Genomic DNA, 66,064 nt, shown 5'->3' on the forward strand with positions numbered 1-66,064 from the left:
ATTCTTTAACTATTCATTTACATGCTTTACATTTCTTGGCTCGAAATATTTTGCACATTTTTTGTTGATGAATCAGTTATGTTTATTTATTCATACAAACATAGTTTGGATTTTAGGCTCGAAACTCGATGCATTCATGCATAGTATGTTCGAATTATCCGCTTCCGACCTCGTTATTTATCAAGGTCGGATATTACTTTAACCATGAACCCGAAAGTACTTATATAGTATGTAACGTATATGATTTGGTTATATCTTTTGTTTAGTCACTTTTCCTCATCCTCAGTTTTTGCTCCGAGGTTAAGAGTTCGAAACTATTTTTCTTTAAGATATTCCAGCCTCGATCTCGACTCATCTCGAAGTAGGTTTAGGTTCCTACTTATTATCGATTAATTTTGTGGTCGGTTTGTTCCAAACCTGTTAGGTTTGCACCTCTGGTTAACTCCAAATGTTTTAAGTTTTTGATGGTTCGGTTATGTCCGAACTATCTAAGCTCGCGTATTTAGTTACATCCAAATACTTTATGTTTTTGATAATTCAGTTATGTCCGAACTATCTAAGCTCGTGTACTTGGTTACATCCAAATACTTTATGTTTTTGATAATTCGGTTATGTTCGAACTATCTAAGCTCGCGTACTTGGTTATATCCAAATACTTTTTGATAATTCGGTTATGTCCGAACTATCTAAGCTCGCGTACTTGGTTATATCCAAATATTTTTTATAATTCGGTTATGTCCGAACTATCTAAGCTCGCATAGTTGGTTATATCCAAATACTTTTTGATAATTCGGTTATGTCTGAACTATCTAAGCTCGCGTACTTGGTTGCATCCAAATACTTTATATATATTTTTTTTATTTTTTTAAGCTGATGGTATATATACCAATGATGCCCCCTTAATATCCTATGAGTGTGACCATAGGTTATTAAATTAAGAGAGATTGAAAAAATAAAAAACAAAAAGAGATTACATATTGAATAAAATAGATCTTTTATTTGATGGAATTCAAAAACAGACAAGCTAATACATATAGAAAATCATGGTTACAGGCAACACACTTCCTACACTACTGATAGTAAGGTCTAAGGTGTTCGCCATTCCATGCTCGCAGTACTAGGCTCCCGTCCAATCTCGCAAGTTTGTATACGCCAGGTCAGATGACTGACTCTATCTGGTATGGTCCTTCCCAGTTCGGCCCGAGCACTCCAGCTGCTGGATCTCGGGTTGCTAAGAATACGCGTCTCTACACCATATCTCCCATTCCGAACTTTCAATCTCGAACCCTCTTGTTGAAATATCTGATAGTGCGTTGCTGGTAAGCAGCATTTCTCAGCTGAGCCTCTTCTCTTTTTTCTTCGATCAAGTCTAGGGTTTCCTCGAGCTGAGTATGGTTTGAACTTTGGTAGTAGGTCTGAGTTCGGATCGTTGGGATTTCAACTTCGATGGGCAACATTGCCTCGCAGCCGTATGCCTGTGCCTTAATGGTCGTCCTCGGATGGTAGGTGATCTCGAACTGTCCGAGTTCAACAGCCCATTTAAGAAGTCGACCTGAAGCTTCTGGTTTAGACAGGACCTGTCTAAGTGGTTGATCTGTCAGTACATGAATGGGATGTGCCTGAAAGTAGGGGCAGAGCTTACGAGATGAATGAATTAGACTAAGGGCGAGTTTCTCCATCAATGGATATCTTGACTCTGCCCCCAGTAATCTTTTACTGATGTAGTAGACGGGTTTTTGCACCCTCTCTTCTTCTCGAACGAGCACCGCGCTTATCGCGTGTTCGGTGGTTGAGAGGTATAGGTACAATACTTCTCCCGTCTCAGGTTTTGACAGGATGGGTGGTTCAGCTAGGTGCTTTTTGAGCTCCTGAAAGGCCAGCTCACACTCCTCTGTCCATTCAAACTTCTTACTTCCTCTCAATAAGTTGAAGAATGGAAGGCCACGATCTGTTGATTTCGAGATGAATCTGCTTAGGGCTGCCATTCTGCCAGTCAAGCTTTGGACATCTTTATGCTTCCGAGGTGAAGGCATGTCAATCAGGGCCTTGATCTTGTCGGGGTTAGCCTCGATTCCACGAGAGTTCACAATAAAGCCCAGAAATTTTCCCGAAGATACCCCAAAAGTGCACTTCTGAGGATTTAGCTTCATGTTGTATTTTCTGAGCATGCCGAAGCACTTTTCGAGGTCATCAACATGGTTCTTGTGAAGTTGAGACTTGACAAGCATGTCATCAACATAAACCTCCATGTTGTTCCCAATTTGTTCCGAAAACATCATGTTTACGAGCCGCTGGTACGTGGCTCCAGCATTCTTGAGTCCGAACGGCATGACATTATAGCAGTAGAGCCCTTTATCTGTGATGAAGCTCGTATGTTCTTGGTCGGGGGCATGCATGGGAATCTGGTTATATCCATGAATGACATCAGGCCATGCCCCGCCGTGGCATCCACGAGCTGATCAATCCTTGGCAGCGGAAAACAGTCTTTTGGGCAAGCTTTGTTGAGATCCGAGTAGTCAATACAGGTTCTCCACGTCCCATTGGGCTTTGGGACCAACACCGGATTGGCCACCCAGTCAGGGTAAAAGGCATCCCTAATGAAATGGTTTGCTTTTAACCTGTCAACTTCCTCCTTTAATGCTTTCTTTCTGTCTTCGTCCAGCTGTCTTCGTTTTTGTTGCTTCGAGGGGAAGCTTTTGTCTATGTTCAGTGCGTGGCTCACTACATTTGGACTTATCCCCACCATGTGCTGAGTGTGACTACGCGAAGACATCCTGATTTTCCTTCAGAAAGCAAATTAATTGCTATTTTGTCTTATCTGGGAGGTGTTTCCCGACCTTCACCTTTCTCAAGGGTTCAGCTTCCTCGAGCTGAATTTCTTCAAGCTCCTCTAGAGGTTCGAGGTCAACTTTCTCCTCAATCCTTGGATCAATCTCCTCGTCGATTTCTAAGACCGTTCCATCTTTATTTTGTATGATAACGAGTGCCTGAGCGCTCGTTTGCTTCTTTCCCCTCAAGGAGATGCTATAGCACTCTCTCCCCGCCAGTTGGTCCCCTTTCAATGTCCCGACTCCGCTAGAGGTCGGGAACTTAAGGGCCAGATGCCTTACTGATGAAACTGCCCCCAGCCCGACCAGGGCGGGTCTCCCGAGCAGCACATTGTAGGAAGATGGCAAGTCTACCACCACGAACTCCATTATCTTGGTCACCAAGACTGGATAGTCTCCCAAGGTCACGAGGAGCTCAATGGATCCCATGCAGGCAGTTCCTTCTCCTGAAAAGCCGTACAAATTAGTTGCACATGCCTTCAGGTCGCGAAGGGAGAGTCCCATTTTCTTGAGGGTCGCTTTGTAAAGAATATTGACTGAGCTCCCATTATTTATGAGAACTCGGTGGACTCTTTTGTTGGCGAGCTGAAGAGTAATAACCAGCGGATCATGATGTGGGAACTGAACATGGGAGGCGTCCTCCTCAGTGAAGGTTATGGGTTGTGATTCAATCCTCTGGCTTTTAGGTGCCCTAGGTTCGGGTTCATAAGGAGACCCGTCCCCTGTCTTAAGCTCGTTAACATATCTCTTTTGGGCATTCTTGCCCCCTCCTGCGAGATGAGGCCCTCCCGAGATGGTTATTACGTCCTCTCCATCTATCGGTGGGGGTCTGTCTTCTTCCCGAGATCGGGAATTATTGTTTTGTGCCGTCGGAGGCGCGGCTACTCTCTGGCTCGCGGTAGTCTGTCCAGTACTCTGGTTTTTGACATACTGCCGGAAGTAACCTCTCGAGATCAACCCTTCGATCTCGTCCTTCAGTTGTCAACATTCGTCAGTTGTGTGTCCGGTGTCTCTGTGGAACCGGCAATACTTACTGGAATCCCTCTTGGATTTTTGATTTCTCATTGGGTCCGGATGCCTGAAGGGGACCTAGTTTTCATTAGCCAGGTATATGTTTTCCCAAGACTCGTTGAGCTAGGTGTGCACTTTATACACTGAGAAATACCTCTCTCCTTTCTTTTTCTTTCCTCCCTCAGCTTCGAGATTATTTCCTTCGTTCTTTTTCCTCTTGGAGGGATTCTCCGAGGTAGGCTGTGGAGCTGCTGGGTCAGCCGAGGTTGAGGCAGAGTTGATGTTTATCGTTGTAGTTTCGGTCTGCGAGGTCGCTTTGAGCATTGCCCTCGCCTCCTCTACATTGACAAATCTCTGCGCACGTCTGTTAAACTCGGTTATCGACCTCACCGGTTTCCCTTGCATGTCATCCCAAAGGGCACTTCCGGGTAAAACACCAGCTCGGATAGCCATTAAGTGCCCACTGTCATCCACGTCCCGAGCTCGGGCGACTTCCAGATTAAATCTTGTCAGGTAACTTTTCAGTGTTTCGCCCGGCTGTTGTCGGACGTTAGTTAGGGTGGATGCCTCTGGTCTGACTCCCATCATAGCTCGGAACTGCTTCTTAAAGTCTCTAGACAACTGCTCCCACGAAGTTATTGAGTGTCTTTTATATTTTTCGAACCAACTTTTGGCAGGTCCTGCCAATGATGTTGGAAACAACATGCACCTGAGCTCGTAACCCACGTTACTGGCTCTCATAATAGTGTTGAACGTGCTCAGGTGACTACATGGATCGGTCTTTCCTTCAAACGTTGGGACGTGAGGAATTCGAAACCCTTGAGGAAATTGAGTGTCAGAAATATGGGGAGCAAACGGTTCGAGCTCCTCATCTGAGTCCTCATATCGACTCAATCCTCGTTCATTCTTCAAAAACCTAAAGGCTCTTTCGAGCTGATCGATTCTTTCTTGGACTGGGTCAGTAGGAGGTGCTGTCTGGAATTGACTGTCATTGATCGTGATTCCAGGCTCGCGTCTTCGCGAGGGATCTCTACGCCTATTCAAGCGATCCCTCAGGTCCGGATTTGTTTGATTTTCATTCCCCCGACTCTGATTCAGATGATTGCGCAGGTCGGGACGTTTCTTGCGACTTCCAGTATTCTTACGACCTCGGTCGTGTTTGCTGACGGACCTGGTCTCTCCGGATTCGTCACTGGTGAGACTCACTGCTCGGTTGTTTCGCGATGGATTCTTTCCACGTCGCCTTGTCTCCGCGGTGCGAGACCGAGACGTCTGACTTCTCTCAGATGGAGCGCCTCTCCGCTCCTGGAAAGTCTCCCTGTTTCCTTGTCCATCCCCTGCACGCCCTTGATCCTGATCTCGAACAGGTTGAGCGTTTCTGCGGGGTGGCGAAGGATATCTTATGGGTGACGGAGGGAACCGTATAGGCGACGGTGGCTGCCACCCTTGTCGCGGCCTAGAGGGTCCAGAATTTGCCCGAGATGGGTCAATCACGTTCGGTGCGCTCCCAGGTACCTGAGTCCGAGCCTCTGCAGGGGTTCGGTTATTCTCAGTTCCTGCAGGCACTTCCACAGGCGGGTTAGGCGGGACCCGAGCTCGGGTATTCCTCTGGGGCCTAGGAGGAGCAGATGGCTCTGCTGGCGCCGAGGGTTGAGTCGGCCTTCTTGTGGCAGCATCCTTTCGCGGACGCCCACGGGGCCTCTGGGGAGGAACATGCACGTACCTTGGAGGAGGGACTTGGTTCTCGCGCGGAGGCGGGGGCTGAGCCACCTGCGCCTCTGCGGCTATCCTAGTCAACTCCTCATTCCGTTTTTTGGCCTCTGCCAACAGCTGTTTCAACTGCTGGTTTTCCAGTTCTACAATAGGAACGTAACGCTCAGGATTGTAGTACATATCCTCATCCCTTGGTGGAGGCGGTGGTCCCCTGGAATCAGAAGACCCACTCCTCTCCTCAACGTCCGGGTTCTCCATTGGTTGTTTTCCAGGACGTCTTGGGTAATTTCCTTCAGGGGTGTTCTGATTGTTTGTGGCCATGATTTTCTCAGGGATGAATGCTTAATGCTCTCAATGAAAGCACCAAACTGTTGACGCCGCTTTTCGTCAAACAGTGAAAGAAGAGCACGTAAACAATAACTGAAAATGGCCAATTGAAATAAAACAATGTAAACACACGATTTTTACGTGGTTCAGCAGTTAAATCTGCCTAGTCCACGAGTCTTTGTTATTAAACTCAAGATTATCTCTAGGAATTCTTCAAGAATGAATTCTCCAGAGTTTTCTCTCAAGGATCAGAATTTCGGTCCTTTACAATGGTGCATGGCCTCTCTATTTATAGGGAAGGCTGCAGAATACTATCCCACATATTTTGGGTAGTTACTCTTTTTGTGTAAATAAAATAAATGGCTTTAAATGCCTATAATCAGATATAACAGGAAACGTCTCCTGAAGATCAGGGGACGTATAACTGACCAAATAATATCCCATGATTCTAGGGGATTTACAATAATAAATGAGGATTACATCTCATATTTATAACACTTGTAGATATTCAAGGTGGTTATCGCGTATCTCTAAGGCTTTAGCCTCCCAGGTTTCCCGTCATCTATCGAGCTAGAAACATCTCCCGAGGCCACATGGCTTTCGAGATCGTACGTGCGTTGAGCTCGGGACCCCTGATCCGAAGTCGTCCCTGAAGATGAGTGTGTTCCCGGAGCTATCTTTCGAGATCATGAATACTTCGAGGTCACTATACTCGAGGTCGTCTACATCCTGTAAGCTCGACATACAATCCTGGAGCATGATTCCATCCTTATGAGTCCGCTTATTTGCGAATCCAACTTACGAGGTCATAATTTGCATAGCTCGAAATCTGGGTGTAACAAAGTGGCTACTCCCTAATTATTTTAAATTATATGGTTAACTATACATTGTGTTTTAGGCTCTATGAAGACCTAAGAACAATTTTTTTATAACATAATATGCAATCACAGAGAGTAGTGCTCCTAGTGTCGTCGTCCGAAGATCATTAAAAATCATTTTAGATTGAGCATTTGTCTTAGTTTCATGCGTTCTTATGTCAACCACAAAATTGTTTATGTATTATTCATAATTTTATTCACCCTAATATTTTATGAATATTAATGCGAATATTTAATGAATATAAATGTGCTAAATATTATTTAATCTATCTTAATGCTTGCATATAATCTAAATATATCTAGCACAATTATGGAATATAAAACGTATTTAAAATCATAAAGTCATACATATACCATTAAATATAATTATACTAAAACTAAATTTTGCATGAATAATAACAAAATAATCATAAAAATTAGCATAATTATTTATATGTAGGAAAATAAATACAATAAATCCATATATAAACTTAATGGCAGAAAAATCCATGTTAAATAAGACAATAAAATCATTTATTGATTTGGTGAATTAATAAAATAATTGGACAAACTTTATTGTAAAACAAAATGTAATTACATTCTTAAAATATCACAATTATTTAATATTGCATGAATAAATGAAATATATCATACAATAAATACACCAAAATCAAATATTTGCACATTTAATTAATTTTCAATTAACATACAAATTACCAAAATTATATGTTTTAATCAAATTGGAAAAACATTTAAAAACGAAATGTATTGTCTAAATTGGGATTGAAATCAAGAAAATAAGGAAATTCCAAAAATAAATTACAAAAAAGGTAATTTTCGAATTTTTTATGAATTTTCTTCAATTTTTTTAAGTTCTGCCATGGATGTCGTTTTCCCCCTTAGTGTTATCGTATGGCCCGTCTAACGACATGTCGTTTTTTGGCACTGCATGTGTCGTTTTCCCCGTCTTCAAGCTCCAGCCGGGTCATTTTAACCCGGTTCTTTTGCACGTGGGTTACACGACCCGATTCACAACCCAGTCAGAAAAATGCATTCAAACAACAAAGAAACATGTTTCAAAGCCCAGATCACACGGAAATGAATAAATAAAGAAATCCATGGCATTAGATTGATTAAACAACAACTAAAAATCTGGTTTTAATTCTTAAAAAACTTTCGGCCATTAACGTGTTCAAGAGGATTTCGAATGCTTCCAAGGGTATCAAACACTACTAAAAAAACACTATTTTAGGACACTGACCTAAATGCGAGTCTTGAAAACAACTCTTGGACTTTTTAGGACTCGCGCGAGTCCTAAAAACTATGGGTGTCCTAAAAGTTTGATTTTTTTTAACAAACACATCTTGGACTTTTTGCGAGTCCTAAAAACTATGTGTGTTCTAAAAATTTAAATTTTAAAAAATCACAAATTCCCTCCAGTCCCTCAAATCACTCAATATTATAAAAATAAACACAAAAATAACTCAAAACACTCTCTCTCTCTCTCTCTCTCTCTCTCTCTCTCTCTCTCTCTCTCTCTCTCCCTCCCTCCCTCTCTCTCTCTCTCCCGAAGCTCCCTCTCTCTCTCTCTAGCTCATCTTTGTCGTGGCCAAACGGCCGCCTTTCCGTCGCCACCGACCGCCACGCGCCGCCCCCCGAAACCTCTAACCCCTGGAGCTCAGCCCCTCACGCGCTGCCTAAGGCCCTCAAAGTGGTCATCAAAGTTTATGCGATTTTGGGTTTTCCTCCAACAATCCGACCACTTTCCGGCCACCTCGAGCCACTACGAGATGAACCACCACCACCACCATATTCCTTGCATCTCGGGCTTCAAAACCCACTAAAAAATTAGACCCAATGGCCACTGTGAAGTGGTGGCGCCGCCACTTACTCCGGCCATTCTTTTAGGACTCGCAAACCCCAGTTTTTAAGGCTCTCAAATAGAGGACTCGCACCCCGCAAGTCCTAAAAAGCCTTTTTGTAGTAGTGAAAAAATCATTTTTTATGCATATATCATTAGAAAACATAAGATAAAGAATTTCTAATAGCATTAAAAATGAAAAACGAATTTGAATTTAAGAACCAAATTTTGAAGCATCGGCCAAACTCAAAGCTTTTGACACATATTTATGCTATGGTTTTAATGTACAAAAAAAATTTGTTAGAGATAGATAAACTAGAACATTCCTAACAACAATATGCAGTAAACCAATCCAAACAAAAAAATTTAATCATTCGGCAATATAAAACATACACGAATATATGTATATATATGTAGACACAAAAACCAAGGCAGAGATAAGTCTGACTCTTGATACCAAATGATAGATTAAAATTTAATCTAGATAGATAACAATCATAATGCGGAATAAACAAATTGTTATATATAAATTAATAGGATCAAATATTGTACCTCCATTCATTGCTATTGATAAACTCGATCTATAAATTTTAGATCCACAAAAGAAAAGAAGATAAATTAAAATGAGTACACGGGCTTCCAAACTCTCACTAACCATTTTAAATAGAGTTACTGAAAGACAGAAAATGAGCAGTGAGCTTGGGGACCGGTACCTTATATTTATAGGGTGAGACATTCCATCAGAATCTCTGTCACATATTGAGATATTCTCTCAATGAGTTAGGATATACAAAATCTGGTAACAAATAATATTGACCATTAATTAGAATATTTGTCAATAAATAAAATATTAACTTCGATATATTAAATGAATTTAAATTAATTAGTTGTTATTGATTCTATATTCCATATAAATAAATATTCTGACTTAGCAAATTAGGATAAATGTTGTTGGTTTTTTTTTTTTTGTAGATTTTTTCTATAGTAATTTCTTTTGGTTGTTTAATATGTTTATTTTGTTTTCTTGTTATAGCTATGCTCATGGATAATGATGATGACTGTCTACTGTTATAGCTTCCAAGAGGAAATGATTGATGAGGATGAGGACTGCTTGCTTGAAAGAGCATCGCTTCTATTGCCTGGAAGAGCTTCCCCGCTCAAGCGCTTCTCTCTCTCTTTCTCTCAATGCATTCATCGTTTTTTTTTCCGCTAAAATACGTCTTCTCATTGACTGTCACTACTGGGTCAATTGAAGCTAACGCGTTGCCTCCCTCATCCTCCCTCATTATTTTTTGTGATTTTATTCTAATTTAAATAACAAAATTAATGAAACTTTGTTTTATATTGATAATATTGCAAATTTTGATTATAGATTTGTTTTTTTTTTAGTTTTGAAATTTTATTGTAGCTAAAGAATTGACGAACCCATTTTATGAGATCTATTTATTATAAATATTGTTATGGGCTTTCTGTTGTTTTATTCAGGGTTTGATTTGCTATTGTTATGGGTTTTGTTGTTTTTGGTTTTATGATATTCCTTGCTACATATTATGCCAAGCAGGATAGAACAATTTTTTATCAATTCAATTCTTCAGGATTTTCTCAACGAAATTTACGCCGCGTCCTTATTCGTTCGACATAATATATAGTACTTTTATGTGACTTAAAAGTCCATTTTTGTTGTAATATAATAAAATAAAATAAAAGCTTTTTGTAACATATTACTTTTTTTGTTTTATTGGTATCATGTCTCAACTAAGGAAAACACAGTTTTTAGTTATGTTTTTAAATATAGTAATTTATGATTTGTAGTTAATATTCTTACATCTATTTTGAAAGAAAACATTTTTATAAAAAATAATTTTAAATTTAAATAAAACAAATTTTATATTTTTTTGAATTGTGTATTTTATCTAATTACATATTCGAGTCATGTATTTTGACAAATTATTTTTTGGATTTTGTGTTTTATAAAATGATTCAAATAGACTCTAAATTCAATTTTGATCAAAATTTTATTTTTAATTAAAATCACAAATAATTCACTAAACTAACAATTTCAAATAAAAGTATAATCATTTTTTCTAATAACTGTGTTATCATATCAAATTTTTTCTTTATCGAAATTTGATTTGGAAATCTGTTTGAACAATTTTACAAAACACAAGATCTAAAAAAACAATTGTCAAAATATAAGATCCAAGCAAGTAATGAAATAAAAAATCGAATTAAAAAACATATAAACTGATATATATATATATGCATATCTGTGTATCCTAATTTCAGCACAAGTCCTTTATTCAGCTCGTATACAACTGGCAAGTAAAGGCACGAAAAAAATGGCCAACGAATCTGTGTATTCTCCACGAAGACAGCACGGTCCCCAAGGTGATGGCACGAGCTGGGGTGTATAAAGCGATAGGCACGAACTTATAATATGTATAAGGCAAAGCATTAATGGCACGAGCTCATGGTATATTCAGCTTGGGGAACGCTAAAGATCTGGCGTGTCCTTGGATCCCTGAAAACCCAGACACATTATATAATCGTGCATGGCCAGACATGGCATGTCCGCGGATCCCTAAAAACTCAGACACATAATATAATCGTGCATGGTCAGGCAAGGCATGTCCGCATGTCCCTGAGGATCCAAGATCAGATTTATTTCCTGATCAGACCATACCTTAGGATAAATTGAAATATTTATAATAAGTGTAATACAGATAAAAATAGATGTTAAGTCACGTGATGACCCGAAGACCTGTCCAAGGATTTTCTCTATAAATACTGAGATCTTGGATAGAGGGAAGGGGAATTATTCTGTAGTACAAAAATTATGTCAAAATTCAGAGAGAAAGACAGTAATAACATAGACTTGTGGACTAGGTGGATTTAATCACTGAACCACGTAAAGAAGACGAGTGTTCTTGAGAATTTCCTTTAGAGAATTCTTGAGAGTCCTTTCCTTATTATGGTTTATCATTAAGTACTAATTCATCCCAGTTATTCTCTTAATTCACTGTTGGCGAAAAACGGTGTCAACAGTTTGGTGCTTTCATTGAGAGCTGCAGATTAGTGCTTTCATCAAAATCCTAATCAAAGTTCATCATGGTGGTCACTCGATCGAGACATGGGAATGAGATGGAACAGCCTGGTGGGCAGGAGGCTCACCATGCCACTGTTTCCAGTGAGCATAGGCCTGAAATCCAGCAACGGTCGAGAAAGCAACCGATGGGCCACGGCGACACTAGGAGTTCGGCGTCATTGCCGCCGAATCCGAACCCAGATTACTTGGCTGTGGTAGAACTGGAAAACATGCAGGTAAGAAGCCATTTGGCCAAAGCAAACAAGGAAATCAAGGAGGTTTTGCCCTGGCTACCTCATCTTGTAACCGACGTTAATGTCAAAAAGAGGCAAAGTGGGTCTCCTAAGTCCCGCAGAAATGACCAATCCAAACCAAGTCGGTCAGGCAGAACTGCCACCCCAAGTTCTGCGCCCATGGCACACAATCACCAAAATGCTCAGCCTAATGGCCCTCCCAGGGGTCATCGACAAGTCAGCCGGTCGGTTAGGACCTTGACCCCAAGTTCGGTACCACCATTGTATGTGCCTGGAAACGCCCATGGCAACCCACGAGGAAGGTTCAGGGCAAGCTCGCAAAGACAGCATGTTCCAGCCAACCCTCCTGCGTCACGATCAGATTACCAGACGCAGAGAGTTAGAAATGGTGGAGCATAACGACCGCGGCTAATTTGGTTCGTCCTAACAAGACAAGAATTGCTTCGCCAGTCAAGCATCCCCCATCACCCATAAGACATCCAACACTGCCTCGTTTTGTGTGAAATGTTCCTGCTTATGGGGACAGTAGGAGAAATCCTCCTCCCATTGCCCCTACTTATGCAGACGCATGTCAATCATCCAGATCCTCAGCCTCAACCACGAGCACTGAGTTTTACTAATGGGAGTTATTGGACTGGGAGCCATCAAAGTGGAAGATCCAATGCTGACCTGAGAAATCACCTGAGTTCGGCTCAGAGTACTCGGTGCAATCCATAGCATGATCTGCAAGATCACCTAAACTCACAGAGGAGAAATTATGTCCAAAATGAAGGAGCCAGTTACACTCGTCAAGAGGGAGGTCCTTCCGAAGTACCTGATAACGAGAATGCCCCACCAAACCAAGCTCGAACTTAGAGTGATAACAACCCATCGAACATGTATAGTAGGACGGGAGTTGTTGAAAAACCTCAGAATAACCATGGAATCAAAGACCAAACCCTCAAAAGGTTAGCCCAGATGGAGGGGTTGATGAAAAGACTCCTATCAAAAAAGGAAAAAGATGAATATGATTCAGGGAATGAGCTCGAGCTTTTTTCCCCAAACATTGCGGCAACTGCATACCCGTCGGGTTTCAGGATGCCCTATTTATCAAAATTTGATGGAGATGGAGATCCGTCTGACCACTTAGGGATGTTCAACACCCTGATGATGGCCCACAACATCAGGCTCGAGCTAAGGTGCCTAATATTCGCCTCGACTCTGATCAGGGCGGCTAGGCAATGGTTCAAACAGTACAAAAAACACTCTATCAGCTCGCGGAAGAATTTCTCTACTGATTTCAAGAGACCTTTCAGGGCTTCTTAAGGCAGCTCGGATTAAGGCTGACTCCCTTGCAAATGTAAAGCAGCAACCCTGAGAAACTTTGAAAGCATACCTCAGTACGTTTGCCAATGTTGTCGCGCGAGCTAGAGACGCCAGCGAGAGTTCTAAGCTCATGGCAATGAGGACAGGAAACCTTGTGGGAGGCGACCTATGGAAGAAACTACAGAGAAAGGGAGTTAACATTGTGGATGAGTTCCTCAACCGAGCTCAAAGGTTGATTAACCTAGAAGAGGCGCGAGTTTCTATTGCAGGAACCAGCCAAGCCCATGTTCAACCTGTTGGAGCGGCAACAAATGTGGCTGGTGCTACAGCTGAAACTGTTGCCCTGAATAACCAAGGGGGTAATAAAAGAAAAGGAAATGGTGAGGGCTACCAAAGTGGGTTAAAGAAAAACAAATTCGTAGAGAAGTTTAAACCGGTCTATGCAACTTATACCGACCTCACGGATACTAGAGAGCGCATCTTCTTGGCAAATTCTGGTCGCCTTCCGTGGAAGAAACCAAAGCCGTTAAAGAATCAAAGGGCGAAAAGAGATCCCTCAAAATTCTATCGATTCCACAATGATATCGGTCATAATACTGATGACTACAGACAACTAAATGATGAGATCGAGACTCTCATCAGGGTAGGACCCTTGGCTCAGTACGCCCGAAATCGAGTGACTTCTAGACAGCCCGCTGGACAAAACATTCCATCAGCTCCGGAGGCTCCAATGAATCAAAATGGATATCAGGTGAATCAATACAACCCTCCTCCGATAACAGGAGGAGATATAGCAACCATTTCTGGAGGTCCTCATTTGGCAAGCATGAGCAGAGGTGCCCAGAAGAGGTATATCAACGAGCTAAAATCCCACAACGGAGTGGAATTTGTTCCGGGGTCGCGATCATCAAAGCATCAGCGATTGGAGAAGCAACCAATCACTTTTACGGAGGAAGATGTCAGTCATGTCCAGTTCCCACATAACGACCCTCTGGCCGTGACGGTCCAGCTTGCCAACCGGAGAGTTAGGAGGACACTAGTAGATAACGAGAGTTCTGTGAATCTATTCTTTAGGTCTACCTTAGAAAAAATGGGGCTGTCTGTAACAAACCAGAAGGAAACTTCCATGATTCTGTATAGATTCTCTGGTGAGGGTCAGCGGCCATTGGGACAATCGAGCTAGAGGTAACGCTTGGTGAAGGTCCACGAACTATCTCCAAGCTCCTGGAATTTGTGGTCATCGATTTTCCAGCAGCCTATAATGCAATCTTAGGCAAACCTACGTCGATGGCATTTGAAGCCATAACCTCTATTCGTCACTTAGCAATTAAAATCCCCTCCTCTGCGGGAATATGCCCTGTTAGGGGCAATCAGCTCGCCACCCGGGAATGCTATAGCATTTTCAGGGAAAGTTACAACCCGGGCAGCAGACAATGACAGTAAGCGACAGAGGCAAGGAGTCCCAGGAGACGGAGGCTGTTCCCGGGACGGAAGAATCTCAAAAAGCCAAGGATAGAGACGTCACCCTAAGTGATGATATCGACCCCCAAATAGACGAGGACAAGTCAGAGCTCCAGGCTATTGAGGAGCTCGAGGAGGTAAATATAGATCCTAAGGACGCCTTAAGAATCGTTAAGATTCGAAAAAATCTCGATGATGGTAGAAAAAAGGATCTTGTAAAATTCTTGCAGGAGAATCTAGATGTATTCGCTTGGTCTCATGAGGACATGGTGGGGATCAGCCCGAGCGTGATCATGCACACCCTGAATTTGGATAAAAGCATGCCCACCAGATCCCAAAAACAGAGGCGTCTGGGAACAGTCCGAGCTGAGGCGTTGGAGGAAAAAGTAGCTCAAGGGTGGAGGACCTGCATCAATTAAAGTGTGGGTTCATTCATGAAGCAAAATATCTGATCTGGGTCACGAATCCTGTCCTGGTCCCGAAGCCAAATGAAAAGTGGCGGACCTGCATCGATTTCTCCGACTTGAACAAAGCTTGTCCTAATGATTGCTTTCCATTGCCAATAATTGATCAGTTGGTAGATGCCACCGCGGGGCACGAGCTTATGTCCTTCATGGATGTGTATTCTGGATATAACCAGATCACAATGAATCATGTGGACCAGGAGCATACTAGCTTTATGACTCCAAAAAATGTATATTGTTATAAAGTTATGCCCTTCGGACTAAAGAACGTCGGGGCTACCTACCAACGGTTAGTTAACAGAATGTTCGTTGGCCAAATTGGAAAAAATATGGAAGTGTATGTCGACGACATGCTAGTCAAATCTAAGACTACCGACGGCCATGTGTCCGACCTAAATGAATGTTTTGAGATCCTGAGGAAATATAATATGAGGCTGAATCCCCAGAAGTGTACTTTCGGAGTGGCGTCAAGAAAGTTTCTGGGATTCATAGTCAATACAAGGGGGATAGAGGCAAATCCAGATAAAATCATGTCGCTATTGGAAATGCCTTCGCCCAGATCACGTAAAGAAGTCCAGAACCTGACTGGAAGGGTGGCAGCCCTAAATCGGTTCATTTCAAAATCCACTGACAAGTGCTTACCATTCTATAACTTGCTCTGAGGAAATAAGAAATTTGAATGGACTAAGGAGTGCGAACAGGCATTTCTCGATCTGAAAACACATTTGGTCGAGCCCCCAGTATTGTCTAAGCTAGTGGCAGGGGAGCCCTTATTCCTTTATTTGGTTGTGACAGAAAATGCAGCCAGTGCCATGTTGGTTCGGGAAAAAGACCAGGTTCAAAAACTGGTGTATTATATAAGCAAAAGACTTCTCGGAGCTAAATCATGGTATCCCCTGATGGAAAAGATGGTGTTCTTCCTGATATTAGCCTCAAGGAAGCTTAGGCCATACTTCCAGTCCCATTCAGTCCACATCATGACTGACCAACCTCTAAGGCACGTATTGCAAAAAACTGAAGCGTCGGGACATCTCTTAAAATGGGCAGTCAAACTCAGCCAGTTTCAGATACTGTACGTGCCACGAACCTCGATCAAAAGCCAGACCCTTGCTGATTTCATGGCTGAATGCACCAGATTTCAAGAGAAGCTCTTGAAAGAACCTGTGCAGGAGTTGTGGAGAATATTCATGGACAGTTCCTCTAACGAGAACCGGTTCAGACCTGGAATCATACTGATCTCTCTGGAGGGGCATCGATTCCACACCGCGCTACGATTCAGATTCGAAGCATCAAACAATGAAGCCGAATATGAGGCTTTGTTAGCTGGGCTTAGAGTGGCAAAGGAATTGAAAGCAAGGACCATCCAATGTTATAGTGATTCCTAGCTCGTGGTCAATTAAGTGTTAGGGGAATACCAAGCGCGGGGTACCAAGATGGAAACTTACCTAGCTAAGGTGAAGAAAGAGCTATCAGGATTTGAGTGTGGCACCATCGAACAGATCCCTCGCGAGCAGAACGCTAACGCAGACGCTTTGGCGAGGCTCGCCACCTCCAAGGAAGCTGACACTTTGAACGTAGTACCGGTGGAATTCTTGGAAAGTCCAAGCGTGGCAGGAAACGCGATGGAGGTCGAGATGATTGACACTAGGCCAACCTAGATGACCCCAATGATGGAGTATCTTACAATAGGGAAGCTACCTGGAGAGAGAAAAGACGCGAGAAGGATACTCTATCAAGCTCCAAGATATGTAATAGTGGATGGAATATTGTACCGACGTGGCCATTCCTTGCCTCTTCTACGGTGTGTTCTGTCGAAAGAGGCTAAAACCATTCTACAAGAGGTGCATGAAGGCTTCTGTGGGGATCATGCTAGGGGGGAAAACCTAGCCTTAAAAATATTAAGGCAGGGTTATTTTTGGCCCACTTTAACAAAAGATTCCATCTCCCATGTTCAGAAGTGCGACAAATGCCAACGCTTCGCCATAGTCGCACGAGCTTCGCCAGTCGAGCTAACGATGATCTTATCCCCATGGCCATTTGCAGTATGGGGAATTGATTTAATAGGAGCTTTACCAATGGGAAAGGGAGGAGTTCGTTATGCGGTGGTGGCCATTGATTATTTCACGAAGTGGGTAGAGGTCGAGCCTCTGGTAACCATCACCTCAAAGAGAGTCCTCGACTTTGTGGTTAAGAGTATTGTGTGCCAGTTTGGGCTTCCCAAGAAGATCGTGTCAGATAATGGAATTCAGTTCGACAGTGATCTCTTCACTAATTTCTGTGAAAAGCACGGCATAATTAAAAGTTTCTCTTCAGTTGCGTACCCACAGGCCAATGGGCAGGTCGAGGCTGTGAATAAGACCCTCAAAGCGAGTCTTCAGAAAAGGTTAGACAAGGCCAGGAGAGTCTGTCCTGAGTAGCTCTCGCAGGTACTATGGGCGTACCAGACCTCCCACCGGACCTCCACAGGACACACCCCTTTCTCCCTGACATTCAGGAGTGAGGTCGTCCTTCCCGTCGAAGTAAAAATAGCCACGCATAGGCTACAGACATTCAGCGAGGAACGGAATGAGGAGTTTCTTAATGCGTCTCTCAACCTGATTGATGAGAAACGAGAGGATTCACAACTACAGCTCGCACATTACCAACAGAAAACCACTCGTTATTTTAATTCCAAGGTCAGAAGACGTAGATTTGGTTTGGGCGACCTGGTTCTCTGAAGGGTCTTTTTAGCGAACAAGGACCCTAAAGACGGCGCTTTAGGCCTGAACTGGGAAGGGCCCTATCAGATTGTGGAAGTCATGCGTGAAGGAACTTTCAAATTAGCTCGACTTAGTGGAGAAACAGTCCCACGGACCTGGAATGCCATGCACCTAAAGAAGTATTATCAATAGTGATACCATCCATCTATGCAAGGCTTAGTTGTAAAAGCCATTTAACTGATAAATGAAGGGATCGTCATGTATTTCTTATTTTTCATATAGTTTTAAGCTTCTCCCTTCGCAAGATTATTTATATATCAGTTCGTGTGATAACGTTTGTCTAAGTAACCAAGAAAGTTCACATTCTCGTTACTTGGGGGGCATATAACCCGAGATAGATTAAAATTAGAATATGCAAATTAAGGATGAGTTTGAAACATTTCAAATCTTGGATATAACCAAGTACAAAACTATCCTGGATACAACCAGGTCCAAAACTTAGAAGTTAGTAAAATTGATTAACTGATGTTTTTCTTTCAAGAAAAACACGAGGTGTCAACAAACTTAGCACGAACTAAGTTTAAATCATTTAAAACTATGGATACAACCAGGTCCAAAACTTAGAAGTTAGCAAAATTGAAAATTTGATGGCTTTCCTAGAATCTCGAGATATCAGTAAACCTAACGTGAACTAAGTTTGAAATATTTAAAATCTCGGATGTAACTGGGTCTGAGGCTTGAAACTTAACAGGTATGATATAAATCAACACATCAAGTTTGAATGTAGCCAAATTAAAAAATATCTATCCCGATCTAATAGTCGAGTCCTAAATCCTCGAATGTGAAAATATAAGAAAGCATAAACATGAGAGAATTAAGGAAAAGATTAAAATTAGATATACGAATTAAAAATAAAATTGTCTCGAGGAAAAAAAACAACCTCGAACTGGCCCGAACGAAATCGTTTACAAACACTTGTAAAAAAAAAAAAGAAACCACAACAAATTGGAGCTCCACATCAGACTCCTCCAGGATGCTCTGAGGAGGTGACCTCCTCAACCTCCTGCTCACCCACAACAGAGGCTTCCCTCGTATCCGATGGCTCTTGTAGGATCCGAGCCTTGAATTTCTCAAGAAAGGGATCCCACAGCTCGGGAGCCATGAAAGAAAAGTTGCCATCCTGGTTGAATGCCCAGCAATGGTACAACATATCTTCCATGGAGGACAGGTATGCCACCTTCTCCTCTTGCACCGTAGACTCGGCCTCTTGCAGCTTTGCCTTGGCCTTAGCGACCTTGACCTGAAGAGTGGCCAGGGCAGCCTTCGCGACCTACTCACTTTCTTGGGACGATGCAAGGGCGGCCTTGGCATCGTGCTTGCCTTTTTGCGCGACTGCAAGGGTAGCTTTAGCAGCCTGCTCGCCCTCTTGAGCTGCGGTCAGGATGGTCTTTGCAGTCTGGAGCTTGGTCTGAAGCTCATCGTTGCTTGCTCGAGCTCAGGCTATGCTGCGGTGTTGAGCCAGGGCCGCCTACAAAGTACAAAGGGGATAGTTAGGCGCATACTGGGGGGAAAAATTGAAAAGAAAAATTTTCATTAACTTAACGGAAAAGATCTTACAGTGAGGGTCATCCCCAGAGCTGACTCCAGGACGTTCTCCGGGCTGCGCTCCTCTATCGTCCTGAGATCCCTTGGGTTAGCTTTGTAGACATGCTCCACCATGTGGTTCGCAGTCGCATCAAGGGTCACCCTAAAGGTGTCAAGGATTTTCTCTAGGTCGTGAGAATCAATGGGAATACGAACGATGGTGGAAGGGGCAGCAGGAGTTGGGGGATCGGCTTGTATGACTTGATCCCGAGCAGGTGCAAATCGAGGAGGAGGAGGGGGAATCCTTTTCTCCGTCACGGTGGAGGTGGGAGCTGCTGAGCTCGTTCCTTTCCCCTTAGCAGGGGACTTGGATGTGGTTCCTGCGATAGGACCTGAGCTAGACTTCCTGCCCTAGAAAGCGGTGGGGAGATCGGGAACCCCGGGTCGCTCCATTTATTCGTCTGAAAAGAATAAGAAGGGAGTTAGAACATGGGTACTTGCAATGGAAGTCTAAAAGTCTCTACTGTGTAGGTCCGAAGATAACATCATGTAACACGAGCAGGGACTTAGGGGGCAAATGTGCATCCTAATTTCAGCACGAGTCCTTTATTAAGCTCGTGTACAACTGGCAAGTAAAGGCACGAAAAAAAAAAGGCCAATGAATCTATGTATTCTCCACGAAGGCAGCATGGTCCCCAAGGTGATGGCACGAGTTGGGGTGTATAAAGCAATAGGAACGAACTTATAATATGTATAAGGCATATCATTAATGGCACGAGCTCATGGTATATTCAGCTCAGGGCACGCTAAAGATCTGGCGTGTCCTTGGATCCCTGAAAACCTGGACAAGTTATATAATCATGTATGGCCAGACATGGCATGTCCGCGGACCCTTAAAAACCCGGACATGTAATATAATTGTGCATGGTCAAGCAGGGCATGTCCGCATGCCCCTGAGAATCCAGGATCAGTTTTATTTCCTGATCAGACCATACCTTAGGATAAATTGGAATATTTATAATTAGTGTAATACAAATAAAAATAGATGTTAAGTTACATGATGACCCGAAGACCTGTCCAAGGATTTTCTCTATAAATACTGAGGTCTTGGATAGAAGGAGGGGGAATTATTCTGTAATACAAAAACTCTGTCAAAATTCAGAGAGAAAGACAGTAATAACATAGACTCGTGGACTAGGTGGATTTAATAACTGAACCACGTAAAAAAGACGAGTGTTTTTGGGAATTTCTTTTCGAGAATTCTTGAGAGTCATTTTATTATTACAGTTTATCATTAAGCACTAATTCATTCCAATTATTTTCTTAATTCACTGTTGGTGAAAAACCTCATCAACAATATCAATCTTACTTATTAAGAATATAGACATAAAACTGAGAAGAAAAGGTAAGAGTGAGACTAGATTAATATCCCTAATAACGTCTATCTAACCACTGAAAGGTCGGAGGTACATAGGTGTTGGAACTATACAATGTAGTTCAACATATACATATTTATAGTAATATATAGAAGCGTAGATAATTAATTAGTTTTAAAATATTCTCTATTCATAAAAATATTTTTTAATATATTTTGTCTTTTGCATTTTCATTGTTTCTCTTCCTTCTCTATTAGTAAATCATTTCTTGTTTTGATTGATAATTTATCCTTTTATTCTTTTTTTTTATTTAAGATTTTAGGATTCTACTGAATTTCAAAAGTTCATCGTCATTCATATATAATAGATTTAATATATATATATATTACTAGAATATATTTCTTATAACATAAATAAACTTTATATTTTTTTTCTGTTCTATATTTTGTTGAATTAGCAGTAATGTGACATCTACATATATTTTTTATTTTATTCTTATTGTTTATGTACTTCATTCATTCTGTTTTACGTGTCTAATTTTATATTTATAATGGATGTGTCACTTAATATATTTTTTATTATTTTCTTTTATCTATTCAGTACTCTCTATTATATGAAAAAAAAAAATGCACTTACATAACTATTTCAGCCATGCAATACCAAGAAAAAGAGATGTCACAATGCATCTTACATATGCAGAAAACAATGGGATATTTATCTATCAAATAAAAACGTCACACCTCATTAATTAAATTAAGAAGCCACACAAATTGTACTTTACTTTCCTACAGAGGAGTTAAACGTTTATGTATATTTTTTTTAACTATTATTAGAAATATAAAAATAATAATTCCAGTAGAGAGTAAACTTATATGTTTACAACCTGTTTGTTATAATATAAAAAACTTAAAAAATGAGATTGAGTAATTGATATTTACTTCAGATGGCTTACAAATTGAGTAATTGGTATTATAAAACTTTGTACAAAAAATTTCAGGGGTTTGGAAATGACATTTATGGTCATTTTCCTTATTTCTTTTGTCATTTAGCAAGAGAGAGAATTGCGGGTAGAACAACTCTCTCAATATATTATTATTATTATTATTATTATTATTATTACATGTTTTCTTATTACTAATCAAGTTTCTATCAGTATCATTTCAAAATTAAATTATATGATTGTCATAAATATAAATAAACAACAGGATAATAATGTGGTATAATATCTACCAAACACCCACCCATTAAATCTTTCGATTTAAACTATATTCACAATTTTACAAATTAAATATTAATCTTTTTATTTTTCAAAAAATCTACACACATATTTATTAATTTATAAAAATAACTCTATAAATATTGCATTAGTTTTTTTTTAAAATATATATGTATTTAAATAATTGGGGTATGTAATAAAGTAGTATAATCCATACCAAATATTTTAAAATATATTAATTTGAGTAGTATTTTAAAATTTAGAAAGATTTTTTTTTTCAATAAAAAAGTTAAACACATATTTAAACATAATACTAATTATTTTTAAATCAATGGGTATGTGCCTTTGACTAGTATATATATACACGTTGTTTCAACATTGGCTTTGGGGTGAGTATGTATCACAAGTATTCTATTCTGAGGCAATCATCTGTCCACGTGCGGATCTTAAGACATAAGAACAAAGGCTCTGCTACATCTGATGAGCTGAACATATTAAGCGAAAGTGAGACCCACCAAGATGGAGAAGAGAAAGGAACAAGTCATGTGCATGTTGACCCAGCGTGCACGTGACGCTGCCAGTTCCTCATTTGCTTTCTCAATCTCCTTCGAAATACCCACTTCATCCTTCTCCATCTCCGTCTCATTTCATTGGCCATCAACCCCTCTTACTCAACTTTTTTTTTTCTTATATAATTAATAGATTAAATAAGACTGTTGTTGACAGCATGTGACACCTTATAATTAGTATTTTAAAATATTTATTAAATTAAAATATGTAACTCAATATTAGATTGTATTAATATGCTTGAATATTAGACTGCACTAATATATTTTATTAGTGTGTTAGAGCATCTTTCACCTTGACACAAAATTTGATGTCACACCAACATCAAATTTGGTGTCAAAAATTATTTTTACTCCAACCACAACACTAAAAACTACAAAAAAAAAAAAAAATTTCTTTATTATTATATTATTTTTTTTAAATAAATTGAATATTCTTTTTATTATTATATTAATTTATCAAAATCATCAAAATTATTATATCTAATTAATGTTTTAAATAAAACTACTAATTAATTACATGACAATAATACTATATAAATAATTAAAACTCCATAAATTAAAAGATCATATTGCATGTGGTAACATAAAGATTACATCACTAGAGAAAAAATATTACATTTATGGAAAAAAAATATTACATTACATTAGATTAAATTAAATTAAATTAAATTTTGAGAATGTTTGGTATGCATTACTATGATTAATATTAAAAAAAAATTGTAATGTGATTGTGAATGTTGAGAATGTGTACTATTGATTATAATGATAATGTGATGTTTAATGTATTCAATTTTAATTTTTTTAATGTGTTTAAATTTGTAATGTTTGTATTGTGTAATATTAAAAAAAATACAAATATTTAATAATTTTTTATTTAAATTATAATTAAAAAAATAACTTATGGTATATACAATTTAATTTCCGCATAATAAATTAAATTCTAAATTATATATATAATAATATAAATATATCTATAAATAATAATATAAATATATATAATAATAATTATATATAATTAAAAATAATAATACTGTGTGTGCTACCGTACACGACATAAATACTGTATATTGTAGCGAACACAGCAAAATATAATAAATGATAATACTAATTTGAAGAGATATACACCAAATACAACAAAATGCTACATTACAGATGGCCTTAGATACTGTTAATGACATTTAGCAATACTCATTAAATAATGTTTTTTTTTCTGTCTCGAGACTCGTGTGTAAGGCATGACATTCCGTGTTTTTGTCAGTGAAGACAGACATGCGCGTACGTAAGACTAACTTTTTTCTGTCACAAAACTTGTAATAGTAAATAATATCCAAGTGATTCTGTGTATTGGAACCCCAGATGATCAGTGACGTGTCAATATTTTATTGATTAACAATTTACTCAGGTTATTGCTTTAATCAATGAAGTGAATCATGGTTCATGGTTATAGTTGTAAGAAGAGTTTGAGATTCGTATTTGTTTATTTATTTAAAAGACCAGGAAGAATGAGAATGACAAACGACTCACAACGCACGAGATCTTATTTAGAAGCAGAGGGAAGTAATATCCTTCCAAAAAAGGCAGAGTCTTGGATGTTGTAGTGGATTATATATATCTCTCTACATGTTTGGGATAACTATTCTTACATTACTATTATTTTCTAAGCCAAATTTCGAAATACCCCAACTTAAGTTCAATGAACCCATGAACATGGCATGTCTTTGGAACTCATTTTATTAAACAAAATTCCACTTCATATTTTAAAAGGGTAAATTTAATCATTATTACTTCAAATGATGATGAGTGTAATTGTAGTTGATTAACATAACTTGGGAATACTTTTTTCCAAAAGTCTTTGATTGATTCGATCGATCAAAGAAACTATTGCTATTAATTCAAATATCAATTACGCTTCCTTTTTTTTTTTTTACCACCTTATCTTGGATGGAAACTAAGAAAATACCCTTTGATTGGTAAAAATTAATAGTTAGTTATTTGTTTCAGGGTCATAGATTTTTTTTTCAAAGGACAAATTATGTATTGTTTGGTAACACTTAAAAAAATAGTTTTTTATTTAACTAATTAAAATTTTGAAAATTAAACATAAAATATGTTTGGTAACTCTATTTTTATTTATTATTTTTTTAAATTTTAATTAAAAGTTATTAAATTTTGAAAATAGAATTTTTTCACTTTCAAAATTTTTTTAAACAGTTTTCAATTTTTCATTTCTTTTTTTCTTCTTTTCTTCAAACCAACACCTTATATTGTTAAACAAAAAATAAAAATAAAAGTTAGCAAACGCGTTTATTATTTTTTGTTTTTAAAAACAAAAAACAAAAATAGTTACCAAACATATTTTTATTTTTTAAAAATAAAGAAACAAAAATAAAATTATATTTCTATTTTTGTGTTTAAAAAATTCAAAAACAAAAATTTTACCAAACGGGCAGTTACGTGAATACAAGTTTATTATTCTCTAAAACTCTCGAGGGCTAATTCAAAAAAGAAGGATAAGTGTTTTTTTTTTCTTTTTCCTTAATACAAGTACCGATTGGATTTCTCCTACACTTAAATAATTTAGCTATATATATGTAAACTATTTTCGTTTGTAAACTTGACTACTAATTAATATATCTTAATATAATCAATTATTATAAATATTTTTCGAATAGATAATTTCTGTTCATAATCAATTAATAGAGCAGTTGGTGTGACATAACTTTATAAAACGCAATGTCAACAGTTATTACAAGTGTATGCATAAGTTACAAAGCAAATAAAGGGATTTCATTTCAATACACTAAAAAAAAAAAACAGGTTCTATACCCAGAACAAAAGTCGTCGGTAGAAGCCTGAATGTTCTCGGTGCAGCTTCTACCAAGAACATGTTCTCGGTACATCCTCGTTGATAGAGGAAAACTTCTACCGAGGACATGAAATATATGTTCTCAGTATAGCCTATATCGAAGACAATTATTCTCGGTATACCGGGAACAATATCGTTGGTGGAGTCAGTCCAATTTTGTCATCCGGTGGGGCTATACCAAGGACAATGTCCTCGGTATAGACTGAACAAAGAATTTTTTATTAGTGCAACATTTATTTATTTTGAATTAAATCTAAAACAATAGATTAAAATTAGAACACTTATATTAAACATATAAATAAAAACATAAGAGTATGTTTGCTCAATAAAAAAAAAAAGTTGTCCTAAAGATGAAAATATAGTAGTCTATAGAAATAAAACTCATACATAATCCTAGAGACTCGGTGCTCCAACATCAGGATCATCAGGTGGTGGTGGGGCACATTGAGATCTCGTCATGATACAATGAGTCAATATGTGCTCCTCTAATTGTCGAAGATGCTCTCTTATCTCAACCATCTCTTCATCTCTAGTTTGTGTAGGACCAGTAGTAAATGGAGCTTGAGCCCTTATGTTAAGGATACAACCATATCCTTTTTGGTGGCCACACCACTACAAGAAAAAATGATTTTAATAACACTGAAAATGTGTTATCAAAACATACCATAACACTTTTTGATGTGTTAAGACCGACTATGTTATCGTAGGTTAGGGTACTTTACATAACACTTTATCAGTGTTATACAGATGTGTTATTATACTGTCAACGATAACACACTTTCTGTGTTATTTTAATATATAGATAAGTGTTTAATTATGTTATTTATAGTCAATTATATAACACATTTCAATACTTATAAATTTGTGTTATACTACACTTTAGTATAACACATTATTTGTGTTATATAATGAAGTTTGCATAACATAATTCTTTGCATAAAAAGTGTTATTGTAATAGATATTATAACTCAATTTTCGTATTATTGTTATATTTAGATATGTTTAAATTCTCATTGTATATTTTATTTATAGAACACTAATTTATTCTATTATATTTTAATTTTTTTTATATAATTAAAATTAGCTTTCTAATATATACTAGCATCATCAAATGAACTTGATTTTCAAATAACAAAAAGTAAGAACATTCAACATTGTATTAACAATCCACAAATTAGTTTAAAACATTCAACACTGTCATCAACAACAAAATGTTCTTTAAGTATTCAAGGAGTCTAAACGTTACTACTTTCAACACAAAGAAATAAACAAAGTTACTACTTTCAAGGAGTCTTAAGTATCATTTTCTACTTCACTTGTCACATCTGCAAAATAAACAAAGAAATATTTTATTGTTATTATCTAGCATCACAAATTACTTCAAGAAAAATGCTATGGAAATTATATCCAAGAAATGACACCACATACAAAATAATGGATTCACAACTACACCAAAGCAAACAAAGAAACCAAACACTAAATTATAAGACATTGGTTATGTAATGACCCAACTATTCTAGACTCTTGGACCATTAACGAAACTATACATACAAAATCTTACTAAAACTTACATTTGCGAAAATACCATAATTTTATTAGAAAACTTATAGAAATAAGAGTTACTTACATAAATACCAAGAAGGATATGGGATCCCATTGTTTGAAAAACAAAACATAACATGATTTAAAAAAAATAAAGGGATTACATAGTAAGTGCAGAAAATACATATAAAGACCATAAATAAATGACTACATCCTCGAAATCGAACTCTCGACTCCTTGAATCCGTTCATCACTGATACACAATCTCCAAGCATCCACGAATCTTACCGCCACTACATCTATTTTCCTGCACATATAAACAAAAGGAATGAGCCTAATGCCCAGCAAGGAAAAATCTAACATATAGTTCATAATCATAAATTTCATAATAACTTATTACATACACATACTATAATGGCCATTATTACTTGGGGTCCCATAGACTAAACAAGTCATATGCCCATGAGATTAGTGGGGTCCTACTAGCTAAGTAGGTCATATGCCCATAATCTATTTGGGGTCTTGCTAGTCATATGGGTCATATGCCCAAGCCTACAAACATACATATTTATAACATATTTCATAACATATCACATAAGATAACACAAGCATAAAACATATAGATTCTATCCTATTTTCCTTACCAAAGTTACCGGGATATGTGGACAGCGTTGGGACTTTGGAACACTCCTAATAACCATTATGAAAAAGAGTGAGTCTAATGAAGAAAAAGAGATGAAAAGGAATGGGAAGACTAAACCATTGAGAAACATACTTACCGAAACTTATGTGCTCAAGAACTTAGATTTCCTAACCAAAATAAGAATGAGGTTAGAAGACTGAGTAGAAGGCTATGAGAAAGAAAATAACATAAAACCAATGAACTAGAGTTTTGGGTTACCTTAAAGACTTGTAAGCCCAATCTACACCACAAACCGAAATACTATAGAACCTTACTTCCCAAAGTGTTTGATAAGCTTATGAGGATCAAGCTTATGATTTCCCCAAACCAGGTGTTTACACTCTTACACTCACTTAGCACTTGCAGCCTCTGAACTTAGAGCAAAAGTTGAATAATGGCTGGGTACTAGGTCCTATTTATAGAGTTTAGGAATGAAAGGATCTAAATTTGACTTGAATAAAAATAATAGCTTTTTAGGTGAAAATAATTTGAATAATCGTTTAGCAGAGGCTGAAGACTCGTTCAAAAAGGTGTTGGACTTATCAAGAGGTTGAATGGCTGAAAGGAAAAAGAATTCAAAAACTTTTGAAATATACTGAAGGAGGCGATATATCGCCTGGGCCGGTATGCCCGAGGCTGTCGTGCATCGTCTCGTGTTTTCCGTATCTACGTGCTGCGATATATCGCCCCCTATAGCTGCGAAATATCGGCACACGCTGATTATTTAAACACGAAATTACACATTTTTAGCTAAGTTTGAATGGAGTAAACAGCCTTGACTAAGCCCTCAACGTATTCAAAGCTGATGACTGACCTTATAGCATTCAAACTTTACCCCTTATTAAATTTAATCCTCAAAATACTTAATCCTTAATCACCCATCCATAACATGTGCTTAAAATCCTATTGGTCCTTATCTAAACCTTATAGTATAATAAATATTATCCTTAATATCAGTCATATTAATCAAACCTTAGGTTAAAATTAATATTCTTAAACTATAGATTAAACTTAGAAAATTTATAAGTACTACTATGAGTGTCCAAATAATTCCTGGTCTGAACCAAAAATCCACAGTTACAAAGATAATACTATAAATACTATAATACTACTAAATAATTAGCTAAGTAAATTTCTTGGACTTTACAGGTTATTTTTTGAGTATGAAAATGTACCTCTTGGAATAATTGTTTTAGAAGGCCATGCAACTGTGGAACCAACTGCTTCTTGTATTGTAAGCATCGCATGATTAGGACGAAATAAGTAAGATTCTGGTACAATATCAACATCAACCCATACTCGCATAAAGTCTGGTCCAAGAGGCTTTCCATGTACAGTTATCTTTGGATCACTAGAATCCCAACGACCTTCAGCAACAATTACATCTGCCCAGTCAAGCAAGTAGCAAGCATTCTTCCCTTCTGTAAAGTTATGTCTTTTTTCTAGTGCAATACTCTACCAAATTTATTTTAAAGACAATATATTAGTTTCTGTATTTGTTCTTCTAAAATGAAAATTTAAAACAATAACAACTTTTATAATTTACCTTAGGGGACTGAATATTGTTTGACTACGGTACATTGCGAGACTGTCCTTCGCTTGGTGTTACTTTACCACCAACCTAAATATAAAACCAAGATAAGTTTCAATGGAAGAAAAGAAAACTAAGGTTTATAAGTGCAAGATAGAAATACCACCAAGTGTTCTTTAAGTAGATTTATCATTTCAATCATTTTGAGCTTCATATTATGTTGCTCTTCTTCTAACTTAGAGATCTTACTATTACACATATTAACAACAGTTAGCTTTGACCTTGTTACGCCTCTTCCTTGTCCGATTAAACGACATCCTCATCAGCGTTGTCTGTAGTTCCAGATTTTGGGTCTTCAAGGAGAATCTCATTCAATGAACCATGCATATAAATTAGTATAACTAATGTATGCATTATGGAAAATAAGTAAAAATTCACAAAAATTAAATGACTAATACTCACAAAAATATCAGATGTCGTTGGGTTTACAAGTTCACCATTCTTCTTGGTATGGGCTCTCCGAAAAGCATCAATTCAAGATATTTTAACATCCTCATTTTCTTTCTTCTACACAATACATCAATAGAGATTATAAAATAGAGACTACAATAATGGAAGCAAAAATACAAATAGTATAAAACTTAATTATTACCATATCATCGATTGTTCGAGCATATCCTCTTCGACTTAAGGTGTGTGGAACAGTTTTCTTTCTTCTCTCATGGTATTTGGCCCTTATATCCTATTTAATAAATAAGTAAAAGAGGCATAAGTATATTTAATTTAACACCAACAGAGATAAAAGAGGCAGCAACATCACTTCTTACATCATATTTCTTACCAAATGTTCTGTACTAATTTTTTTGGCAACAAATGCTCTCCATTCTACATCACTTTTTATGCAATCCGGCTTTAAGGCTAGTCGTTCATTCTCATTTTTTGCATTGATAATATCCTTTACAAGTCTAGATTTCCTAGCTCTCCATAGTTCTGCCATCATTTCAAAGCACATATTTTTTTGCCAATCATCATGTAAGTCATATTGTGCCTACAATAGAATATAGAATATCATATTATATGTTTAAGTGTAGAGCTGAATATATATAAAAAAAATACACTCATAAAACTTGTAATTCTACCTGAATAGATGCCCAAAGAACATCTCTCATAATTGGTGAAACTTTCCTCCAATCTGAAATAGTGTAAGGAACAACCTCTCGCACAAGAGCGCCCACAAAAGAAGAAAATTGCACCGAGTTAGTACCAACTGGTTGCCCTTTTTCATTCCAATTTATTATCCTTAAGTCATTGTTCCTCTTGGTAAGATTTGCCAATAGAGTTTTTCCCCTTGTCTTCTTGGCTAAGTTCATTACATTCGCATCGACATCTTGAGGTATTTCTTCAATCTCAGTTTGATTTGCCTCATCAGTTGTTTTTTGTAATCTAACAGATTTTCTAAGAGGTTGTTCAAGTTCTATCTCGGCCACTTCTTCACATTGTGCAACAACCACTTCTTCACATTGTGCAACAACCCCTTCTTCAAATTCTACAGCAACCTTTTCCTCATCAGCTATCTCTTCATGTTCCTCCCTTACTCCCTTTTGACAAACACTATCAACTACCTTATCTACTTCATAATTAAGAGATTGTCTAGTTTTTGAACTTCCAAGTGACATCTCCATGTCTTCCACATCATCATTTGGATCTAGCTCTGTATTATAGACCATACGATGAGTTGCTGCTCTAGTACTAAGAGTAGGTGGTGAGTCAATTACAACTCTAACAGGTGCAGAAAACCTACGAAGAGCACTCTTTTTCTTTAAAACAGGGCTTCCAAGCAACATATCGTCACAATCAGCTTGAGTCTTCAATGATGCTTTTCGCTTTTAGGCCACAAGATTGCATAAAGCACCTGGACGAAGGTGTTTTCTTGGAGATCTTCGTAATGTACTCATTTTTCAAGTTGAAATTGTTGCAATACAAAAAGAAAGATAACATAAGTATATAAATCAGAAATGCGGATCACCAAAGAGTAATAAACATACACCAAAACCATAAAACCAGAATTATTTCATTCAAATTAAAATAAAATTATAAAGTACACCATAGAGAGTAATAAAACCAGATTTGTTTCATTCAACAAAAGAGTAATAATACACCAAAATTACATACAAAAAGTGTAAGCAGATTTGTTTCATTCAAAGTACATAAGAAACAATAGGAAACTCAATTTTCTTCATTGGATTCAAGTCCAAAACACCCTTTATTTGAATCCTTTAAAGCTATATACCAATTACTTGACTCATTCACCCTTGCATAAAAAGCTTTTTTCACTTGTGAAGCTAATACAAATGGATCCCTAATGGATTGAGCTTGTCCTATATTAAAATTTACAAGCGTATAGAACTTCGACTTCTTAACACCCATTCGAATATTCGCCCAATCGCACCAAAACAATGGCACCTTAAAAGTACGGTAAACAAGCATAATTATATCCTTGATAACACCAAAATACTCTTCTTTATCATTCAATTGCCCACTGTCATGTGCTTCCAAGTATACACCGCTGTTTTGAGTTGTTTTTTCAGCTCCTTTTTTATGGAATCGATTTCCATTAATCATGTACCCTTTGTAGGAAGTGACACCGCGACTTGGACCTTCAGCCAATTGAGCTAACATGTCATCTACTTTGTTCATGTTAGAAATCTTAAAACAAAAATATACTTGTAAGAAATTTGTACACTAAAACAAAACGTAAACTTTTATCTTGGCAATAGAATACAACATTTTCATAAAACCATAATGGGAACCCTTCAGAATGTCGATTCCACAACAAAGTATGATTGTTATTCAGATTTGAGTGTCTTTCTTTCAGCTCATCCATATGGACATTGAGAAATGGTTCTACAATATCTGAGTTAAACAACACATACCGATGCGCTACTGCCAAGTTCAATCGGTCAAGCTCAAAGCACTCTACTGCTTATAGTGGATTTCTTCTAGTAATGTACTATCTTGATTATCATTTTGCTTTAAAAATGTTTCACAAAAGCGTACACATTCAACAGCAAGATAGCGATTTACAATACATCCTTCTGGCAGTGCATAGTTTGCTACAAATCCTTTCAATACTTTCATATATCTCTCAAAATGGTACATCCATCGAAATTGCACTGGACCACAAAGTCTAACTTCTCGTGCTAAATGAACAACCAAGTGAATCATTGGATCAAAGAAAGAAGGAGGGAAATATTCTTCTAGTTGACAAAGAATTTCAAAGGCTTCTAGTTCCAATTTCATAATTTCCTCCTTATCAACCACACGTTGACACAATCCATGGAAAAACTTAGAGAGCTGAAGAATTGTCTCTCTACAACCTTCTTCCATTAAACCCCTTATAGCAATAGGCAATAGTTGTTGCATAATCACATGAAAATCATGAGACGTAAGTCCTGTCAGCTTCTGTTTCTCCACATCTACACAATTTCTAATGTTAAAGCTATATCCATAAGGAAATTTCAAGTCAAATAGCCTCCCATAAAGCAACTTCTTATCAGATTTTGATAGAGTATAAGCTACAGCAGGAAGACGAGTAACACCATTTTCTTCATACGGATGGAGATGAGGCATAATGCCCATCTCTGTCAAATCTAATCTCGAGTTGTAGTGATCTTTAGATTTTCCTTTGCAATCGAGCAATGTGTTAAGTATGCTTTCACAAACATTCTTTTCAACATGCATAACATCAAGGTTATGACGAACAACTAATATTTCCCAATAAGGCAGCCTAAAAAAAAATAGAATGCTTCTTCCAGATTTGTTCTATGTCTATACCACGACTCCTCTTTTTTCTCTTTCCAAAGTCATTAGTCACTTTGTTTAACTGCTCAACTACTTCAACACTTGTCAATATAATTGGACATTGTGGTGCTCTTTCCCTTGCCCTAGCTGTTGTATATTTCTTCTTTCTGTAACGGCGTTCTTGTGGTAGAAATTGAATATGATTGCAAATGACATCTTTTTGCTATGCTTCAACCAAACAACATTTGAGTGCTCGCCACAAACAAGACAACCATACTTTCCTTTAGTCGCACATCCAGCTAAGTTTCCATAAACTGGAAAATCATTTATGGTCCATAGCAACATGGCCCTTAAATTAAAAAAACTTCTTTGTAGAAATATCATATGTATAAACACCATTCCATAATTCAAGTAAACATCTATGTCATTCCCGGTTGTTTAGGTCCAGGAATCAACATAGATAGAAAGGTAAATTCATCCTTCATGCACAACGCAGGTGGCATATTATATACAATGAGCATTATAAGCCAACAACTATACGTAGAACTCATACTTTTGCAAGGATTGATCCCATCAGCAGCAAGTCCTAATCGAAGGTTGTTAGGTTCAAGTTGAAAATCTGGCCATCTCTCATAAACTGCATCGCAAGCCTTTGAATTTACCGAGTGCCGCATTTTCCCGTCTGTTCTTTTATTGGTTGAATGCCATTTTAAGCTTAAAGTCGTCTTTTCTTTTCTAAACATCCTTTGAAACCTTGGTATAATAGGAAAATATCTCAACAATTTTGCAGGCTGCATTAATGTTTTTATTGATCAAATCAGAGATTATGCGCAGCGGAGCAACAATCAAATTGTCAAATTAATCCCATAAGATTTCTAGATCTACTTCTTCACACTCATATATATATTGAATCAAGGACAAGAATAGAAACATTACCTCAGGTCCTTCCTTGCTGCTATCTTTTTGTATGGCTGAATCCTTGAGATCTCACACCAAGATCTTCCAAAATGTTCTCAGTCACCCAAAGAACGAGTGTGGGCTCGCTATACAAATAATAGGCAATAACTATTTATCAGATATTCTCAACACATGAGATCTGATAAAGTTTGGACCTAGGTTTTGTGAAGAACAATGACCTTTGTTTTGTCACTGATCTTTTTCTCTGAGAGAATCCTAGATATTTTTCTATCCCTGAAAACTTACGTTCTGTGAAAACTGATATCCAATATTTAATAATATCCAATACATTAAAATATTTGTTATTTTAAACAAATTCAAAATAACTGATCAGTTATCAGATTTTTGTTTAAATAATAATATTTAAATCAAATCAAAATATCTCATTATTTATTTAATATTCAAATAACTAAAATTGTGGAATCAAGAGACCAAGTCTATCTCTTATGCGTGTAGCACAGTGCATGTGCACTGTGTCACACGTGTACCACATGCATGTGCATGCATGTGATTTTTCCCAATTTTTATTATTATTTAAATACCAAAAATCCCAAAAATAAATTAATTCAAAATTAATTATATTTTTGTTAAATCAAATAATTAATTAATTCTTAATTAATTAATTACACATAATTAAACAATAATTATGTTTGATACATAGAAAAATATTTTACTTATCACATAAGTCCTTTTTACCCATTTTTGTATTTGCCTTTGACAGTGATTGTTTGAGCCATTCTGGGGACCATGGACCTATAACATTAAGCTCCAATAAATTGAAACTAAATAATTAAACTCTTTAATTATAATAGTTAATTTATTAATTCTGATATTACTCCACTATAAATTCAGAATTGCACTCTTTATGTTATAGATATACTTTTACAGAAATCTTTTTCTTAAGTCGTCCATTGATATAACCATCTTACAATAGTTCAACCCTCTAATTAATTAGTTCATAAATTAGAATGGAAGAATTACCATTTAACCTTTCTAATTTATTTCTTATTCCTTAAGTACCATTAATTCACTAGTGAATAATTAATCTATAATCTAATTATAGATTTGAGCTCAAAATCATTCAGTTCCAGAATTAACCCTTAAGGGAACTAATATACGATCCGTTAGGAAAGATTAGATTCCGTGTTGTTGATACATGTTCCCAGCCATCCATGATATTAAATCTCCAAAACAAAAGTCATTAGCCTCATTCTTTGAAGAGACCTTAACGAGTGAATCAAAAGATTTAATAAACATGAACAGGAGTTCATGAACACTCAGGATTTAGGTTGATCTATAAATGATCATCTGTTATGATATGAATTACAAGTCTTTATTGTTAAATGGTTTTTGGATAAAGACTTTAATTCACATCGATCCATGTCATATATAATCATATTATATAAAGCACCTTTACCGAGATGTCTTACCACATCAATAATCCGAATCTAGATTATTTGTATCATTATGATACTCAGTAAACCGTACTTACAACTCCAATTAAAGAATTCCATAACTTTAATTTGTCGTTGTTGACCATTTTTATTCATTCATGTGATCTTAATTCTCTCGTACTAATACAAGATCACATCCTCAATAATGAATATGGAATTTTTCTGATATTTACAAAATTATTCAAACAATAATTTAACAATCTAAATATGACAATAATAATAAACCATTGTATTTATTTATTCACAGAAAAAACAAATGTCTTTACATGCTTTTAGGACACACTCCTAACAATCTCCCACTTGTACTTAAAGCAAGTGAGGCATTTCTCTCAATCCCATATTACGTACATGACCCTCGAATTGCTTTGCTGGAAGCGTCTTCGTGAATGGGTCTGCCAGGTTGTGTTCTGATGCGATTTTCAGAATGGTCACATCTCCTCTATGTACGATTTCTCTGACTAAGTGGTATTTGCGCTCTATATGCTTTCCCCTCTTGTGGCTTCTTGGTTCTTTAGAATTGGCCACTGCCCCACTGTTATCACAATATAGAACAAGTGGTTTCTCCACTTCTGGAACCACTTTCAGATCGGAGTAGAACCTTTTGAGTCACAGAGCCCAACCTGGCAGACCCATTCACGAAGACGCTTCCAGCAAAGCAATTCGAGGGTCATGTACGTAATATGGGATTGAGAGAAATGCCTCACTTGCTTTAAGTACAAGTGGGAGATTGTTAGGAGTGTGTCCTAAAAGCATGTAAAGACATTTGTTTTTTCTGTGAATAAATAAATACAATGGTTTATTATTATTGTCATATTTAGATTGTTAAATTATTGTTTGAATAATTTTGTAAATATCAGAAAAATTTCATATTCATTATTGAGGATGTGATCTTGTATTAGTACGAGAGAATTAAGATCACATGAATGAATAAAAATGGTCAACAACGACAAATTAAAGTTATGGAATTCTTTAATTGGAGTTGTAAGTACGGTTTACTGAGTATCATAATGATACAAATAATCTAGATTCGGATTATTGATGTGGTAAGACATCTCGGTAAAGGTGCTTTATATAATATGATTATATATGACATGGATCGATGTGAATTAAAGTCTTTATCCAAAAACCATTTAACAATAAAGACTTGTAATTCATATCATAACAGATGATCATTTATAGATCAACCTAAATCCTGAGTGTTCATGAACTCCTGTTCATGTTTATTAAATCTTTTGATTCACTCGTTAAGGTCTCTTCAAAGAATGAGGCTAATGACTTTTGTTTTGGAGATTTAATATCATGGATGGCTGGGAACATGTATCAACAACACGGAATCTAATCTTTCCTAACGGATCGTATATTAGTTTCCTTAAGGGTTAATTCTGGAACTGAATGATTTTGAGCTCAAATCTATAATTAGATTATAGATTAATTATTCACTAGTGAATTAATGGTACTTAAGGAATAAGAAATAAATTAGAAAGGTTAAATGGTAATTCTTCCATTCTAATTTATGAACTAATTAATTAGAGGGTTGAACTATTGTAAGATGGTTATATCAATGGACGACTTAAGAAAAAGATTTCTGTAAAAGTATATCTATAACATAAAGAGTGCAATTCTGAATTTATAGTGGAGTAATATCAGAATTAATAAATTAACTATTATAATTAAAGAGTTTAATTATTTAGTTTCAATTTATTGGAGCTTAATGTTATAGGTCCATGGTCCCCAGAATGGCTCAAACAATCACTGTCAAAGGCAAATACAAAAATGGGTAAAAAGGACTTATGTGATAAGTAAAATATTTTTCTATGTATCAAACATAATTATTGTTTAATTATGTGTAATTAATTAATTAAGAATTAATTAATTATTTGATTTAACAAAAATATAATTAATTTTGAATTAATTTATTTTTGGGATTTTTGGTATTTAAATAATAATAAAAATTGGGAAAAATCACATGCATGCACATGCATGTGGTACACGTGTGACACAGTGCACATGCACTGTGCTACACGCATAAGAGATAGACTTGGTCTCTTGATTCCACAATTTTAGTTATTTGAATATTAAATAAATAATGAGATATTTTGATTTGATTTAAATATTATTATTTAAACAAAAATCTGATAACTGATCAGTTATTTTGAATTTGTTTAAAATAACAAATATTTTAATGTATTGGATATTATTAAATATTGGATATCAGTTTTCACAGAACGTAAGTTTTCAGGGATAGAAAAATATCTAGGATTCTCTCAGAGAAAAAGATCAGTGACAAAACAAAGGTCATTGTTCTTCACAAAACCTAGGTCCAAACTTTATCAGATCTCATGTGTTGAGAATATCTGATAAATAGTTATTGCCTATTATTTGTATAGCGAGCCCACACTCGTTCTTTGGGTGACTGAGAACATTTTGGAAGATCTTGGTGTGAGATCTCAAGGATTCAGCCATACAAAAAGATAGCAGCAAGGAAGGACCTGAGGTAATGTTTCTATTCTTGTCCTTGATTCAATATATATATGAGTGTGAAGAAGTAGATCTAGAAATCTTATGGGATTAATTTGACAATTTGATTGTTGTTCTGCTGCGCATAATCTCTGATTTGATCAATAAAAACCAACAACCTTGGTATAATAGGAAAATATCTCAATAATTTTGCAGGCTGCCCTTATAGAATCTCTTTTGTCTGTTCATTTTGCTTCCATCTTGGATATTGACAAGTGGGACATACTTGGGCATCAGCATTCTCTTTTGTATACAAACAACAATCGTTGACACAAGCATGGATATGCTTATAGCTCAGATCAAACATCTTTAGAAACTTTTTAACTGCATACATTGATGTCAGTAGGAGATTATCTTTCGGCAACATTTCTTTGATCATCTCCAACATCTCACTAAAGCCAACATCTGAGATTCCATGCTTTGTTTTTAGATTATACAACCCAACGATAGACAAAATTTTTGTATACTTTGAACATCCTTCATACAATGGAATGAGCATGCATTTTTAACAAAACAAGGGTCATATATCTCACAATTCAGGGCCAATTTAAGAAGCATACATAGCCATCTGTTTGTTAGTGTGACCATTTTCTATTAGTATACATTATAAATTCAATCTATTGTACTCACTTTGTTTGGACCTACTTATAGGCTATATAGATAATAAGAATACACCATACCATCATATGGCTAAGTACTTTCAGATTTGGGTTATAATTAATTGAAGAAATTACACTTTTTAATTGTAATTTTATTCCACCATACCATCATATTCTTACCAGTTTTTTTTCCCTTTAGTCTTGGCAGTTTTCCCTCTACGAGCTAATTACTCTCTTGAATAAATAAAAGCATTTCATTTCTTGGTTTTCTTTTAAATTATGGCTTTCTATTTTCTGTTAAACTAATCATATCAACCCCTGTTTCTTATGGAATGAGCATGCATTTTTAACATCATTTTTAACAAAACAAGTGCATATATATCACAATTCAGGGCCAATTTAAGAAGCTTACATAGTCATCTTTTTGTTAGTGTGACCATTTTCTATTAGTATACATTATAAATTCAATCTATTGTACTCACTTTGTTTGGACCTACTTCTCGGCTATATAGATAATTAGAATACATTTTGGAGTGTGTTTGATTCTGCAGTAAAAGGAAGTTTCAACAATGAACAAGGGTAAGATTTTCAAGCTAGCAAAGGGGTTCCGTGGGGTACACTATCTAATACTTGTTTCATAGATTTGTAATTTTGAGTCAGATTTTATATTATATTCTCTGTCTATACACTATTGTAAGGGATTGCTGATGATTTTGGTCTTTTTATTATGTAAGTTTTGTAGTATTGATCTCAGAATGAATCCTGCTCTAAGTCTTAGTTCTGTATTCAGTTTCTTTTAACTAAAAACTATACAAATAGTTTAGTTAATGCTCTCCTTCAGCTGCACTAAAGAATTAGAGAAGGATTCATTTTGAGATCAATATTAAAGATAATAAATAGTAAAATATTGTGTACAATTTCTGAATGTGTAAATTACTTTTGTTTTTGTGGCTTGAAAAGCTTGTTTGCATTTTGTTATTGAGATTTCTATTGAAATCAGTAAGGCAGAGTGAGTTTCACTTATTTTAGATAGATTTTCCTTTGATTGAAAACTTTATAGTAATTTTTGAGGAACCAAATACTAGAGAGAACTACTGAAATTCCTCATTATTAATTAATAGACAGTGCTGGTATAGACCAAAACCCTAAACATTACAAGGTTGAGTTAGATTGAGAGGCTCCCCTTTCCCGAAGATTGCCAAATTCTTCTCTAAGTAAATCTCACTCTCTATCTAAAATATCTTCCCAATCTAACAGCCCAGACAACTTCTAACACAAGTCTTGACCACCGTTTTTTGATAATTCTGCTGGTTTATTTTCTATCCATTTAATAGTCTCTAGTTCAAGAGATTCTAGTGTTGTTTTTAATTTAAAAATCAGATTCTAAAATGGTAGCCACTAACTAATTGGGTTTGGATCAAAGACAAGATTTTAGCTTGGGTTATGGCAATTAAATCTAATCTATACATATGGAAATAATGAAAACAATATGACTAAATGAAAAATTTAATCTATACATATAATGAAAAATCTAATCTATACATATAAAAGCTTACCTAACCATCTATCAATACCAAGTCAAAAAATTCAAACAACACACAATAAGTTTTCTTCCTTATATCACCGCAGCACACAAACAAATTTTCCAGAACCTACTTCTCTAATACACACAAGTTTTCAACCTTCCATTATCACCGCAGCACACAATTTTAATCTCAGAACCTACTTCTCTATGGATGAATATTTAAGATATTCAAACTCCTCTAACATTTTTAAGATATTAATAATAAGAGTTAAAAGAACAAATTCCGTACCTCTTGCAAATTAACTTTGCAATGCTCCTTGCCAATTCGATCCCCAACCTAAAGAATATAATCAATACTTAAAAGATTAATACAAAATTAAAATTTGTCAATAGATATTAAAACAGCCTTTGAAATCCAAAATTTATCTAATTCGATCTTAAAATTTGGGGATAAAATAAATATACACATTTACTTTAAAGCCATTTTAAGTATGACTTAGTAAATTTTGACAAAATGGATAGGAGAGTGTACCTATTTCACACAATACAACAGTAAGTTTTGATCGTTTTCTAAATATATGGGATTAAATGGTAATTTTTCCATAATTGAATTGTTTCTTTTCGGGGATGATTGAGATGTTATTATCCAATAATTTTTTTTCTAGGGGATGCCAGAGTATATTCAATATATACTCTGGCTGAAATTACAGAGAGAAATTGAAAGGGTAAAGGCTGAACTAAAATTTAGAAGTGATAACCAAAATCTAGGCAAAGTAAATGAGAAATGACCAGCAGGGAAAATGAGTTCATCAAGCGTAGGTAATGAGTGAAAATGAGAAATAACCAACAGAATATAAGCAGTAAAAAAAAGAACTTAGAAGTGATATTCTTTCAAGGAAAAGTAAATGAGACATAAATTCATCAAGCGTAGCTAAAAATGAGAAATAGCCAACAGAATATAAGCAGTAAAAAAGAGAGCTTAGAAGTGATATTCTTTCTAGGCAAAGTACATATATAAAGATTGTAAGAACCCAAACTATAAAAATTGGGAGCTGATATTCTTTCAAAACATCAATTAGGATCAAAATTTTATATGCATTGTTAACGTTCATTAATATGGATTCATATTTCCAATCAAACTTGTATGTTTCAATCTAATCCATGCAACTTTCAAAAAAATAATTCCCCACAACTGTCATCACCACTCACTAACCATGTATAATACATCACTATCGATGGTGAAATTTAGTTTTCTGTCTTATTGAGGGCCAAAAGGACAGTGCTACAGATCCAGTCATTAGTAAAATGACTTTGATAAAATAGTAGAGCATTAATTACTACTGATAGAGAAATTGAGTAGTAAAAAGTAATATCAATGACATGGTTTCAATTCTAGGTGGCACTAATTGGGAGAATGTGGATTGACCAACTAATGACAAAGAGCAATATGAATGAATATAATTTGTCTTATTAATCTGAACCATGCAAAGACAAATATTTACAGAAGAGCTATTGAAAAACTGAAAAGGAAACTAATTTTAATAATTGGCAAAAGACATGCATGATAGTGTGATGATCTTTTAGCAACTACAGAAGTCTTGTGTTGTGATTGGCTCTTGTTATACATGTCATCTGTTTTAACTAGTCCAAACTTGCTTAACCCCGACTAGCAATTACTTGTTTATCATTTATGATTGACAAGAGCCATACAACATTTAATAGCTAATTACTTAGCATTTTTTGAGATCTAAAATCTGACCTGATTTTTAGCTTAACTTGTATATGTTTTCATTCTTGGATGGTTGATGTTCTTTTATTCTCCATTCAGCTTTCTCTTCTTTTAAGTCAAATTAATTTTCAAAAATAAAACTATCTTATTACAACCCCAAATGGTTTTTTTTTAACAGACATGCTTTTCTTCTGTAGTGGCACCATTCTAAAACATTGGCCCCCCATCTCACCCTAGCTTGTCACAGTAGTTTTGGTAAGGAAAGAATGACATTTTAATGAAACTTGGCATTCCAACATTTATACCAGTATATTTCAGAGCCAAGAATCAATCAAAGTATCTTGTCTCAAGAACAATTCAAAATAACAATCAAAATATGATCTTTAAACATAAACTGGTAAATGCCCAAATAAAAACTCAAAATAAACTGGTAAAGTTGATAAATGAACTCAAGAACAGTTCATCAACACTTGTTTTTTGCCCCCGATTAAAATTACTAATTTTTTTGCCCCCAAAAATAAATGTTTATGCTCTCTTGTAAACAAAATGATTGGCTGAACCTTAACTCTTTTTTAACTTTACATTGAGTTTTTCATATTAATTTTTCTATTTCAAGTAAATAGGCATGCCGAATATAATAAATAAAATTTTCTACATAAGCCTTCCTTAGTACATAAAAAGTTAGTCTAATAAATAAAAGCTTGAGCAGATACTACTCAGATATTCTATTCGTTTCTATTTTATCTAATAAAATAAAAGACACAATTCAATTCTCTAATAAATGAATGGATACAAAGAATATCATTTCTATTAACAAGTTATAGACTGGTAGACATGGAGAAACAAAAGTACTTACTACTTCTAAATGGAGGGAAGCTTCTTGGTCCCTCTCTCCAATTGCTGACTCAATTATTGAAGACTTTTGCTAAATTAAATAAGCTGAGATAAAATAGTTGCACCACTCCATCACCTCAGGACATATCATCTGTGCCGGAAACAGCCACCAGAGCCACCTCGGCTCCGTCAAGTAAGACTCTCCTCGGCTCACTATGGCCTTAGCACAACCCTTGACTGACTCTTCTGGGACAAGTCACCCCAAATTTATGTCTTGTTCAGCCAGATTTCACAGACCAATCATAATTACAATTTAAGTACAAATTAAGTTACAAACTCATGCATCACAAAAAATATATTGAATATAAATCCATATACATATATAATTGATAAATTACTACCTATTCACGTGAGATTATGATCCCAACGAGCCCAGATGTGACAATTGTTATGCCAATGATTGAACCGACTTCATTTCTCAGTGTCTCACAAAAATGCTGCCTTGCTTGCCTATGTATATATAACAGAGAATACTATAATTTACACACAAAAAATAGGGCATTCTACAGTCCCAAACATTAAGCAAACTCTCATATAGATTAAAGACCAAACATATTGGTAAGAGTATCACATGCACCCAAACATTTTCCATGGACAGCTTCTCTGTTCGCATATCAGAGAAAGTATAATAAAATGGTTTAAATTGAGGAAAATGGATTGACAATATATCAAGAACAAACCGAACAAAGTACTTATAGATAGACTAGGGAAAGAACATCATAGTGAAGAGGGAATATTGATTGAACAAGCACCAAGTCTGATCCAATCCCCATTGCAAGAGTGGTCTGTGTTAGGAACTGTAAACTATATAGATTCCAAGCACTTTTTTGTCCCACAAGGCAATGCTGCAATCAAGATTGTTTCAACTGGCATACAAACAGCAGCAAGCCTTAAAGAGGGATCGAGTTATAATTTGGAATTTATTCTAGGAGATGCCAACAACTCGTTTGTGAAAGATTTCCTAGTGTCTGCCCAATCAGGGTCAACAATTCAAAATTTTACTCTTCTCAGCAGTGGCACAGGCTCAGCCAAGAATTTCTCAATGAAGTTCAAGGCAGATTCAAGTGTGACAACAATCAGTTTTATGAGTTACGCTGCAAGCCAAACAAAAGATGGTATTCTTTTTCCTGTGGTTGATGATGTAGTTTTGCGTGTTTCGCTTGGGATGAAACCAGATATCCAATGGATTGTTCTGGTTTTTCTGTATTTGGTAGCCTTTCTAACGTTTCATTGAAGTTGACAAAATGGAAATTTTGTAGCTCATTATTCCAGAGCAATATGTGGGAATACAAGTTTTGCTCCTTTGAGGAGTTGGATTTTGCAGGGTTGGTTATGTATAATGGATATTTGTTTAATTATTGGGATAAACTACCATCCACCATTTCAGATTCGGCCTTCTCATTTTTCAAGGTTGAACATGTTATCCTTCAATTAGATTATTTATTAAAAGAACATATTCTAAAGCAAGTGAAAGATGTTTGAGAGAAAAGATTGACATAATAATATAGATATGTAGAACATAGTACATGACAAGGACAATGCTTATTTTGTTAAACATACATTGTTAATCATGTTTCTTATTCTTTAAATCTTTAGCTTCTGAGAAATGGAGGATAGTTAGCCATGCATTTCAATTTGATTTGTACTGGAAGTCCCTGATTTTGGTGCTAAAGAATTTGTAGGATCCTTTTGTAAAGCTGTGATGGGTTTTGGCTCCAAATGTGGAATAGGTTGCAGTGTTAACATGGCTACTAGAACCTGGTTAGGCTAATCTCATCTCAACTATAACCATCCGAAGACTCGTAGATGATTGAGCTGAAAATACTTTTGGCAGAGGACTTCCTGAACTGGAAGTAGTGAAATGAGGCCATATTTGTAATGCTGAAGTCTAACTTAGAAGAATGAAACAGAACAAAAGGTCAAAAACACAATGCGAAAAAGATGATGGAAACCATGGTTGCTTTAGCTATCTGTCCCCAGATTGATCTACTGGATTGATGAATTATATTTTGCTCGGGGCTACAACTTAATCTCTCTCGAATCATTGGAGGATGAAGGCTACAACTACAAGTCTTCAAACGGAATCATAAAGATTACTAAAGGCTCACTGCTAGTTGTGAAATGGAATAAAGTAAATGGATTGTATGTGTTAGATGGGTAAACTGTATCTATTGCTGAAGCTGATGCTATTAAAGTTCAAGAAAATGAGATGCAACTATGGCACCAAAGGATGGGTCATATAAGTGAACAAGGCTTGAGGGAACTACACAACCAGAGAATTATAGACAAGATAAAAACATGTGCATTACCATTTTGTGAGGCTTGTGTCTACGACAAACAACATAAAATCAAGTTTTCAGTGGCAAAGCATAACACCAAGAAAATCTTGGAATATGTACATCAATATGCAAAATCGAAAATTAATTTTGAAAACCACAAATTTTATAGATTCTATGAGATTCAAGCTGACAAATCTAACATCTTAAACTAATTACTTACCTGGCTTGCCACCGAAGAGAAGAACAAATTTGTAAAGCCCAACGACTGGAAATCGAAGGTTGACAGAGTGATAGAGAAAGACGAGAGAGAGAGGGTGAGGAGTTCGGAGACCGTACGACCAAGCCGAAGAAATGGGTCTCTTCTTTGCGTCGATATGTTGAAGGAAATGGGCAGAAATGTTGAAGGAAAGCTCATATATGTTGAAGAAATTTGTGTGCTATGTCGATATGTTGAAGGAAATGGGCAGAAATGGGTGTCTCGGGTCTCAAAAATGGGGAAGAGAAAGGAGATGGGTGTCTAGGGATTCTCAGGTTTGAAATGAATTTTTTTTTCTAAGTGGCGGGATGTATATATTACCGCCTTTTTTACATAAAAAGTTGCCCAATATAATACTCTACCATAATACTTTTCTATTAGTATTATATTGATGTGTTATGGAAATGGGTATTTGGTGTAGTGACATCATTTTTCGAAGACAGTTTGTACCAAAGACAATTCGTCATCTTCAGGCGTGCTCAAAATTGGTGTGGAACTCTTTGTACCAGTTGACTGTGTCTGCTATGTGTCGCGATAGAACGCAATTCATCCTATGGTACAATATATAATGTATTCATGTATTGTAAATAAACAATTAAAATTTTGAACAATGTTTAAAAAAAAACTTAACATACCCAGGTTTTTTTGGCTGCTTTTGTCACCCACCTTGTGCCTAATTTGTGGTGAGAATCCATCCAGCTATCCAGGATCGGCACAAGTTGCCCAATCTCTAAATTGCACTACCACGTAATTATTTTTTTTAAAAAATAATTAAACGTAAATAAGAAAAACAAACTTAAAAAAAATTAATTAACTCAACTTTTTTGTAGTGAAACACTAGGATGGACTGAGAACCTCTGTAGTTGACCTCTTTTAGCTTCTTCCTATTTTCCTTGTTAATCCCAAAACGTTTCTACAAAAAGTTAGTGTTAGTAATATATTAAATTAAGAGAGTTAAGTTAAAAAAAAAAACTAATACCATCACATCTAGGCATCAAAAAAACTCAATGGCTTTTTGCCACTACGTATCTGTGCAACCACCATAACGATTTCCTGGTCCATTATTTGTTAAATGTTCATTAATATCATATTTCCAACCAGAATACTTTTTGGCACATGATGTATCAATGCCTCTCAAGATCACAGGCATGTGTCCTGGTCCTTATCTGGTGCGCCCGATATCAAACAAATCATCCTAAATTACAAACATTTATTAGTAAATATTATATATAATTAAATAGAATAAACATAAATATAGAAATGACTTACCTCCATATGTGCAAGTATTATTTGTTTGGAGTCCTTTGGTACTTGTGACCATTGAGTACAATCTGGATCTGCGTACTGTTAAACAAGTAATCCTAGCTCTCTTGAGAAATTTGAGTTGTAATCTCTGATCTCTTTATATGTTCTCCCTCTCATGTCCCACTCGAGTGGGAGCAGATGCCCAACTCTTCCCTTTTTTCTCGCGTGTTCAATCATGTGTGGCATCCATGCATGGTAGGAGACACTATTGCATGCAAATTTAGTATTTTTAAATTAATATATATTAACTGTTAAAAATTAAGGAGTGTGTCAATGTGTAATGTATTACCTCGTTCACAATCAACTGGGATATCTGACTGTCCACGTAGAGGATCGCATCCTCCACCATCACCCCCGTGAGATCAAGCAATAACGTCAGCCATATATGAAAAATATAGATATTAAAATTATATTTATACTAAACATAATAACTATAATAATCAATTAATGTAAGACATAATTACTTCAACATAAAATTACATGTAATAAAATCACATTATAAAATTACCACTTAATCATCACTATAATAATCTTCACTATCACCATCGGTTTTTATGTGTTCATCTTCTTCTTCATCATCTTCTTCTATGAATTCAGTTTCCTCTCCCTCTCCCTCTTCCTTTTCCTCATCATCTTCATCTTCCTCTTCCTCTTCCTCCTCATCCTCCTCCTCCTCAATTGCAACATTATCTATCTAAACAAACTCCCCCCCCCCTTCCCGGTACATTCAAAGATGATTTGTGGCAACAAACCAAGATCAACGAATACTCACTACAATAAAAGATGGCATTTGCGTCAGTTTATAACTGTCACAATTGATTTTTTGCGTTAGTTTGATATGTGACACAATTGTCCATGATGCAAATGACACTCTGGTTTGCGTCAGTGGGGCACTGCCACAAATGTTAAAAATGAGTATTTTTTTGCGTCAGTTGGGCACTGTCACATAAAGTATTAACCAGGGAAATTGTAAATGTTTATGCCAATTTCCCTGGCCTATTTTGATAAAAAAAAATCAGCACCAGAAACAGAAAAACAGCAGTATGAACTGAAAAATAGGAGTATGAACAGAATAACAACAGTATAAATTTTTTAAACATTTATCTAGAGTTAACATTTGTGATCAAAACTATAAAAGTAATTCAGATATCGTAGGTCGGGTACTTTACATAATACTTTATCATTGTTATACAGATGTGTTATTATACTGTCAATGATAACACACTTTCTTTGTTATTTTAATAAATAGATAAGTGTTTAATTATATTATTTATAGTCGATTATATAACACATTTCAATACTTATAAATTTGTGTTATACTACACTTTAGTATAACACATTTTTTCTGTTATATAATGAAGTTTGCATAACAAAATTCTTTACTTATAAAAAGTGTTATTGTAATAGATATTATAACACATTTTTCATATTATTTTAATATTTAGATAAGTTTAAATTCTCATTATAAAGTCATTTATATAACACTAATTTATTCTATTCTATTTTTATTTTTTATTTATATAATTAAAATTAGCTTTCTAATATATACTAGCATCATCAAATGAACTTGATTTTCAAATAACAAAAAGTAAAAACATTCAACATTGTATTAACAATCCACAAATTAGTTTAAAACATTCAACACTGTCATCAACAACAAAATATTCTTTAAGTATTCAAGTAGTCTTAAATATTCAACATATTGAAAAGTTACTACTTTCAGCACAAAATATTCTACAGCTGCCCAACACAAAGCCTTCAAAATTAAGTATATTTTTTCTATTTCGCTTGTCACATCTGCAAAATAAACAAAGAAATATTTTATTGTTATTATCTAGTATCACAAATTACTTCAAGAAAAATGCTATGGAAATTATTTCCAAGTGAGGACACCACATACAAAATCTGGAGGAAAGAAAAGATCTACTTGTTTCTTTGTAAAAGAAGGTTTTCTTGCTAATAAGTTTGCAACATTAAAATAGAGAAAAATTATTCATCGAGACAGAAAGATAGGAATAAATTTCTGATTAAGATTCTAGACCTATCAAACATATTTATCTTTTTTAATAAAGGGGGTGAATTAAATAATACTAAGCTAACCTGGTTGGGCACCAAGCTCTATAACATGCAACTTTGATGTAATTTGGCCAGCATTAAAAGTCATTGTTGCAAAGGAAATGAGAGTAGAAGAATTCTCATTCCCTGGAACCTATATAAAATCGACAATCAATCAACAAATATGCATATATGATATGCATACCAAGTGCAATAAAAAACACAAGAGAATTAAGAGAGATAAAGAGAGGGAGAAGTTAATTTACGCACTTTAAATTGTGCAAAAGTAGCAACATGAGCTTCCAGATCTTGACTTCTCTGTTGTTCCACTGAAAAGAGTTGCATATTCCCTTTGACCAGATTTTGCCTCTGCAAACAGAGCAGAGAAATAAATCAAGTACAAGAAATAGGACAATTAAAGCTTAGAGTCTTCCAAGCAACCAATAAGGTATTAAAGCATGTTATAGGAAAATTCGAAAGGGCCATTTGGACAAGGCTCTTTGGCACTAACTAGTTACAAGAGAAGCAGTCCCTTCTATTCCAACTACATGGATTACACCATTACAAATGTAACATATAAATACCAAGAACATCAAATATATTGGCTTGAATGAGGATTCCCCTATGAAAAATCTATACATAAAGCATATCTACATATGCGTATCAATCTACTAAATGATGTTACAATATAAAAGAACATGTATGTATTCAACAAAAATGCTCTCAATTAAAATTACAATATACCAACTAGTTATATTATATTGATGTCTTAGCCATAATTTAGATGAAACCTACAACACTTATTATTTTTATTTCAAGCTTTGAGATCTAAAATACTGATCTCAGGGTTAGTTCAAACTTGAGATCATTCCAAGATGGATGTAAAAAATTTATATGCACACTCCATCTTGAGGGGAGTATTAAACACTGTGATTAATTAGTTACCCGAGTTAGTTAAATTTTATGTTTAGTGAGTTGTTATTTAACTAGCTATATAAGCTGGATTTATTCACCTTTGTACAGAACACTTTTCACAGAAAGAATAACAAGAAAGTTTTCTCTCTTTTGTTCTAATACTATGCCTTAACACCTCGTTTTCATTAGTTAAACTGGTTCCATGCAGCTAGATGGGTCCTTACGATTTACACTAAAATTACAGAAGACTGAGCTACATGATAGAGAGTATCACAAGTCACAATCTGAAATTCTCCAGTTCTACCATAAGTCTCAAATGAAAAAGGCATTCAGATCTTTATTGTTTGTTCCTATGTGGACTTTATCTTTTTTGTTTTACAAACGGTCCCATCACCATTTATGTAAAATCCTTAGATATGCTAGTCAATTACACTCTTACAAGATGAGAAGCTGCTGCTGACAAAGACATTAACAAATTTGAAATTGGTTTAGCATCTTATTAATCTACCAGCTTATTCATCTAAAACATAAATTTTACAGCACCAAAATGGCTAATTGTACAATTACAAATAAGAATGAAGAATGAAAACAAAAGAATATTGATTTTAACACTTTTCCTCAAACAGATGGTATGCAACAAAACTTTGAGTATACTTTAATGACTTAATTGATGCTATAAACTTAAACACCAGCTGCGCCAAGTCAATAATTTAACAAGCAAGCAAAGATCTAAAGACAATATATATATATACATATATAAATTCATAAGGATAGCGCTGCCATCTTTTGCTTAAATAACCCCTTTTTTTTTTCTTCAGATATCTCTGCCATCTTTTGCTTAAATAAACCCCTTTATTTTTTTTTCTTCAGATTTCACTCATAATGCAAAACAGGGGCAGCAAGTGGAAAAAGAGAAGAAACTTGCAAATGGCATCATCTTAGGGACATGGACTCGATAGATTAGTGCACTTTTCAAACAGCTACAATGACTATTTGAACGCAGTGTTCATTTTCATCAAAAAGAACATTCTAGGTTCCAATTCCTTCAAAACCCAAGTATATGATTTCACGTTCTTTCAAATATCAAGAATTCCATATTACAATTAGTATAGATATAAACTCTATGAAAATAAGTAAAATTTGTTTCGATAATTCAAACTACCACAAAGCCCTCAACAATTTTAACAATATCAATAATAAGAAATATGTGTTCATGTATATATGTGTGAGAGAGAAACAGAGGGGAAATGATAGAAAAGTTAAACAAAATTTACTTTCAATACTAATCCAACCACAACAGTAATAAATTTATTGAGATTAGTTTATGGGACATAGTAAACCATTTACAACCCCTTAATGAAAGTTTATAGTCCCTAAACACAGATTAAAACTATATAAAACGCCCCACAAATTCATAGCCATCCTAAGAAATGAAAACAAAAAATCGAAACCGTAAACTACTAAGGAAATCTATGAATTTGTACCTCTTACTGTGGCCGGTTCTTGGTGGTTCCTTCTTCTCCTCAACTTAGTCCACAAGGCTATGAAGAAACACTTTTTCCTTACAAACATAAAGAAACCAAATTAAACTTGAAGAAAAACAAGATAATATAAATATTTTTTATTTTCATGAATAGAATTACAATAATTAGTCTTTTTATCTTAAAAATTATAATACTAAATACATTTCACTCATTTAGAATTCTATTATCACTGAATATGTAACAAGTGTACAAAGTTAGAGAAATAAATTATTCCTTTGAGTACTGCATAGCAACCACCCTCCATGTCAAACCTCTTCAATGAATCTTCAAACTGCTTTCTTCTCCACAACATCAAGTTTCCAGTTAACTACTCAACCTTGTTTTGCTCATTCAAACCAAGAAACAATACCAATTGTAGAAATAAAATGATTTTGGTACAAATTACAATTCTTGCCCAGATTCTTTTCTACCTCTGTTATATATGTGACTATGTTAATATAGAAATTTTTTATAAATACAAAAATTTTCATATCTATAAAGAAATATCATATTATATTGATGCAATTTAAATCTTAGTTTGTAAGCAAGTATAAAAACCTAAAACACAACATTGATATCAAGAAATGGATAAATGACATCATAAAAAACAAATTTCAATAATCTTTAGTAGTCCGTCTATTTTATTTTTCATAATATCATTTCTATCCCAACAAAAATAGAAACTCTTACTTAAGCAAACCATGCACATAGGCCCCCATTATGGCCTCTTTTCTACTAGATCTGAAGATCATTCCTAAAAAACATTACGATGATCCTTAATTAATTGCTTACGTGACATCTCCACAATCAAATGTTGAATTTTTGGTAGATTACATTCATCCACTTGCTCTTCTTCCCCAGTTAGCCACCTCAAAATTCTGACACAAAAAAAAGTATAGGTTAAGCATAACTAGTAATCCATATACATATACATATATGTATATTATATATATATATCACTATGCATCTCCCTAATATTTAAAAAGAAATTCTTAGCATCTTTCTAAGAGTGCTTATTAAGCATCTCAAGCAAATTAAACTTTCAATTAGTAAAGATTTATTATGTAAAATTTCATTCAACTTCTGTGATATAACTTTGTAAGTCTCTACAATTAATATTCATCATATATATACTATAAGGGACACACGTAGGTGAAATATGTATATAAAATGTACCGCAATTAGTAGACCAATCTCGACTGAAATGAAAACAACGCCGAAGAAGGCTCCCATGCAAGCGACGAAGTCGAATTTGTCGATCTTCCATATGAGAATGGCAGCCTCATAGTCGAGCAAGTTGACCACGGCCGCGATAATGATGGAGGCGAGGATGGCGTTTGGTGTGTACTTGAATAGTAGCGTGATCAGCTCTAGAGTTAGAAATACCGCACCAGCCATCACGATGTTCGACATGGCCGTGTGACACCTTGCCATGTAGTTCACAGCCGACTAAGAGAACGACCCTGCCAGTTTTGGTAATCATTGTCTATTAGTTAATTGCTGTACCAACTATTAATAATTTTACCAATACAAGATATATGTGTGTCAAATTTTATTAATTTTTAGCGACTATTATTGGATCACCTGTAGCTACATAACAAGAGGTCAAAGAACCAACAATGTTCATTGTTCCTAATGCCACCATTTCTTTGTTGCCATAAATCTCATAGTCCTTCATTGATGCAAATGTTCTTCCAATTGCTATTGCTTCCTGATATCAAGAAAAAAAAAATTGGCCTTATAAGTTAAATCATTTGAATTTAAACATACAATTTTATCCTTTAATTTTATCTAGCATTTACTTACGGTTAGCGCTGCAATACCAGCCACAACACCTATCCTAAAGGCTTTGCCAACATATTCTCCGGAGAGGAATAGTTCATTAGCTGAGGGTGGATTTATGCCCTTATCAATATGGCTCACCTGAATAGCACAGATCAGATGCATATTAAATTATTATTAGGCTTATTATTAAGATGCTAAACAGTAAACACATTGGTAGCACTTGCACAAGATTGAATGCAAACATGATCATTTATATAATTAAATTATGAGAAATATATCCTAACAACGGAATAGGCATGCTTACTATTTGAACACCATCTTTATCAACACAAGTTATATAGACACAAAAAGTGGACACCACAACAGTAATCATTGGAGCAATTGCCGGAACCCAAAAATACTTCTTGTTTCTTTTCCCCTGTTTATCCAATCCAAACAAGGTAGAGAAAAATTAATTAAGATTGAAAATATAATGTCTAAGTGGAAGAACATTTTAATTTATAAACAATAAAAGTTGAAGAGCCATATGGGATTGTTCTTACTATGTGTTTGGCGACAAGAAGAAAAGCCAAGAAAGCGACCCCTATAACTATAGTCTGCCAGTTCTACTGTAAAACAATGATCAATTGATTGAAAAATGTTAATTTATGACCACAGCTAAAAGCGTACCAGTAAAAATAGAATGGTAAAATTAAATTTTTTATTCTTACCTCATGGTGGGCTGAATTAAACACTGAGCGCAAAACAGAGACAATATCAGTCTTCTTTGTGAAATTCTTTTTTATGCCAAGCAATCCTTTGAGCTGCTGAAGGGCAATTGTAATGGCAGCTCCTCCCATGAACCCAACAATGGCAGCATGGGATAGAAACTCAATCAAGAACCCCAATCTGAAAAAGGATCCAACCATTTTAGAGAAATATATAAAAGAAAATAACCAAAAAATACTTGTAGTTTATACTATGAATATATTAAAAACATAACCTGAAAAAGCCAAGCGCCAATTGAGTGATTCCGGCGAAGAATGTAGCTGTAAAAGCGAGTCGTCGATAAGGGATGAGATTTGTAGGATCAATCTTAGCTTGCAGAAGATCTCCAAGCAAGAGAGAGACCACATCCAATGAGTGCTTATACCAGTCACTATTCACAATAGAAGTTTGAAATAATAATATTAAAGAATAATATGTCAAGTTTAATTTTCTTTAACATCATCTATCAAATGATAGGAGAATCTGGTGAATCTTAGTTTTAATTTATTTCATCTTGCCAAAGCTTGCCCAACTAGAAATTAAACAACAGTACTTCATACAAAAGGGAAGAATGACCCTTACCAGGAACTGAGACATAAAAATTGATACTATATTTGGAGTGGTGATGATGTGATAAATAAGCAGCTTGGCCGATGTATGCCAAAATAAGTGCTGGATAAACCAGAAAGGTGAAAGCAATCTGCGGTAGGAAAATACATTGGGAGTTGAAATTCCCTTGTTAGATTAGACATCAACTGAAAATGAGATTAAAACATGATAAAGTACTGTTATAATGATGTTCAAAGTTACCTGAATGGCCGCATATGAGAAGTGTCCAAGATCAACAAACATAGCCTCTGAGCCTGCAAAAGCACACAGATTCATTAGTGGCATGTAATAACACATAAAAATCTGACAACAGCTTATGTATTAATAAAGGTCATTCATAACTTATTAAACATGCAAAAAAAAAAAAAACAATACAAAGAGCTATGTTTTCTTTCCTAAGAAAAATGACTCAAAATATTATGTGTGTTCTCCTATTTTACCTGTTATGCACAGTAATATTCCACCTAAAGACATCCATCCACTTATCCTTGTCTTCTTCAAGAACTTGAACATGTAATATGGGGAAAGAGCTTGATAAACATGTGGGTTCCAGGGAAATATATTATATTGAAAAATTAATAATTAATAAAAGTAGCCAAACAGGGGACTAGAAAAGGTGGTGCATGCATGTCAAGCTTAGAGAAAGCAAAGCCCATTAAGCTGCATAGTTCACTGTTTGGCATTGGGTACTAGCCAGCGGGCCTTCCATGTTGATAGCACAATGGCCTGTTTGGGGTACCACAAATTGGTTCTTGTTCATCATTCTCTCTTGGTCATCATCATTTTGATCCTTTTGGGTTTTGTTGTTAATATTATTATCACAAGTATTTATTACTTTTACCTCGACCATCATGATGGTGTGAGAATGATCATCAAGCTTTTGATGATCCACTTCAGATTTTATTGCCTCTTCTGGGAGCTTTTGCTCTTCGATCAATATCACAGTCTTCTTCTTCCTATACTTCATGTATAGTACCATCTGAAGTACCCCAAAGATCAAACCCAATATGTTTAGAATCTGCAATCAATTAAACCAACAAAAAATAAAAAATTAATAAGGATTAATTTTCTTTATTTTGTAGGAGGAGGAACACTAGGGCAAAGCTTTATACCAAGTTTTAAAGTTACTCCATATAGGTCACTTCATGTCGTGAATTATATAGATTCACTTTATTAGTATGATATTTTTTTTAAACCAATATTATAGGAGCTTATATTTTTATAAAATAATTAGTAGTTCAATAATTAACATATATATAATAATAATAATAATAATAAAGCTTTTCCACTATAATATGCATATATTATTGAAGCTTCAAAGGGAAAGGGGGTAGAAACTCAGAAAACAACATGCTCACAAACAAAGAAACTAATAAACATAAACTCATCAACCATTCAAAAATATAAAGAGTAAATTTTTGGAGATAGTCACCTAACAACTGTGAGAGTGTCAAGACACCCAAAGGATCAGAAATAGTTGTCCAAATAAGCATTAGCAACCAGAAAGTGTCATCAATTATAAAACCAGTCAAAAGAAAGAAACTTGTAACTCATTGCAGAATTTAGGAGCCAACATCACAAATTCATACGGACATCCCAACTCTTATACTGCCAATACTACCGCACAAAGGAGAGATGCACGATCCATGAGCTACATATACATATGGATTTTTCACTGGCAATACAAAACTCTCACCCCTTAGGCCTATTTTCTGGACTACTTAAAAGTATTCTCAATATATGTAATGAAGTCCGGCACACCAGATCTTGGACATGCATTTACAAGTCTCTTACTCTTGGTATCATACCAAAACCAATAATTAGTTTCAGCCCAAGAAATTACAAGTATCCCATTGCTCAAAAAATCTACTCCAAAACAGTCAAAATGTTGACCAACCCCACTTGAAAGAAGATTGCTCAAATTGACCAACAAATGCTTGAACCAAGAATTCGAGTCACCATATTATTTCATAACCCAAATCTCAACTACTGTGATTTCATCCAAAGTGAAAAGAGAGAGACTCCCAGAAAAGTTAGCTATCTTCTTAACATGAGATACTTGTATACACAAATGATTATAGATGATAAAGACTTGTAGAAATGTTCATTAATAAAAAATAAGAGAGAATCATATCTGAATGTATTCGGACGTTTGGCAGTAGTAATTTTTGGGCAGCCACCGTTGTCAAGTCCAAGATGATTGACGCTTGCCCTTAGTAGACCTATCGCTTATTGGAGTAATTTGGTCTGTCACTGACTATAAAAGTTTGTTGCTTTGTTTTTGTGCCCTAATTCGGATTTGATTTGGGAACTGGTGTCCCCAAGAAAATGAAGAAATCACAAGAAGAAGAAGAAGAAAAATGTGGTTTCATATTCATGTGCAATGGCTCAACCAAACCCCACTGCTATCTTTACCGTGTTTTCGGGCTACCCGTGGCGCAAGAATAAGTTGTCCTTCAGATCAAACCGGGTGCCAAGCTTTTTCTTTACGACTTTGGCACAATAAAGATATATGTTTTAAGACCATTTTAATTTTTAGTTCCCTCTAAATAAATTCACTACCCGCCTTTTACACTATAGCGCATTATATGTCCCATTTTTTTTAACTAGCTTTTATAATACTTTTTCAATAGTCTTATAACCATGTGTTGTGAAAAGTGGTGTTTCTTGTAGTGCTTGCTCATTTGCTAATTGAGATACGCCATAATTGATTCAGTCTACTCATCATGTATCTCGTTGATCTCGTCAGCCAAATATGGACTCGTATTCGTAAACTAATTAGAAAATATTTAAAATAATAAGTTAGAAATCATCTAAATAAAATCATGAACGATAGTTTAAATGAAAATTAAAAAGTAAAACAATACCTCATTTTTCAAGTAGGACTTCGGTCTAGGCTGTGAAATCAAGTCTCTAGCAAATTTCATAATGTAAAAGCCACACTCGGTTGGCCCAGTCTGGTTTCGACACTATTAAAACATAGTTATCCAAAGTTAAGTATTATATTTAGTAAGTTATTATAATAGAAATATGTCAAAAAGTTGAATACAATAAGTAATATAATTTACTTACCTTAGGAACACAAACTTTTAAATTGATTGACTCTTTTTGTCTTCCGTGTGTATCATATTGATCCAACGCCCTGCACACAATATTAATATTTACCCATATATGAGTTTGAAATAAAATCATAAATTAATTAAGTAATATGAAAAACTTACATGATAATTATCTCCTTGATTTCTAGACGGAAATGTGAGTTTACAGGATAAAAAAAAACCACCGAATGATTGTGTGGCTGAATTAATACTAACATCCAATGAAAGCTACAATAAAAAATCTTGTGTAAGATATTTATCAATAAACAAAATATATGAATATAAAATTAAGTTGACTTACTTGTTGTTCCAAGGACAAATTAGAAACGGTGTCTCTAGCTCCATCTGTAGAAACCGATCAAAGAGATTTTTAGCACGTAATTCATTGGTTCCTGCATTAATGGACACTAAAGCGGGATGCATGAAAGTGTACATGTGGTTCAATCCCTTCGTTTGCACCAAATCATCGAGGAAGCTACATATAGTTAAAAAAGTTAATAAACAATTAAATTTCAAGTTAAACTAAATAAACTAAAAGATTATAAACACCATTGTACCTCATATATAATGTTAGCTCAGTCTGTCCAATCATCTCATAGTTGCAAAAGTGGAGGATATCATCTTTCCCTAACAGAGCGATAGTTTGGAATCCAAATACCCTTTCAACAATTGGAATTTCTACCATGCGGTCAGCTTTCCATTTATCAATAAACTTCACCAAACACTTCAATATTCTTGTGATAGGCACTTCTGTAGGCTCTTGTGTCAATGCCTCTATTCTTTTCTTTGAATGTCTTGGTTGTTGAGTAGAGGGCGCAAGTGGCTCTTTTGTTTGTTGATTAGTAAGAACCCAATGTTGTGGCCATCCAACATCATACCCGACTGCTTGGCCAACCAATGTATAACCTTCCATTGTAAGCGGATATGGTAAACTAGCGTTCTCTTGAATGGCTACCTCAACTCTGACATGATACTTTCCAGGAAGCAGTTGAACGCTATGTATTTCTGTGCAACAGGTACTTAAAAGTTTCCCCTCTGCAACTATATTTTGTGTCGAACCAAGACACAACTTACAATTAATCTGTTACATTCCAATTAATCAGTTAGACTTTTCGATAAACTAGTTTATTTTTACTGTATCAAATATATGCAATAATGAATTAATAAGAAACTATTACCTCATCAGGAAAATTTGACTGTGGTGGTGGGGGAGCACATGGTGCCTATGTCGGTGGTGGAGGAGCAAATGGTAGCTGTGAGGGTGGTCGGTGGGCATATGATGTCCATGTTGGTGGTGGCGGAGCATGTTGTGCTTGTGTCGGTGGTGGAGGGGCATATGGTGCGTGTGGTGTGTTTGAAGCTCCTCCTACACCCGAACCAGATGCATTTGATGATCCAAATGCACCGCTCTGTTGAGATGCAATATGCGCCATCAACTGGTTTAACTTTTCCTCCTGTTGACGTGCCCTTTCTTCAGATTGACGCCATTTCTCTTCAAGGTCTTTATAACGAGCATCTTCCACACCTTTTTGTTTGTGATTGAATCTTTTTGGCGGTGGGACATGAAAAAATTGACGGGGAGCGACATGTGCACTGACCCCCCTAACACGTCCCCCATGCTCTGGAGTGCCTAATGCCATTGTTAGTATATCGTTTGAACCTTCCTCCACCAACTTGCCTTTTGCTACTTTTTGCCTGTATTCCGCCTATATACATATTAAATAAATCGATTAGAATTTAACACACACATTAATCATTACAATTATTTTAAAAAATCGAAGAACACTTACAATCTTCTTGACCACATCTCGAGCTTCTTCATTAATGACTTCTAGATTCTTGTTCATCTGTGCCCGTGTCCACATCTCAGCTCTGTCATATTCGGTCAACTCATGACCCAATACCTCTTCCATTTATTGCTCTACCAGTGCATAACCACCACGCCCTGAGTGATGTGTATACTTGTTCTGATCCCGAGCATTTTGTTTTTGTTTTCTCATCTCTTCCCAATCTGGGGTTAGTCTTTTAGCAACAAAAATTTTCCAATCTCCAGCTTTATAATACTCGATGTAGTCTGATGGCGGCTTGGCGAGAAGCTCAGGAGCTACATTCTTATATACATATATAAGATCTTTTGTTAGTCTTGTTTTCTAGTTTCTCCATGTTTTTCCTGCTTCTTTGAGGACGTCTGTTTTAGAAGAATTTGGAAGTTTGAACGTTTCCTGCACAAACGAACCCAAAAATATTAAAAAAATTTCAATATATTAATTCGTTATGATAAATTTAATAGTCAATATTATAGCTTACCTGTATTTGACCCCATAAAGTCTCTTTTTTATCCTTTGGCATTTGTTTCCAATTGTCGATATCTAAAGGAAGGGTTGTGCATGATAGAAGACCGATGGTGCTATTCATCTTGATCCCCCCCTTTTCCCATCGCTCGACCAAAACGATTGTACTCGACCTCATAATTGCAACCCTCACTTCTTGCTTTGAATACATCACTACAGTTTGATTTACCCCTATACTTCTTATCTTATGTATTTGTTGGTGCGGTAGGATTAATCCCTTCCAGACCATTACCATGATCATCAACAAATGGATCGCCCTCTTCATCATATGATGGATCCATAATCAATGTACCTGCAATTAAGTAAACACAAATATTATCTGGTATAAACTTCACAAAATACATAAAAACAAAATCATAAAATTAGTATATATACCTTTAATTATCTACCCACAACCCTTCACCATTCTTGCGTATATAGTCATCATCATTATCAATGGTGACATCAATAGGCGGTGAATCAATGGTAAATGTTTCTTGTTCAAGTATAATGTCATCGCTCGCAGACACTTTGATCAAATAATCTTTCGTTGACTTGTTAGGACAACTGACCATCGAGCATCTACTGGATCACTCACATAAAATGCTTTCTTGGCTTATGATGCCATTATAAAGCGGTCAGATTTATGTCCTATTTGGTTTAAGTCCACCAGTGTGAATCCTAAGTCATCTGTTTTGACCCCATTATTACTTTTCACCCAATCACACAAGAAGACAGGAATTCGAATAGTCACATAAAATGTCATATCACAATTTATGGGATTTTTTTCTTTGGAACTAGATATTTGAAAAGTCTGGGCGATAATAGTAACACCACTATTTTGTGTCTTTCTAATATTATCACGTTCTACGGTGTTGAATATAATAGCATTGATACTTAATTACACTCATTGAAGGACCTCGTGCTATCCATTTTAGTGTTTCAGACACTTTGTTTGTGGTGTTAATCAGAACCTAGAATACAATAAAATAAAAAAAAGTATATTAAATTCTAACAAGCTAAAATACAATAACACTCAAACAAGAACAACACAAGTATTTTACCTCATTCTCGAACCAAGTGCTGAAATTTCAATAATGTTCATCTTGTACCCATTTTTTATTCCGAGACTTATTAGGATAAGTAGTCTTGATCCAATTGATATGTCCTCTTCAAGATAAATCATTTATATCAACAAACAAAATTCATTGCCAATATAATGAAAGAGAAAAATAAGATTGATCATGCATATGTATGAGAACTTACTCGATGTATGGTTGAACATCATCAATATTTTGTAAGACTAGGTGATGTGCTTCATCTCTATCAGATTTATTTAATTCAGAAACAACACCACCTCTACCACCTTTACTTATTTCAAACTCAGTTTTAGAAAAACATAGTCAAATGCTCGCAACACCTGATAAGTATTATGAGCAAAACTCCATTGCTTCTTCAACGATGTAGGATTCAACTATGCAACCCTCATGTCTACTTCTATTTCTAACATAACCTTTTAAATCTTCATATACTATTCAAATGGGTACATCCATCTCAAGTATACTGGTCCACACAATTTTACTTCTCTCACCAAATGAACTATTAAATGAACCATTATATCAAAAAATGAAGGTGGGAAATACTGCTCCAACTCACACATAGTTATCACGATATTTGTTTGAAGATTGTCCAACTTCGACACATCTACCACTTTACAACATATAGATTTAAAGAAAAAGTATAGTTTGGTAATTGCATATCGAACTTTTTTGGGTAACACAGAATGGATAGCTACCGGTAGAAGATGTTCAAGTAGTGTATGATGGTCATGAGACTTCATTCCAACTAAATTCAAAATTTTCATATCTACCAGAGAAGAAATATTTGAAGAATAACCTTCCGATACTTTCACATTCGACAAAGAATGACATACAATTCGCTTTTCTTCTTTAGACAGGGTATAACACGCATGTGGTGAATAGGTTCGTCTCTCACCAACCTCTGGCTGTAACTTACTGCGTATACTCATTACTTTTAAATCCAACCAAGCTTTGATTCCATCCTTACTCCGACCAGGAATATTCAGCAATGTGCATTACATCCAAGTTATGCCGCAAAACCAAATGCTCCCAATACTCAAGCTAAAAAACAATAGATTTCTTCTTCCAACAACTTGTTGCACCATCTACAACCTCTATTTTTTCACGCCTAACATTTTTTCTCTTATTTGTAAAATTTCTAGGTTTTCCGAACTTGCATTGGGCTTTGTTCAACTTTGTTAACAATTGTCCTCCAAGTAAAGGTGGTGGAGCCTTTCCAAATTCAGGTTTACCATTAAAGACATCTGTCAAACTTCAAAATTTATGTTTTTCAGATAAGAACTTTTGGTGTCCCATATAACAAATCTTTCTAGAATGTTTTAAATATTCAGAATGAGTTCCTTCTTCACAAATGGGACATGCCTTGTACCCTTTCACACTAAATCCAGAAAGATTACCTAAGGCTGGAAAATCATTAATAGTCCACAACAACACTGCTTTAAGATTAAAATTTTCTTTCTTATAAGCATCGTAAGCATTAACCCCCTTATACCACAATGTGCTCAAATCATCAATTAAAGGAGCTAGGTATACATCAATATCATTTCTAGGTTTTTTAGGACTAGATATCAACAAGGTCAACATGGCAAACTTCCTTTTCATACACAACCATGGCAGTATATTATAGATGACTAACATTACAGGCCAACAACTATATTTACTACTAAGGGAATTGTGTGGATTAATTCCGTCAGCCAAAAGACCTAAACGAATATTCCTCGGTTCATTGCCAAATTATGGCCATTTAACATCTATTGTTTTCCAAGCTGGTGAGTCAGCTGGATGTCTTAGCTGGCCATCCTTTACTCTATCTTTAGCATGCCAAATTAAATTTTTAGTATGATCATCATTTCGGTACAACCTAACCAAACGAGGTATCAGTGGTGATTACCATAAAACCTTTGCAGGGACACCTTTTCTAACTTCATCTGAATTTTTTTTCTTTTGCCATCTAGACTCGCCACATGTCGGACAAGCAATTGCATCAAAAAATCTCTTTCGATATAAGATGCAATCTTTAGGACAAGCATGTATTTTTTCATATTGCATGCTGTAATGCCCCGGATTCCCTAATGTGGTTTAACGGCTGGATTTGTAGGCCGGGAGGGCCATAATTGTTTAATTACGCCATTAAATGTGTTTATGCATGTTTATGAGAATTATATTATAATATAATGTTAATTGTATGCATGTCGATGATATATGTTGAGACCACATTATGATGTGGGTTTGTTCGAGCTATTCGACATGAGACGATCGTAGATTATTGATTAGCGGTTTAGTCACAACGGGTTTAAGTGTCGGGACTTGGGTTGAGTCTCGGGGTGATTTTGAGGGTTAGAGCGTTACCGGGAGATAAAGGGTAACGGGATGTGAATTATTGGTGTTTATGATTTTTGAGAATAGCGGGAATTGGAGAGCGTTAATTATGATTAACGAGTTAGGAGGAAAGTACCAAAAATGCCCTTGGGAGTCTTTAGAAACCATTAATTGACCTAGGGGTAAAATGGACATTTCACCCCTAGGATAGATATAGCCTTTATTAGCTGAGGAAGGTGGTGGAAAAAATAGAGTATATTTTAGAGTTCTCCCGTACCTTCTTCTCCTCACTGTTCTTTGTGGTTTTTGAACCAATTTTGAGGATTCAAGCTTAGGAAGCAAGCCTTGGGAGTTTGGGAGTGTGTTCCACCATTGAAGAGCTTCATAAGCCGAGCCTTGGGTAAGTTTTTGACCATAGTTTCTCTGGTTTGCTCTGTTTTGGTTTTGTTTTGCAGCTGAAATGTTTAGGGTGAATTCATGGGTTTTGTTGGGAGTTTTGGCTAGGGTTCCCATGCTTGTGATGTTTGGGGTGTGTTGGGATGGCTTTTGGATTCATTTGGCATCAAGAATAGGCTTTGGGAGCTTGGAGATCGAGTTAGAAACGAAGGAGATGAAGAAGGTCGGTTCAGGGATGTTTTGGGCTGGAGGTAGCGCTACAGCGCCCACCCTAGGGCCCTATAGCGCTCCTCAGGAGACTTTTTGGCTTTTGGGAGGTTCTGAGTAGAGCGCTGTGGTGCTAGGGGCTGAGCGTTGTAGCGCTACCCTGTTCCTTCCAAACCCCGTTTTGAGTGTTTTTAAGGGTTTTTGACTTGGGGTTTCAATCCTTAAGGCTCGGGATCGATTCTACTCACCGTGTGGGCATGTTTCGAGGTCCCGAGGGTGGTGCTTAGGTTAAGACCCTATTATTGTGGATTCTCATTAATGGAGGTTATAATTGGTTGTGATTAGGTAACCGCTAAGGAACTAAAAGACCGATCGTTCTCAGGGGTCGTCTTTATCATACTTCTCGCTCGAACTTGAGGTAAGAAAACAGTGTATGGATACAGTTGCACCCTGTACAGGTATATGACATGCATGGATTGATATTGAAGCATGTTGGTTGATATATGTGAACGTGGATTGCATATTAAATGCTAATGAACGCTGGTTACCTGGTTAAGACACTGACTAGTCAGGGACCGACTCCAAAGTCGATGATCACGTATTGAATGGCTCTATGGCATTAATGCGGGACCGACCCTAAGGTCGAAGAACTTATAAGCGCTTGCCTGGTCTACGACCAGATGTCTATAGCCAAGGTATACGACCCCGGTGACCGTTAGTCACGTGGCTAAGGGACGTTGTCCATAGTTACGACTCCAGAGTCGTGAGGAAGGGTATGTTGGTGACTAATCACCATACACCTGTCCTGATCAATTTGCGAGAGAATCACTTATCAGTTAAGCCCTGGTGACCCTATCGTCACATGGCTAGAGGGAGCGCTGCTCGTTATTGTGACCGTTGGCTACTGTCACCTATTTGTTGGGCTGATAGTCCTGGATGATTATTATGATCGCTGTTGATATTATATCATATTTTATTGTGTTTTCTTGCTGGGCCTTGGATCATGGGTGCTATGTGGTGTAGGTAAAGGAAAGGAAAAGATTGGCCAGCCTTGAGTGGAGAGCTTGGGCGATGTGATGTACATACAGGGCCGCTTGACCGCCACGGTCAAGGAGTTCTTAGAGGGACTAGGGGTTTACCCTATTTTTGCCGCTTAGGCCGGCGGAGTTTGTAAATTTGGAACTGTAGCAACTCTATTGTATTACGAACCACTTGTAAACATTTTGAAAGGCTCATGAGCAGTTTATTTACTTAATGAAATGTACCCTTTCCTTTTTACTGGTTTTCCACCTTAACCTGATAATAACACTTAGATCACGTTTTTAACCAAAGGACTCGGGTAGCGGGTCAAATTTCTGGTTCACCGTTCTCCGTAATTGTTCTGGGGTAGCCAGGGCGTTACACATGCCTAACGAACGCAATGTCTTCTTTGCTTCATAAATTGAAGACGACATTTCATTACCTTCGGGTAATAATTCTCCTAAAAATGTTAGCAACTCTGTCATTCCCTTATCACTCCACCCATGTTTGGCTTTTAAGTTATACAACCTAAGCAGTGCTGATAATTTTGTGAACCTTGTACAATTAGGGAAAATAGGATTCTCAGCATCTTATAAGATTGACTGAAATTTAATTGGATCCACATGTGATTCATATTTTGCATCATCAATCATCTTTGCAATATCATCAACTTCGTAATCAACATCAAAATACTTATTATTCTTAGATGGTCCCTCATCATTGACTTTCATTCTTTCTCCGTGCAAAAACCATACTTTATAACTTTTGTCTATTCCATTCCTAAATAAGTGGTCTTTTATTTTAAAAATTGGCATCGTCACAACATTACCACACTTAACACATGGACAAGGAATACTATTATGAGATTGAGTATTTGTTGCACAAAATTCTAAGAAAAACTTAACTCCATTCTTATATTTCATGGATAACCTATCTGCTGACATCCAATCTTTATCCATTGCCAAACTTCACACAAAAAAAAAAAAAAAACAAACAAAGCAACAAACATTAACAATTAAGTTCGTGGATTACTTAATTGACAAGTAAATAAAGGAAACAATATGTCCAAAAAAAATTGGGCAGCATTTCCCCTATTTCTATCACATTTCTCAAATTTAAAATGTGCATTTATACAGCACATGGTATACACAAAAATATCCAACTAATCAATCAAACATGCATAATTCTCAAATTACTAAATCCTAAAAAAAATTGGCCAGCATTTCCCCTATTTCTATCATATTCCCCAAAATTTAAATAAACCTATATTCATCACATAAATACAACAAACCAATTAATCAATCCAATATGAATAATTCCCAAATTACTAAATCTTAAAAAAAAAAAATGGACAGCATTTCCCCTATTTCTATCATATTTCCCAAAATTTAAATAAACTTATATTCATCACAT

General features: G+C 35.7%; 1 protein-coding gene and 1 pseudogene across 1 annotated transcript; one reads left to right on the forward strand and one right to left on the reverse strand.

Moving 5' to 3' along the window:
• Positions 1-43,297: 43,297 nt before the first annotated feature.
• Positions 43,298-43,941, forward strand: LOC133779713 (BIIDXI-like protein At5g11420). The gene is made up of 2 exons (XM_062219636.1): positions 43,298-43,330; positions 43,381-43,941. The coding sequence occupies exons 1-2, from the start codon at positions 43,298-43,300 to the stop codon at positions 43,939-43,941; spliced, it is 594 nt and encodes a 197-aa protein (XP_062075620.1).
• Positions 43,942-48,126: 4,185 nt separating this feature from the next.
• Positions 48,127-54,694, reverse strand: LOC133779714 (sulfate transporter 1.3-like; annotated as a pseudogene).
• Positions 54,695-66,064: the final 11,370 nt, after the last annotated feature.

Source organism: Humulus lupulus, chromosome 5, assembly GCF_963169125.1.
Source record: "Humulus lupulus chromosome 5, drHumLupu1.1, whole genome shotgun sequence".
NCBI lineage: Eukaryota > Viridiplantae > Streptophyta > Magnoliopsida > Rosales > Cannabaceae > Humulus > Humulus lupulus.

What these genes read in the sequence shown, in the direction of transcription:
- LOC133779713 (XM_062219636.1), top strand. Translation starts at nt 43,298, where the DNA reads ATGGACAGCTTCTCTGTTCGCATATCAGAGAAA. An exon ending in CTGTTCGCATATCAGAGAAA is followed by an intron (nt 43,331 to 43,380) that starts GTATAATAAAAT and finishes CAATATATCAAG; the next exon opens with AACAAACCGAACAAAGTACT.